Source organism: Emys orbicularis, chromosome 1 (genome assembly GCF_028017835.1).
Source record: "Emys orbicularis isolate rEmyOrb1 chromosome 1, rEmyOrb1.hap1, whole genome shotgun sequence".
NCBI lineage: Eukaryota > Metazoa > Chordata > Testudines > Emydidae > Emys > Emys orbicularis.
Genome location: NC_088683.1, coordinates 316,363,759 through 316,435,847, shown reverse-complemented (window position 1 = coordinate 316,435,847; position 72,089 = coordinate 316,363,759). Strand labels below are relative to the sequence as shown.

General features: G+C 40.3%; 1 protein-coding gene across 1 annotated transcript; it reads right to left on the bottom strand.

Moving 5' to 3' along the window:
- Nucleotides 1-15,530: 15,530 nt before the first annotated feature.
- POSTN (periostin) lies at nucleotides 15,531-64,249 on the bottom strand. Its single transcript, XM_065407014.1, has 25 exons — nucleotides 64,128-64,249; nucleotides 62,570-62,668; nucleotides 55,478-55,542; nucleotides 53,963-54,120; nucleotides 53,069-53,233; nucleotides 51,584-51,730; nucleotides 48,543-48,684; nucleotides 44,157-44,369; nucleotides 43,486-43,620; nucleotides 42,374-42,522; nucleotides 41,643-41,779; nucleotides 40,314-40,444; nucleotides 36,688-36,818; nucleotides 36,400-36,502; nucleotides 35,493-35,560; nucleotides 33,660-33,705; nucleotides 32,504-32,575; nucleotides 28,025-28,087; nucleotides 26,480-26,557; nucleotides 23,340-23,429; nucleotides 22,387-22,467; nucleotides 21,678-21,758; nucleotides 19,352-19,438; nucleotides 16,537-16,578; nucleotides 15,531-15,568 (listed from the first exon to the last, which is right to left on the bottom strand). Exons 1-25 carry the CDS (start codon nucleotides 64,247-64,249, stop codon nucleotides 15,531-15,533), a joined length of 2,643 nt encoding a protein of 880 aa, XP_065263086.1.
- Between the last annotated feature and the right edge of the window lie 7,840 nt (nucleotides 64,250-72,089).

Genomic DNA, 72,089 nt, shown 5'->3' with positions numbered 1-72,089 from the left:
ATTCCATCAGCTATACGCCCAGTACCCCACGGAGAAGGACTGCTGGTTCCTGATGCACCAGAATCATTCTCACTTGAGTCAGACGAGGAAGAGGAAGAGGATGAAACTTCTGGTCCTGAACCATCAATGTCACAGGACCCACATTTTCTCCCATCCTCCTCCTCTGAACCACACCTCATAACACAAGGTGAACTGAATGACCTTGTCAGGGATTTGGAACTACCCAAGAGTAAGGCAGAGCTGTTGGGCTCCAGACTACAGCAGTGGAATCCCCTGGCAGGTGATGTTAGGGTTTCCATGTTCCGTGACCGTCAAAAGGATCTTGTCCCATTCTTCTTCATGGAAGGTGATCTTGTAGCCTGCAACAACATCCATGGTGTGATGGCAGCCCTCAACATCGTTCACGATCCAGATGAGTGGAGACTGTTCATTGATTCATCGAAGACGAGTCTTAAAGCTGTTTTACTGCATAATGGCAATGTTTTGCCATCAATTCCAGTTGGTCATGCAGTCCATATGAAGGAAACCTATGACAACATGAAACAACTTTTGAGGTGCATAAACTATGACCAACATCAGTGGCAGCTTTGTGGCGATTTGAAGGTTGTTGCTCTCTTGCATGGTCTGCAGACTGGATACACAAAGTACTGCTGTTTTCTCTGCGAATGGAATAGTCGTGCAAGAGATTCCCACTACATCAAGAAAGATTGGCCACTCCGACAGTCATTGGAGCCTGGGAGGAAAAGTGTTCAGCATCCACCACTTGTTGAATCAAGGAAGATTTTGTTACCACCCTTAAACATCAAGCTGGGTCTGATGAAGAACTTTGTCAAGGCCATTGACAAAACACAAGCAGCTTTCAAGTACCTCCATGGAAAATTTCCAAGGTTAAGTGAAGCTAAGATAAAGGAAGGTGTCTTTGTTGGTCCTCAGATTCGTGAACTTCTTCGAGATGATGCATTTGACCATGCACTGCGTGGCAAGGAAAAGCCGGCATGGAAAGCCTTCCAGTTAGTGGCAATAAATTTTCTCGGAAACAACAAGGCAGACAACTACAGGTTGTTGGTGGAAAACCTCCTCAAGGCATACAAAAGCCTTGGTTGCAACATGTCACTAAAGATACATTTTTTGCACTCTCATCTAGATTTTTTTCCACCGAACTGCGGAGCAGTGAGCGACGAGCACGGCGAGCGATTGCACCAGGACATTGCAACAACGGAGAAACGCTATCAGGGCAAATGGAGCCCATCAATGCTTGCAGACTATTGCTGGACAGTGACAAGAGATGCTCCATTTAATGAATACAAGAGACAAGCCAAGAAGCGCCGAGTAGACACTGAATAGGACTAAACTATGTACAGAATAGTTTTTTGCCTTTTGTTTCATAATAAATTTTATTTATATAACCCTTTTGCTGATTTTTAAAGTGTTACATAAACAGGACAGGTGAAATATTATCATGTAAAGCAACCATAAACACATGAAAAGACCTAGGTTTACAAATTTGTTAGTCTCTAAGGTGCCACAGGTACTCCTGTTCTTTTTGCGGATACAGACTAACACGGCTGCTACTCCGAAACCTGTCAATTTATGATTAAAACTCTACTATCTACACAATATACATAGACATAAAATGTAAAAACGTAAATATCTTAGAAACAGTAGCCAATCAGTTGTTTTAATTGTCATATTTGAATTCAGCACATCAAAATACATAATAAATAGCACATTTTATCTCTGAAGCAGACAACTTCTCAAAAATTGTAGACCAGTGTAATCCCCAAAATAAGTAAGATCAGTTGTGCCACCATTCCAGTGAGTAGTCCCATTCAAGTCAATTGAACAATAGTGATTTACATTCAGAGATGATCTGTACAACTGTATACAATTACTGTTAATAATGGAACACATCCCAAATGTCCTTGTTCTTGCACTGATCCTGAAGACCCTCATGTAAGTGATGGTCATAACAACAGTCCCTGTGCTCTCCTGAATATAGTAATTGTTCCCTGCCAGTACCCTCATGAATATAGCAACCCCAAATAGAATGGGAAGGAACATAAAGAAGCTAGGGTCGTGTTCCTGTACCGCTGCACTGTCCAGTCTTGGAGGACAAAAGCATGCTCAACCTTGCTAGGTTGTGGCACAGCGGCTGGTCCTTAAGAGGCACAATACTGTCTAATTAGAGCTAGTTGGCTTTTCTTTCCCCCTACGGAAAATTTCAGTGACTGCGGTAGAGCTGGAAAATTTCATCTTTTTGGTGGAAAACTATAAGCTCTTATTGTCCAGGAATGTCTCGCTCTGTGTATTTGCACCTGTAGGAGGTGATCTTTGTTAAGGCCTCTTTTTATATTACAGTAATGCCTAATAATAGTATGCCAACAGGACATTTGCAGTTGCAGAATACCTCCAGTGCAGACCTGTCCTGTTTTAAATGCCTATACATTTGATATATGCTAGAGAACACAAGTAATTTTGATATGCAACACACTTAGTAAGATATCTTAATCTATTTTCAAATTACATATGATTTAGCACCAGTCACTGATTTTCAGATACTCCCAGACTTAATTCTCATGAAAATTAACCATAATTTCAGTGATAGTTCAGACATGCCCTCACCTAAGATCGCAAATCAAGCTGAGCTATACAACTACCATAGCAAAGAGAATGTGTGCCTATAACGATCAAGTGTTGGGACTGAGGAATACCAAATGCTTCACCCCTCCTCTAATACCATGTATGTAAAATTTCAACTCCAATTCAAACTCTAATCTAATGAGGTTTGCTTTTTGCTTAGGAGAAGAGTGAAACAAATATCAAAGACTGGGCAGAGAGGAAAAAAAATCTTATTTTAAAAAATAGGTTTAAAATGAATCCTAGAGAAGCTGAAACACTACAGGTGAAATCACAGCCCCATTAAAGTCAATGACAAAGCTCCCATTGACTTCCCTGGGACCAAGATTTCACCCAGTACTTCTGGTCACTTACTGTCTACCATCAAACATACTAACAGCTGATAAAATCTCATATGTACTAACACCTTTATTTCTCCTATATTACAGTATATTGCTTAGTGACCGATCTGACACATATGGGGCTTAACTAATTAACATCTGTAAAATGCTGAGAGATTCTTGGATGAAACTGGCAGTTAAAAGTGGGTGCTGCAGTTATAAATGCATTAAAAGCGGGGGCAACTAAGCTAGTATAATATATAATTACAGAAGTAAAAATCTCAGAACAGTTGAATAAAGGAGCAGATGTACATGTTGCCATCCTGCTGCATTTGTTATTCTTTGAATGGTAATTTTACAGCCCAGATATTTTTTTCTTTATATATATATATATATTTATTGCCAATCTGGTCAGTAGCCACAAAGGGTTAGATTGTTGCTTTAGAGCCTGCTCTGAACCAGTGTGTAGCTGAACCACTGCAAGAGGGAAAGACAAATATCTTATATGACTAGCTATGTGTTGCAATCCTCTTTGCTGTTTTTGGGTGCTGGGTAGATGGAAGCAGTCTGTCAATATTACATCTTAGGGCTTGTTTACAGGGCCCCACAGTTTCAGACTACAGGGGCATGGATTGTTGCATGCACTAGTGCACTGCACAGTGGATGCTGCTGGCGTGAACAGAAAGGTACCTACTTTGCATTATGTAGTGCTGGCTAAAGAGGACTATGTCAACAAGTACCTTAGTTCATGTTGAAAAGTACCTTACTGCAACGGGTGAGTTGCAGCGCAGCTCGCTAGTGCGCACTGCAATTCACACCCCTGTACTCTGAACTAGTCACACAGTATCATGTTTCTTAGCAGCAGGCCTAAGACCTCAACGATGGATGATCTCCATCCTTATCAAATTTCAAAACTAAACTATTAAAATTACCTCTACAAAATTAAATCTTGCTGTTCTGGACCAAGACAAGGAGCGTGCAATTTGGGAGAAAGACACATACAGTTCTCTCTCAGGCCCTGAGGCAGACTGCAGTACTAGGGTTGCCCAGCAATTCCAAATATTAGGCAGGCCTGCACACGGCACCTAACACAACCTGTATAGAGGTTGAGGAATTCGGTGTATTCAGCACAGCAAATTTGACAATTACTCTCTTAGGCTTATGTGAATCACATTTGCTATAGTTGGGCTATAATTTTAGACATTCAGGGTTAAATATTCAAAAGGTAGAGGCCAGGTACATATAAATGTTCATGAAAATGTTCAACTGTGTTTGTGCGCATAATCTGCTCACACAGATGAGAAAAAGACACACACAAGATGCGTAACAAGCGATTTGTGGATGTCTTTTCCTGGTTTGCGGTTAAATTGTATTAATCACATGTGCAAGCACAGATGCCCCTTTGTGAGTGGTTGCTTTGTTTTTGTTTTTGGCATGTAGCTTGGGCTGCCACAAGTAACTTAAGTGCCTCAAAGATAATTGCACTAAGGATGGGCTTTGTGCTCTGGAAGGACAAATTGTTGAGCACCTCTAGCAACTTTATGTTACACAGGCTTTTCCCAGTGTAGGTGACAGGAGAATGCATTAAGAAATGCATAAATGCATCAGTGTATCTGCTCCTAAATGACGTCTTGTAAACTCAAGCTAAGGCAGTCACAGAGAGTGTGTCACTAGATGAAATTGACAAAAATAATTTTCTTTCCAAGGTCTGGTTGTTGTGGTGGTGGTGGTTTTGTTTTTTGTTTCGTTTTTTTTCTGCTCTCCACTATAATACTTCCTACTTCGAAGCATGAGGAAGGAATCTTGGTACTAAGGTCACAGAAGCAGATACACTGATAATGTGGCATTGTTTTTTGTTTTTTTTTAAAAAGGATCCTAATCTAGGTCAGTCAGACACAAACCAAATCAAAATCTATCAGTTCTACCAAACAGCTAGATGCCACTAGTCTCCAAATATCCCTACATGCTGAAAACTGTGCAGAGGAGTGGGAACCTTGCCCTTGTATGATGATGAAGCCCAGATATGAGGATGCTTTGGGAGAATATAAGTAAGGGCATCAAGGAACTTAACAGGTCTCTCCATCCCAGTAATCCCTAAAACATCTTTCTGGCATTTCCACCTATCTGACTAGAAGGCGTGCTGTATGGATTTATGCTTGCATATGCTGATGCCGTTCAGGAATTACTGGCCAGCAAAGGGAAGAAAGCTATGAGGAAGTGGTCCAGGCAGAGTAGGATGGAAACACTTCACTAGACTGGCCAAAGAATTAGTAGAGGTACAATAGGGAATAATCCTGCATTGGCAGGCAGATGGACTAGATCATCTTGTAGGATTTTTCCATCTGTAACACCTCTGATGCTTTGATTCACAGCTGCAGAAATAATAAATACCCTGACTATATGTCTGTCTGCTTTCCACACCTGTGCAGAGAGACAAATCAACTCTTGCCAAGTTGTAGAATCTATTAAATTTCCTCCACATAAAAGGTGCAACTCCCTCCTCCCTAAATTTAAAATTTCTCTGACTCATGTCACATAGTGAAGAAGGGAAAGAGATACACCCAGGGTAGTTAACAGTTTTCTGAGGGGTGAGGGTAGTGGGACATTATTGTCTAATTACTGTTACTGCAATAATTAAAATTCCTAAAATACTACAGAATAACTAATACTTATACTACTTCAGTATAACTGTATAAGTGTTAACTATGGCTGGGATTTTCAAAGGAGCTAAAGGGAATTAGGTATCCAACTGCTATTGAAATTCAATGGAATTTGGTTGCCTATCAGCCTATAAGGAGAAAAATATAGGGGGAGTGTTGACTGGTTCTTTTCCACCACCCACAATGCACAAATTCACAGACAGACTCTTGAGCTGAAGAAGTATGTCATTTATTTGCTGCTTCAGTGAGTGATCAGTCCAGCGAAACAGGGTACAGCATAGGGTTAAATGCAAGCGCGCCCTCACATTCAGCTGCTCGTCTTAAATAAACTGTTATTCATTATAAATTATATAAGCCCTTTTTCTGCCTAGCACTAAGATTAGTTTGCTAACTCAGTTGTTTACCTGATCAGATTGCTGGCTCAGCTTTTTACCCGGCTATTCTCTTTCCTTGCCAGATAAGCAGGCATTTTTTCACATGTCCCAACACCTAAAATATACATTCTACATATTACATTTTACAGGGAGACTTTCAAAGGCACAAATAGCAGATAGATGCTAAACTCCCATGTAAAATCAATGAGAGTTAGGACTTAACTGCCAGCTGTGCCTTTGAAAATCTCCCTCGTATTCTGTAGTTTTTGTATTAATATCTTGTACCTACTTCAAATTAAAATGATTTTAAAAAAATCCGTGTTTTACTAAGTCTACTCAATATGGCTGCAATATCATCCTAATTCAGAGTTCATATCACGGTTGGCAAGCTGAGCTGTTAAAAAAGCTGTCAAACTTTTTAAGTAAGAAAAAAGATATTGGATTAGCAATTAGAGGACTATCTGATGAGACTCAACCCAGATAAGACTGAGATAATGCTTAGAAAATAAACCCCAGAAGTAATCGTTGAATGTTTATGTGGAATGCGGCTACCCACCTATTAAGCAGTATTTCTCACAGAATACGTGTGCTATCCTTTGTGATCCATTTGATTTCCACGTGAAGTTTCAGGTGTTAATTTTGATCTATGAATCCTTAAATTGTTCTGGTTGTGGCTACTTGAGAGGAGAGCTGGTTGGAAATGTTTTGACTACATGTTTTTTTGTTGGAAAATGTTCATTTGTCAAAACACAAAATGTTTCCATGGGAAAAAAATAAGTTTTGATTAGACTTTCCTCAGGTCCAGGATGGAAATGAGAGAGAGAGAGAGAGAGAGAGCCAAGATTAGCCAATCAATCATAACTGCTGCAATATCACAACAGAGAAGAGGAAATCTCTAAAGTAGATCTGGGTGGGAAATTGTCTTCCTGTCCGACAAAACATTAGGGATTTAAAAAAAAAGTTTACATTCTGCACCCCGCAGAGATGAGCTATGAAATACTGGACAAAGAGCTGCTCACCATAAAAACTCAATTGTACTTCTCCAGCTTAATTCAATCCACTGTGCAATCCTAGCTGCTTTTTTGCCACCTTTGATTCAATGCTTAAGCCTTCCATTCTTCCTGCCTCCACTTCTCTCTCCACACGGGATCTCGCCAATTTCTTACAAGGAAAAATTTGACAGACTATAATGTGACCTTCTGCTTCCCCTTCCCCTCCTACAACTCTCTCCTCCTTCTCCCCATCACAAATGCATAAGTTTCTCATCTCCTCTCCTCCTCTAAAGCCTTCACTTGCCCCAGCTACCCATCCCATCCCATCTCTCATCCCACTCCAGTATTCTTCTCCTTAACCTCTCACTCTCCTCTGACTCTTTCCCCTCAAATTACAAACAGGCTTTAGTCTTCTCAATTTAAAAAAAAAAAACCACCCTCTCCAATGACCTCCCCATCTGCCTTCTCCGTTTAACTCTAAACTCCTTGGTCACACTGTCTACAATTACTGTCTGTAACTCCTCTTCTCTAATTCCATCCTAAACCCTTCCCAATCTGGGTTCTAACCTTCACAGTCCACTAAAACCACTCTCACCAAAGTCTCTAATGAACTCTTCCCAGCCAAAGTTCAGAACCAATACTCCATCCTCATCCTCCTTGACATGGTAACAGCCATTATCACGCTCTTCTCGAAATTGTCTCTTTCCTTGGCTTCCATGAGTCTGTGCTCTCCTGGTTCTCCTCCTACCCCGCTAATTGCTCCTTCTAAGTGTCCTTTGGAAGATCTTCCTCTTCCCCCTTCAACTTTCAGTGGAGATTCCACAGGGCTGTATCCTTGGTCCCCTTCTCTTCTCCTGATCTGGCACAAGGACCTTGTCTCTGGGTAAATCTCATCCACAAACAGAAATCCAACAACTATCTCTTTTGACTGAAATCTTGGCCTGTCTCTCTGACATCTCCTTGTGGATGTCTAGCAGTCAATTTAAGTTCAATATGTCTAAAACATTGCTCAGCTCTTCACATATTCCCTTCACCCCCAAGCTCTCCTCACTGTCTCCTTTCTCAAGCACACGTCTCACTGTGGATAACATCAGCATCCTGCTGATCACTCAGGCACAGAGCTGTCCCTTAGGTATGGCAAATTGGGGTGACTTCCCTGGGCTCCATGCTCTGGGGGCCCCCGTGCTTCTATATATTCATAAGGAGGTGGGCGGGAAGGTGAGGTGGGAGGGGTGAGGAGGTGAATGGGGAGGCGAACAGCTAGCAGCAGGCAGGTGGGGCAGTGAGGAGGAGCCCCCCTACCAGAACCTCCCCCTCACCTCAGCACCTCCTGCCCACTGGTGGGCGCCACCAATCAGCACTTCCCCCTCCCTCCCAGTGCCTACTGCCTGGCGTGAATCAAATGTTTTGCGGCATCAGGAGGTTCTGGGGGAGAGGGGAGAGGAACGAGGGAGGAGCGAGGGCGCAGCATTCTCGGGGAAGGGGACGCAAGAAAGCCTAAGAATTTATGGTGTTTATAGCTTATAGTGTGAGTGCAAATGCTCTTCTTTGGAGTTATACATTCTTTTGTAAAGGTTATTTTTGTTTAATGAGTCACAAATCCATAAAATCAGCTCTATGGTATTTAGTGGATACCAGATAAAGCAAACAGAAAAGAAATATTGAAGTCTTTTATAGCATTAGGAATAAACTATTTGGCTGTAAAGGAGACTGGTAGGGATTCAGTGTAATGAACCAAAGAACATATCACTGGGTTTGTTTAATTAGTGTACTGAGTCCTTGGTGGTACAATCTCATCTTGATGGGCTCTCACACAGCATTTATGTCCATCTTTGCCATGAGAAATTATGCTTTTCACTCTCCATTAGAACTTGTATGTGAAACTTACCCATATATAGAGCGGAAGCACAAGGCCTATGCACAAGTGAAATCTGATTTAGAGCTAAAATGCTCAAAAAGTTGACATTTCAACCAATTTTTGGTCAAATATTTAACTTTTTGCCAAAAACCTCTCAAAATTTTTTACTAATTTCATCGACATTTTTCATGTTTTTGACAATTGAAAAGTTCGTTGACGTTTTGACTTTTTAAAAAATTTCAAAAGTTTGAAAAAACAGTAGAAGATTTTGAAAGTTTCCAGTGAAACTTTTTACTGTTCGTTTGTGTGGGGAGGAGAGAAGGGGTTTCTGACTAGTTCTCAACCAGTTTTCCAGACGTAGTTTATGTATAAGTGATCTATAGGTGTAGAGCTAGCCCTGTATCAAGGTGAATTTCAGCCTGTAAGAGTATGTGCGGGGTCTGGCTTATTTAAATATGCCAGTGAGGATGGGCCATACTGTACATCACAGTTCTGTGATGAGCCATTACTATCATACTAACATTTAATTTATCATTACCTATAACTGTACTGCTTTATAACTTTGATTTCACTTCAACTATGTGAAAATATTGAAGTAAAATAAATAAAATGTGAGGAAGGAAGAGAGCTTATGAGTCAATGTGCTCTAGTGATTGGAGTGGAGGAATGGGGATCAAGTATTTTTTCCTTTCCATTATTGATTTGCTGTGAGATCATGGAAGTCACTTAGGCCAATCTTTACAAATGGGTATGCGTGAAATCAGTGACAAAAGGCCATGATTAGGGCTGGTCAGGTGTGTATTTGTTTCAAAGAAACTTTTATTGAAAAAGTTTTTCATGTCCAAAATGAAATCTCTAGCTGGATGGACAGATTAATGGAGTCCTCCCTGCCTCCCCCCCCCCCCCACCCACACATACACTTCAGTGGAACTATTCCTGTACTTAAAGCTATATAGGATCAGGTCCCAAGCACAGAATTTGGCCTTCAGAATGGAAAGTAGCTGGGAGAAGAATGCTCAAAAGGAGTTGGGCTCCTAACTTCCATATGGGAGTTACAAGCTGAGATAACTCCTTTCGAGCATTCAGCCCTGGAGGATTTGCAACATTTGTTTACATTTTATGATAGTGATTATGTACTGGTCAAATGTCCACCACAGGTGAGAAAGAGATGGGGTGGCCTAGTGGATAGCACTGGAATAGGACTTAAGTTCTACTACTAGTTTTACCTCTTGCTTGCTGGGTGATCTAGGCAAATCACTTCATCTTTCTGTTCCTGTTTCCTCATCTGAACATAGAGATAATGATACCAGTCTCCTGTGTGAAGTGCTTTGAGATCTGCTCATGATAATATATAGGTATTATTACAATATTTATTATTAAACATTTTAATCTAACTAAATCTTTTCAGTAAGTAGAAATAGAAGACATTTTGTGAATGTTTTGTATGGTGAATTTTTGCCATTTTCATCAGGTAATTTATTAGACATATTTTGTAGTAGTTCACCAGCTTTATAGCTAGTCATAGACATCATCTGGCAAATAATAGAAACATTTATTGAATAATTCATTTGCTAAATATTTTTGAGTATTTATCCAGTACTAACTGTAAACAGCTTTGAAAAAATTGCAAGCAGAATAACGTACATAGTACTAATCTTAATTAAATTATGATGCTATACATTTTTGTTGTTTGCTGTCTCGTTTTATTAAAAAAAGGTATTTTTTGAAAGGTCTCTGTATAATGTCATACTAAGAACTGCAGTAATACATTGGCACAGTGGCAATCTTGCGAAAGTCTCTGTAATTCCCATGACACAAATAGGATTTCAATGAAATGGAATGAAAAATCCAAGAAATAATGCAAACCGTATTTCTTCATAAACTGGAGGCCTAATCTCTTTAAAATAATGTTATACTATAGAATACTTTCAAAAAAAGTCCATAGAGAATAACTTATGGAACGTTTTTGATGAGATGTTGTGTTGGTCTTTATAAAACGCCAAAATGGAAAGTTCATAGCATAGACTTTAAGGCCAGAAGGGACCACCACATCATCCTGCATGGCTATGTCTACACTGCACGCTAGGGCTGGGATTCCTCTGCTTGTGTATACACACTTGTGCTAGCTCTCTTTAAGCTAGTGAGAATATAAGTAGTATTGTACATGGGTAACAGCAGCGGAGCGGAGCTGAGCTGGGCCAAGTGCATGCCAACCAGTTTGAGGAGGGCTTGTATTCAGCACGGCTCCATGCTAGCTCAATGAGAGCTAGTGCAAGTATGTGTACACGAGCAGGGGAGTCACACCCTTATCTTATAGTGTAGACATAGCCTATTAATTAAGTGACAAATACCTAGATGATCCTAGCAAGTGTCCTGTGCCCTATGCTGCAGAGGAAGCAAAAAAAAAAAAAAAAAAAAAGCCCATGGGCACTACCAATCTGACCTGGGGGGAAATCTCTTCCCATCCCCCCCCCTCCCAGCATGAGGGCCAGTAGACTGCCAAAGTTTACTCTTCTCAGGCCTAACCTAGGATCTAAGGGTGGGTATACTAATTGCTAACACCTTAACCATGCTTGCCTAGGCAGGAAGGGTGAGAGAAATGGTTGTCCACAGACTGAGGCTGGCACACTAATTGAACAAGACACAGAAAGCATGCTGCTGCCTCATCCTAAGATGGTGGTAACTGGGCTGAATGGAGCTCACTAAAGCTTGCAAGGAAATATTAGGCAATGGAAATATGCAGATAGGCCTTTTTTGTTTTATGCCTTTGCTCTGTGTGCTTCGTACCATTGTTGTGACACTGTTTTTGAGTCACTTTAATCAACTAGTTGGTCCCAGGCTCTCAGAGGGCTTGCAGGTGCCAAAATCAGATGGGCCCGTTTCATTATTATGTTGGGAAACAGGGAGGCTGCAGCCCAGAGACCCAGTCTAAGTGTGGTAAGTACCACATAGTTACACCCAAAGAGGGTAAAGGTAACCAGAGTACCCCGAGGACCTAAATTGCAGCTTGCCCAATAACCATGACAATTTTATATTAGCATAATGATCCACATTTTCCTTTCACTGAAAACACATCTTCCTACTGACTTAAGTGAGCCAACAATCACACTTTATATCCTAGCCTTGCAGGAGGGTGTATTTGATGATCTGTCGGGTCTGTTCCAGGACCTGATTTCAGTCCTAAGTTCCTTCTTCTTTCCACATTTTCAGCTTTGTATTTTCTTTCATGCTACTCTATATGTTCAGAAGAATATCCCACATGCTTCCCCACAATTCCTGTGTACCAATTGTCTTTCTTTTCTTTCAAATTCTTCTCTAAAAAAACCCCACTTCTTGAAGCTTTCCTACACTGATCTCAACTCTAACAACATTTTCACACTGTGTAGGGCTGAAACTATATTTTTGCTTATTTCTGTGTTTGGGCTGACACAGAAGAAGTTTCTTCTGGCTTGACATGTCAGAGGTCACTATCCATTGACTCCTGTGGCTATGTTACTATGATGACACCTGTTTCATGCACTGTTATCTGCTACAGTTTGAGGCTGGGGCATACCTGCTGAACTGTTTTGTTGATCCGTCAACAACAGCAAAGTTACCGACGGTCTAAGTGAATGGACTCATTGGTGGCTGGTGGGACATCATTTTTTCCCTTATGACTATCAGTAGAGTTCCCCCTAAATGCCAGGTCCCTTTTCTCATACTCACAGATTACCTTGTTCTATAGATGACACGGTATGTTCTATAGATGACACGGTAGCTGAGATGGGTAGAGTACTGGTGGCAGAGATTTTGTTATGAGCCTGACTGCCTGAGACAATGAGGTCTTCGGTAGCATTGTTTTTTGTGTGTTTTTTAATTGGGGGGTTGGAGGGGATGGGGGTTGCACATGGATGAACTTTTTCACAAGCTATATTAGGTACAGACTTACTGTCAGTCTTAAGTATTCTTGCCATTGCAACTGTTTCTCTCGCACATGTGTAGTATGAGCCTTGAAAAGAAGATTCCCCATACCTTCTCCCACAGAGTGCTGTGAGGTTGTGATAGTATAAATGATCTTTATCTACATTCTTTTTGTCTCTGAGGCAGTTCCTCTGTAGACCCCAGCAACATTTGTAATAAGTTAAAATGTTATAGGAGATGTAGAGGGTTATAGGAAATGTGAGTTGTAGTGGCTAATGTTTTGGGCAAGTAGGTGCATGCAAGCACACACAGATCAAACAGAGTTTTATTTTTCTTAATTTAGAAGTGTTGCGAAGAAGACAGAATCTTGTTTTGACAGCTGGAAAAAAAATTCCATCGAAAGAGTGTATATAGTACAGTTGGGTATATACATTCTGTACTAAACTAAGCATTCAAAATGAATGGCACATTTTAGCTCCATTTTAGGAAATAAAAATGTTGATTAATGAGTCCCCCTTAATATAATTCATACCATATATGTTGGTGTATTACCTAAAGTAGAATTAAATAAAACTACATACTTTAGTGAATAGTGAAGGTATTTGCTAGAAGAAATAAAAAAAAAAATGAAAAAATTGTGAGACACAAAGAGATACAAAAAATAAACACTTCTCCAAAGTAAGGCTATTTGTTACCATTTTAAGAATTAGGTAAATTGGTGTGTGAGTCATCCAAGCAGAAAGCGGGGGGCAGCTGTGGTCTGGCTTTGCTCCTTCTCCCCCACCCCTCTTGTGAAAAAGGTATCAGTCCCTCTTCATCAACTCCCCTATCTGGAATCTTCTGTAAGCTCCTGTCCAGATCCCCTCTTTCCCTCACAGGTCTCTCTCGGCTTCTTGGAGGCAGGCAGAAGAGCAGAGGTCTCAAAGTTGCAGGCCATGAGCTCCTATCTTTCAAAACACACCTGACTATGCAGGTCAGTGTGACAGAGAGGCTGAACCAGCTGTACTGTGGAACATACAGTTGAGAGCTTTGGGGAAATGTGCTGATTCTGGCCATTTCTTGGGCAGCCTCCACCAGTAGAGCTCATATACAGCCCTGGCTACAGTTTAAAGCTGACCTCCTACCAAGGCATAAAGTCAGTGGAGCTATGCTGATATACAACCACTGAGGATCTGATCCCCAGTTTTAAAGGACACCCAGCCTATTAAGTCACCATATAAATTCCTAGACTTAGTCCAGTAAGACTAAATGGTCTGTCCGGTGCTGACAACATAACTACCCCTGTCACTCATTACTCAATTGACAAAGGACTGTTATGGAGTGTTTTAGGGCCTGATTCATAGACCCTTGAATTCAGTGGGAGACTTTCTGTTGACTTCAAGGGGCTACGGATTAGGTACTTACAGAGTTGTGCTGCTAAAACCCTACACATTAAGTTTAGGATAAACTCCATATGCTAAGTGGGAAAAAGAAAAAATCTGTTTATATGAATGCATGTGTTTATTTAAAAGTTACCCTAGGGATCGTAAGAATATTTAGAATTGCCCGATCACAAAAGGGTTTACTTACAAATAAAAAGAAGCATAATTTAGCCAGTTTTTTTTAATGAGTATTTGTTTCAAAACAGAAGAATAATATCTAATGACTCCTCTTCAACCTTGGTTCTGCAGAATTAAGGCACCTTGAAGAAATATTTTTTTCTTTCCTCTCAAATAGTTGCATTCCAACATTTGACATTAAAATATTGCAAAAGACAAATGACTTAAACATTTTATGAGTACAAAACTAGAGTTATAAAAATGACATAATTTACAAACAAATCCACATTAGTACCAGACATTAGCAAAGCATGTTTTGATATAAAAGCTTTCATATCAAGCACCAATTATTGTTATGCTTGTTTCCATGCAGAGGTAACAGTTTGCATGCATTTTATTTATTCCTTATGATTTAACATTTCAAGGGCTCATTCTTATTTAAAATGTTATCCCTTTAGTATCTTAAATTTTGTGTTTTCTATAGGATGCCTATAATAGGAATTATTTTTATTAATAGATGAAAATGTAGCCAGCACCATCCTACACAAATACATTTTAGTAAATTCATTTGTGATATTTTTTTAGAACATCCTTTAGCCATATTACCAGGAAATGTTTGAATATGTAATACAGAACTAGATGATACATTTAATATACGGTATAACTGTTAATTTAAAAAGGTAATGTTGTTGTGTCATAATGACATTAAAAACATGACAAAAGTTGACATCAAAATGCATGATATTACTGAACCAAAAGTGCTAGGTTTATACAGCTCTCCCTAGATTACCCATCATCAAGTCACCTAAACTATATATTTCTAGAAATGATCTAATTTCATGTATATTTCTCATTTATAAGAAATAATAAAATTTACATTCTGAAATGTTCCCTGCTCAGTTTGAGCCCAATCCTGTAAACACTTATTACCAGGCACAGGGTGAAATCCTGGCTCCATTGAAGTCAATGGGAGTTTTGCTATTGACTTCCGTGCGGCCAGCATTTCACCCTAAATAATGCTTACTGCCAAGAGAGGTCTCATTTACTGTAATAGACTACTCATACTAGTGGGCACTAAGCCCAGTAGTGAATGTTTACACAATCAGACCCTTTGTGTGGGCTCATGGTTCAGTTTATACTTGATTAGCAAATGACACATTTCTTTTGATTTGATTTTAAAACAACATCTTTTCCTCTCAAAGATCAGGCTATTCATTTTTAGTTCTATGGCCTCTATCTCATTGGAAAGCTCTAAGGACGAACTAGCCTTGTCCTTCTCCGTGGTGTTCCTAGTGGCAAAACATAATAGAAGAAAGTTATTTGCAAATATAATGGATAGTCAATAGGTCAATAAAGTATCCAAAAAAATTAATTTGTCCTAAATCCTTCCTTGCTCCTGCAAATAGCCCAATGGAAGTCAACAGATCTGGCTTTGAACTTCATAGATTACCACTCATTTGATAATAGGGCTGCACTAAAACCCTGGATCCAAATACCCCCAGACTTTGAGAATACTTGGAATCTAGACCCCTCTCAATCCCATATCTAGTCTTAATGGGAAAAATCCTGAGGCCCTTACACAGTTATTATTTATTCCTTATACCAGCAAAATTCTTAATGACTTCACCGTATCAGTGCTGCAGGCCAAATGCAACCCAACTATCTTCCAGTGATGCCCATCTGCAACTCCAGTGAAACCTAATGAGGTTACACAAACCCAGCCGAGGACATCATTTAGAGACAATGGGCTTCCACTAGTCTAACCAAGGGTATGACTGGCTTATCTTTGCTGCTGCTGCCAAATCATGAAAAACAAAGTATCTAGCTTGACTTTCAGATGTCACATTGCATTGCAGGCCTGGCAGTTAGCAAAGTAAGAAGCATCCTTTTCCTTGTCAAGCAACCAAGATTGATATCGAATTTGTGAAACACAATAGAGATGGAACCCCACAATGCCATTGTTATAAAGCCTGTATTCAGAGTGGAAGTACTGGTTAATACCTTTTCAATATTCAACTTTTGTTTCAATAAATGAAATGTGCAACCCAGTTTATCCAGAGCACATAGTCCTTAGGAGCTGTTTTCAGGCATATTAGTGTTGTAAAAAAACATTAACATTACCAACTCTTGTAAAAGAGCACAGTGAACAATGACTACCATTCTTTTTACTGGAATGTATTTTAGTCTCAGGAAAGGATTATTGTCTTAAAAATATCCTTAGAAAAAGTATAATATGAAAATGCTTGCTTTCTTGTACCTTGTGCCTTTTTGGGTGGTTTTGGTTTCCTCACTGCTGTATCTACAAAATAGAAATATTGCAGTCAGGAGTGATTTATAAACAAGTATTTGAATTAGAGCTCATTCAACAGCTGATTTGAAACTCATAGCTTAAAAAATGAAGTCAACACTGTTGTAGGTATTTAATAAGCTTGGGATTATTGATGACCTGCAACACAAAGGCTTGTACTAAGAAAAAATAATAAAACATTTTCATTTTGTTCATTCTACACATCGTAACAAAAATCATCCTTTAAAAATACAGAATTATCCTTAACATTAGGCTGGATTGTGCTGCTGACAAGCTATTTTTTCCTGGAAATGGTAGCAAATTGATAACTTACTGATCTCAGAAGATAAACATAAGACTTGTACTGTTTTTTATAGTTCTTGAAGATGAACCATCTCTGAGATGCTAGTTGGAAATTCCAAATAACCATGTACAGTACAGTCAGTATTGTGATGTCGCAGCACCATTGTATATACAATTCAGATTCCCAGAATTCCCTTCTTTTGAGTTGAGAGGCTTACAGGAGTGATGCAAGTAATATGTTGGAGAGGCACCCTTGATTAATAGACATGTAGGTGTTTTCCAAAATATCCATTTGATCTGTGACTCTACAGGCATTTGCTAAATGTTGTGACCCACATCTGTAGATTAGTGCAAGAAAACATAAATATGAGAAAAATTCCAGAGGAAGAAAAACAAATCTTCTCTGACATCCTTACAGCAGATTTTGCCACTGATATTACATGCATGGAATGCCTGTTAATGTCATCAGAGTTCTGAACATGTAAGAGAGACCAAAATATTAGAGTCAAGATCCATTGATCTGAGTGGAGAATATTCCCCTTAGAATCCATCAGACAACTAAGGCTGTATTTACTAACACATGCAGTTAACTAGCCTTCCACTTTACTTTGTTTACCTCAACACTTTGATTGTGCAAGTCCTTTCACAATCAGGTCCCTTTTTAGGAACATATCCTCCCGGCTGAGGTTGCTCAAAGTTACATCAGCTATTAGGCTCATAGCTAATGGGCATCTCTCTCTCTGATGGAAGATCAGACTTCTCTGCCTTCCCTGTCCTGCTTATCACTGAAGTTATACTCACAATACTCCACATCTTCTTTGTGTATGATCAAACCCAGCGTTTATCGCGCACCATTATGCAGTATATGTCCTATAAGTATCTATACCGGGGTGACCAAACTTACTGACCCACCGAGCCGCATACGACAATCGTCAGATGTTTGAGAGCTGGGACGTGCCTGCCGGGGCTCCAGCCCTGCAGGGTGCGCCTGCCAGGGCTCGGGGCTGAGGGAAGGGGAGTCTTGGGACTCCAGCCCCATGGGAGGCACCTGCCGGGACTTGGGGCTCCTGGCTGGGGCTTGAGGCTTCAACCCTGCTTCTGATGAAGCCATGAGCCCCTTCTCCCTGCTGGGCAGAAGCCCTGAGCTCCTCCAGCCCCAAGTTTGGTAGGCGGCGAATGGGGGGAGGAGTATGGGGAGCTTTGTGAGTCACACTTTAACTGTAAAAGAGCCGCATGCAACTTGCGAGCCATGGTTTGGCCACCCCTTATCTATACAGTTGTATCATGAGTCCTGTAAACACAAATACCGGGCACTTCATTTTGAACAATTAAAAAGTGACTATTTATGATAAACCAACCAACCAAACAAATCCTCTGGTATATTGTAAATTTACCCTCTGAATTTCTTTCACATTTGTAAAATCCATTAAGTTAACATAAGTTGAAAATACAGTTGAAACAAATTAATTTCTTGGTACTTCAGATAACATGAGAAACTTCATTCACCAGAAGCTATATTTCTTTCTATGTATCCTATATCTGGAATGTGAACAGTTAAGAAATAGATAAACTTTAGCGACCGATCTTGAATGATTAGAAATGCTACTTCAAAGAGGACACACACAAATACCACAAGAAATCACTGCTTTATTTTAACTCACAGTGGGTACTGTTAGATAAGCAACTTGCAAGTAACTGCAAGTTAAACTAGAACATCTAAATTCAGCCCAGGCATAAGCCAGGAATGAATTTGGTCCCTAAGAATTTCATTGCATAGTCCAGTGATTCTCAATCTTTTTAATACTGGGATCCCACTGGATCTCAGATCCCACTGGAACCACAGGTGCTGAAACTAGGAATGCTGCCACATCCCCTTGCTTGCAGTGGTTTCCATCATACACAGGGTTTACAGTTTGGTTCAATTGCTCTCCGCACCCCACTATTCAAATTGTTCCAGAACCCCTAACTAGAACCTCCTTCCCATTTAACAATATGAGAAGGGAAGAATGGTCGCAACCCACTGACACCTGTTTATGTTTCCCTCCCTGCCCCCCCCCCCAGAGATTGTGACCCCACAGTTGAGAACCCCTAGCATAATGGATGAAGATTGAAACAGGAAACAAACTAAAGTTATTGAGAACTTACATCTTCTTCTTGTAGTGCTGCTCATAGAAAAGGCAGTAAGTTTATTATGCTCATTTTTCAGTATTCTTGCCTAGATTTTGCAGCTAGACATTTTTTTTGCCTACTACACATGACAATTAATTTATTTAGGATGAGCCTCAAAACAAACTTTGAAATGATTCTCTGCAATGTCAGCGTATGATCAAATCCTTTAAAAAAAATTGACAAAACTCTTTCTGCTAAAACTGTCGTTTCAGAGCTAAGCAACTTATGTGTACAGACACTATAAAACCCCACCTGGGATGATCACTGCAGATGAAGATGGTCTCAGTGCTATTGCATTATTAGACAAACTAACCTTCCAGATGGACTTCCTTGATTTCTCTCTCGATAATCAGTGGCTCTCCCTCAATTACTTTAGTAACCTTGGTGTACTCAGTTCCAGCTATGATAAGCATTAAAAACAAATGAGTTAAATCTGGGATAGCATTTTTCAATATGAAGGGTGCCTGGGCTGGACACATTTCATTCTGGGGGCATACTGGTGAGCAGGATGTCATGTTATAAGCATCGTACAATCCTGCCGGTTTTCTCAGCCCTGACACTGGGGAGTCTCCTTCTCTAGGGCTGAACTGGGGTTTTGTTTCAGCAAAGACTGCCAAGTGCAGCAAGCTCTGCTGGATTATATATAAATTTATAACAGCCCACTGGAGAGTGTGTTGCTTTGCACAAAGGCAAGACATACATTTGTGACTTGACTCAGGTTTGTTCAAGTGCTTGGGGAATTCTCTGTTGTAAAACAGAAATGCTCTGATGCAGTTGGAAGGAGCAGGGAGCCATCACCACCATTATTACAGCAGCCACAATGCAGCATGTGTAGCTGCTCTTCTTGGCTAGAAGTACTGTACTGTGGTGTAAAAGACTGGTTTAAAACATGGAAAAGTGTAGAGAAGACTGAAGAAAAACAGATAATCTGCTCATTTGATCCATTACATAAAGCAAGAGGCTTTTACTAACCACCTTATGATAGCAAGGAGAAGAAAAGAATTCAAGAGACTATGTTGTGTTACCCAATTTATTACTAATACTCAATGTATCACCATTATATAAATCTGTAGAGCCATATATCTTTATAGATTAATTGTATTTAATTGCAGAGCTTGATAATTTAGGGCAATAGCTAGGTACTGAAGAGATCCAATGTGTCAGGACACTCTAATTCACAACAGTAGAGCTTTGCAGACCCATATGGGGTAAATTCTGCATTTTTGACTTCTGCACCCCCACTGTAGACAATGGAATTTAGTCCAGTTTTCTAATTTGTCTGCTATATCTTTTGTAATTTTTCAACTTAATTTTAAAATAGCTCTAACTGAATTTAGTGCAGGTAAAAGATACAAGATGGGTAGCCCTGGAGACTTTACTGCTAGTATGTGTACACTATATTCAGCAGTAATGCAAGCTTTCCCACGCTGCCCTAATCCCAGTGCCTTAAATCCTGACCTAGAGAAGCTTATGAGTAAAGATAATGCAGCAGTTCAGTTTCCATGACCAATCTTTTACTTGTCTGCTGAGACTACCAGTTAAGTTAAGGTGGACCAATGAGTGTTAACTGTGATGGTTTTACTTTATACAAGAGCTAAGGGTTATATCCTACAGCCTTTACTAAATCCTTACTTAGGCAAATCTCTAAGGCCCAGACTTCAAAGGTATTTAGGTGCCTAATTCCAATGGGAAGTTAGGCAACTAAATACCTTACAGAATCTGAGCCTAGTTGAATTTGTCTGTAGAATTAGGTCCAGGGTTGTTTGTGACCTACTTCACTGACTTCCAAACTTGTCATTAATAAAAAGATGACAAGAAGAAATGGATTCAATTAATCTAAATCAGAGGTTTTACTGTATGACTCGAGAAACAGACAAATAGCCTTTCGAGTTTATTAGTCAGGCCAATACTAAATTTCCGCAGAATACTTGAATTCTTTTTCACTGTCACCTTTGCTATTACAGGTAGTTGTTCTAATCTATGCAATAAGCAGAAGACATTCCGTATTTATAGATAAAGAATTAATTTCATATGCACAAATTTTTCTACTTTTTTTTCTACATCCACTGGTTATTTATTGCTAAAACTGTTAGAATAGAGAGACAGAGGGAGAGAGAGAGAATCATTACCAGGAATGCTGTACTTGAAGAGAATTAAAGTTAATATTTTAACCCACATTACCTGTCAGTATTTAAAGAGAGATGCTAAACATGCCTTTGATTGTTAACTTGAGGGCAATGAATATTCATTTCTGGATAACAGAAAAGCATAATGGATTTGTCCTCTTGTAACACTTTCCATTTCATTAGTGTTTCTCAAAGTTAACTATTTCCTGGAAAAAAGTTTGCAGCTAATAGAATAAATCTTCATTGCTCCCGTAGGTTTGAATTAGGTAACATTTTAAAGACTAAAAAACAAACAAGCTTCTATTTGTTCATGATCAATGCGAGTATGAAAATTGGCTGTTCAAAGTTTGCCATTTTATAGTTCAGGAGGCCTTTTTTTTTTTTTTGGTAGATTTATATTTAAACTAGATCAGCTAGGTCAATCTTTAAAATGTTAAGAGATCAAATTGTCTGAGAGAGGTTTCAATCACCAGAACCTGTTATGTAAAGGTTAGTTGTCATACACTCACTAACCTCCCTGCAGGAGTCTTTTGATTTCTTCATCTTCAAGTAAATGACCATCTCCTTCAATGAATTTGGTCACCTTGGTAACCTCTGAGAGGATACATGTTTATGGCATAAAGTTGATTTACATAAGACATTCAGAATTCTAAATTACATAATATTACATTAACGAACAAGCTGAGTAACTACAAAATCCATTTATTATAATAAGTTCCATGCCAAACATCTGGTTATCATCATGACAGAAAAGCAATCATTTTGATCAGTTCTCAGTATACAGTATACATGAGCAGTTTCACTTAAAATGAATTGCTAATGAAGTACATATTGAGACAGATACCAATGATGGGTCATTTGTAGTATGCCTTTCACACCTCCTTCTGGGACTTCTTTTCTTGTCTTGATGTGGAACTGGACATGTTGAAAAATAAAGCTCTCTACTGCATTTCAAGCACATGTTTATATAGATCCAAACAAGCCTCAACTATGAGGTTCAGATTTCAAGGAACCCTACATCTCTATAATAGATAAAATCAAATCCTCAGATCTGAGCACTCCTAAACTTTGCAGTGTTTAATCTCTAGCTCTGAACTTGTGGCTTGGGCCCACCTTGTATATGTATATTTATTAAAATTATAAGATGCATAATTTTCAGAAACTAAATACCTGGGTAGATCTCATGGCGCCTACATTTTTCTTTGAGAAGAAAAATACTAACCTTCTTCAAGCAATTTCTTCAAATGTTCCTCCGTATCTCCTCTACCACCCGCAGTAATTCGGGTATATTTAATTTCAGGACCTGAAGCAAAGGTTAAAAGAGGCAGCATTGAAACAAAGACTACACTATTGCATTTTATTGTATTTTCTCCTATGAAACATCTAGTATGTTTTTGTCTTTAACAGAATCATCATGTTCAAATTATAATTAAAGATGACCCCAGAATGCTATATAGATCTCTTCCCCTCTACCCCCCACCCTCACAAGGTACTTACTTAGATTCCTAAGAGCCTAAGTTCCATTTTCAAAATGGGAATTAGAATTCTAATTCACGTAAGTGCTTTTGAAAATTTTACCCACCATGCCTATAATTGTTTTATTAATTAATAATTTATTATGTATTAATTTATTTTAAATGCTAGTAATACATTACTTGTTAATACTAAAATTTTAAATTTAATTTTGGAGATGTTGCCACCTTCCCAAATTTTGCTTTATTTGAAATACTGATAAAATTGTCCTTCCCATAGCGGCAATGTGAATTTTTTTATCCTTTTTCTTCAGAAATCTTCTTATCTTGAAAATGGGCCTATTTTTTAAAAACTAAAAAATAATACTAATACTTAATCATAAAAACCCACCATGGCATACATTAGTGAAATGTTTGCAAAAGGGACTCCTTTTTGAGATATAGAAACATGCTGACTTTTGATAGTTCTACTTTGTGTTTAAAATATTGCAGACACTTCTGTGCACACCTGTGTACAACCCACAGCCAGGAGCTGGCCTTCCCTAGGAGTAGTGGGAAAGGCTTAAGAATTTTGGATGGCATTCACCTTTCTGCAGAGTGCACCACAAGAGCCAGACTGGGACTTCAGAAATGCATAGATTGGCCTGGTGCAGAAAGGTAAATTTCAGCCAGTCCAAATAGAAAGGTGCTTCACATAGTTTACCTTGAATAATTCTCTCTTCTGTCACTTTTTTTTCAGTCACCTCGACAGGATGGCCATCAATTATTTTGGTGTATGTTTCAATAATAGGCTCTATAATGATATTTTAAAAATTAAAGATCTTAATAAAGTGGTGAGGAATATACTGGATATGTCATTTTGGAGATCCTGCTTTCACATTGGAAAGTAAATAAACTGTCAGATAGGGCACCAGACTGGGACTCAACAGCTTTGACAATGACCTGCTTTTTTATCTACAGCAAGGCACATTACCGCTCTGTGCCTATATTTCCTCTATTCTACCCTTTATTTGTCTTTTCTATTTAGATAGTAAACTCTTCAGGCAGGAACTGTTTCTTACTATGTGTTTGTACAGCACCTAGCACCATGGGATCATGATCTTGATTGGGACCCCTAGGTGCTACTTTAGTACAAATTAATAATAATAAGAAGAATGGCCCTATGGAGCTGGCCTCAGTGCTTGGATCTGGATCAGGACCTAAGCTTCCCTCAAGTCCAGGGATGGCCATATCCAAAGTTTTGGTTGAGGCCCATATTTGTTAGAAACATTTCAAGGTCCTGAGGAAGTGGAGGAAATGCCAGTGTCCACATGGAAAGTGGAAGTGGATGAAAGTGATCTTGAAATGATAGAGTTCATGATTCTAAAGAATGTTAGGAGGGAAAACAGCAGCATAAAGATAATGGATTTCAAGACAACAGACTTTAGCAAACTCAAGGAGATGGTAGATAAGCTCCCATGGGAAGCAAGTCTAAGGGGGAAAACAGTTTGAGAGAGTTGGCTGTTTTTCAAAGAGACATTAGTAAGGACACTAGAGCAAACTATCCCACAGCATAGGAAAGATAGGAAATATGGCAAGAGATGACCCTGGCTTAACCAGGAGATTTTCAATTATCTTAAACTTAAAAAAAAAGTCCTACAAAAAGTGGAAATTAGGTCTAATTATGAAGGATGAATATAAACAAACAACACAAACATGTAAAGACAAAATTAGAAAGGTCAAGGCACAAAATGAGATTAAACTAGCTAGAGACATAAAGGGTAACAAGAAAACATTCTACAAATACATTAGAAGCAAGAGGAAGACCAAGGACAGGATAGGCCCATTACTCAATGATGGGGGTGGGAAACAATAACAGAAAATGGGAAGTGCTAAATGACTTTTTTTGTTTCAGTTTTCACCAAAAAGGTTAGTGGCAATTGGATGTTGAACATAGTGAAAATGAGGTAGGCTCTGAGGGTAAAATAGGGAAAGAACAAGTTAAAAATGACTTAGACAAGTTAGATGTCTTCAAGTCGGCATGGCCTGATGAAATACACCCTATAGTATTCAACGAACTGACTGAGGAGATATCTGAGCCATTAGTGATTATCTTCAAAAGATCATGGAAGATGGGAGAGATTCCAGAGGACAGGAAGAGGGCGAATATAGTGCCAATCTATAAAAAAGAGGAATAAAGACAACCCGGGGAATTACAGACCAGTCAGCTTAACTTTAATACCCGGAAAGATAATGGAGCAAATAATTAAGCAATCAATTTGAAAACATCTCTAGAAGATAATAAGGTGACAAGTACATGGATATGTCAAGAACAAGTTGTGTCAAACCAACCTAATAGCTTTCTTTGACAGAGTAATAAGCCTTGTGGATAGGGAAGAAGTGGTAGATGTGGTATATCTTGACTTTAGTAAGGCTTTTCATACTGTCTCACATGACCTTCCCATAAACGAACTAGGGAAATATAGCCAAGATGGAGCTACTGTAAGGTGGGTGCATAACTGGTTGGAAAACCATTCCCAGAGAGTAGTTATCAGTGGTTCATAGTCAAGCTGGAAGGGCATATAGAGTGGGGTCCTGCAGGGATCAGTCCTGGTTCTGGTTATGTTAAATATCTTCATAAATTATAAGATAATTGCTTAGAGAGTATACTTATAAAGTTTGCAGATGATACCAAGCTGGGAGGGGTTGCAAGTGCTTTGGAGGATAATATTAAAATTCAAAATGATCTGGACGAACTGGAGAAATGGTCTGAAGTAAATAGGATGAAATTCAATAAAGACAAATGCACAGTACTCTACTTAGGAAGGAACACATACAAAATGGGAAATTACTGCTTAGAAAGGAGTACTGCGGAAAGGGATTTGAGAATTATAGTGGATTGCAGGATAAATATGAGTCAATAGTGTAACACTGTTGCAAAAAACCGAACATCATTCTGGGATGTATTAGCAAGAATGTTGTAAGCAAGACATGAGAAGTAATTCTTCTACTCTATTCCATGCTGATAAGACCTCAACTAGAGTATTGTACACAGTTTTGTGCACCATCAGGAAAGATGTGGACAAATTGGATTAAAGGTCTAGAAAACATGACCTATGAGGAAAGATTTTAAAAACTGAGTTTGTTTTTTGTTTGGCTGGAGAAGAGATGATTGCGGGGGACATGATAACAGTTTTCAAGTACATAAAGTTTGTTACAAGGAGGAGGGCGAAAAATTGTTCTTGTTAACCTCTGACGATAGGAGAAGAAGCAATGGGCTTTAATTGCAGCAAGGGCAGTCAGGATGGACATTAGGAAAAACTTCCTAACTGTCTGGGTAATTAAGCACTGGAAGAAATTGCCTAGGGAGATTGTGGAATCGCCACCATTGGAGGTTTTTAAGAACAAATTAGACGAACACCTGTCAGGAACAGTCTAGTTATTACTTCTGCTTTGAGTAGAGGGGGCTGGACTAGATGACCTATTGAGGTCCTTTCCAGTCCTATGCTTCTAAGATTCACTTCTATGTCAACACATGTTCACTTTCTATCACATGTCTACCCACTGCACTTTAGAAGGCAGGACAACAGCTACCAAACACAATTAAATTGAGACAGATGGCAACCCAGCATGTAAAGTGCTGGAATCATAACATCAGATACAATGTGTTTGAGAAGAGTTAGGAAAAATCTGTAACCAGTAGGAATGAAATGCTACTATATTTCCTGAATGAAATAATAAAAGCAAATCCGATGACTCATAAAAATCCACATGGCTTTTCATTGAAATAAAACCTGACTTGGAACTATAAATCTTCCATAAGTACTTTGACTAATAAAGTCTAGCCACTGAAAGTTTATTCACCTCCATGAATCACTTTAGTTATTGTCTCGCCTTCTCTAAACAATTTTGTTTCTGGTTCCCCTTCGATTATTCTCGTGCCTGGAAAAAACATATATATTATTCAAAACAGCTAAGGTAGAAAAGGCATTAACACCCTCCACATAAAAACCATAACATATAATATTCCATTCTGATTATTTATTGTTATAATAATATATTTGTATAATGCCAGAGATTTATATGAGAAAATAAAACTAAGTGTATCCATTCATGAGAACAACTGTATAATCTTGCATTTTCTCTCTCACACCAGTTGGAGTTATAATATCCCTCAGCCTGTTGTATACTGGGAATTTAAAGATTTGTTGACTAGCCTGTGTCCTGTCTGTGGCAAAAGCATTTCCTCGGGATCTGCCTTCCTGGGTATAAGTTGGGACACATCTCCTCTTTGACATTGTCCCCACTCCTTGGAACCCTACAGATGCTTCTCCACCAGAGCTCTGCATGGAACAAGCTCTGTGAAGATTTGGGAGGTGGACTCCTGACTCTCTTCATGGCACTGTCTCCTGCTAACCACTCAGATACCCAGTTAGTTCTGCTTCAATCAACCTTACCTCCTTGTAGGATTTCTCTGCAGCTGCCACTGTGCAGCCAATGGTAGCATATCTCAAGCAGAGCCATAGTGGAGGCCAATGGAGCAGCCTGTAGGGACTGGTGCGGTAGGAACACCTGTCAGTGCAGGTGACTATTGTCTTTGCAGCTCAAGGGGTGAGGTGCCCATAGATCCTCATGCCAATCAGTTAGTATTTTAAAGCCATTTTATACTGACGACAATAACTACACATTATTTAAGACAGCAAAGAACCAGGCCCCAAAGTCTGATTCAGGGAGGCAGAGTTTGAGTGTCTGGCTCAGACTCATCTCCAATTGTAAGGCAGCAGTTGAGTAATGCATGACTAAGTTTAAAACACAACATCAGTGCAGTTTCTTTACAGAGTATTAGGGTGTTCCCAAGAGAGAGATGTGGTTTTGCACCTCCCCTTACTCTGTTTTCGGTGCTAATAGCATGATATAGTCCGTAACCTTATTAGCGGACATTTATTGTACAATTCCTCTCTTTGTAACAGATATAAGAGAGGTAGCCATATTAGTCTGTATCCACAAAAACAACGAGGAGTCCAGTGGCACCTTAACGACTAACAAGCTTATGCCCAAATAAATCTGTTAGTCTTTAAGGTGCCACCGGACTCCTCATTGTTTTTATAACAGATAGTCACCTTTTTTTTTTTAAAGTTGACCTTCCATAGAAGTTGACTCCATAAGAAGGTTTTTTTTATGATTATTAATCAGGATTAACCTGACATTGTGTTTTCATACAGGTTGGTTTATTGTCAAGTGGTTAAAACAATAAAGTCCAGACTTGCTGGACCTCCTATATGTTGCAATAGGAGGCGATGCACAGGGTCCTAGATTAGCTTTTAGCTAGTTAAATAACTAGCTAAATGAACCTCAATCTAGAGCACACTGGTGCATCACAAAACATATAGCTCTGTTTATAAATCCTACCTTGAGTAACTTTTCGAATTGTTGCACCACCAACTACTTTCGTGATTTTTCTACCTGGTTTTTCTGATAAACATACATATATATTTTAGTGACCACATCAATAACAACTATGCTCAGTTGTTGCTGCTTTAAATTTAGAGGCATTTTTGCATTTTAATTGCGGGCATATTATACAAGTACTTAATAACGCAATGTAATAGAATTTAATGACACAACTCAATACAATTATTCATAAAATGATGTGGTGGTTTTTAAAACCCTGCTCCTTTTAACCTTAATCTGCTTTGTTTTTTGTCAGACTAGTGCAATTGAAATATGTGGCACATAGAGGGTTGCATAAAGCAGTACTCTTCTGCTTAGTTCAGGATGGGTTATAGATTCATAGATTCATAGACTTTAAGGTCAGAAGGGACCATTATGATCAGCTAGTCTGACCTCCTGCACAATGCAGGCCACAGAACCTCACCCATCCACTCCTGTATCAAACCTGTGTCTGAGCCATTGAAGTCCTCAAATCATGGTTTAAAGACTTCAAGGTGCAGAGAATCTTCCAGCAAGTCACCCGTGCCCCATGCTGCAGAGGAAGGCAAAAAAATAACCAGGGCTTCTGCCAATCTGCCCTGGAGGAAAATTCCTTCCCGACCCCAAATATGGCAATCAGCTAAACCCTGAGCATGTGGGCAAGACTCACCAGCCAGACACCCAGGAAAGAATTCTCTATAGTAACTTAGATCCCACCCCATCTAACATTCCATTACAAGCCATTGGGCATATTTACCACTAGTAGTCAAAGACGAATTAATTGCCAAAATTAGGCTATTCCATTATACCATCCCCTCCATAAACTTATCAAGCTTAGTCTTGAAGCCAGATATATCTTTTGTCCCCACTACTCCCCTTGGAAGGCTATTCCAGAACTTCACTCCTCTGATGGTTAGAAACCTTCATCTAATTTCAAGTCTAAACTTCCTGATAGCCAGTTTATATCCATTTGTTCTTGTGTCCACATTGGTACTGATCTTAAATAATTCCTCTCCCTCCCTGGTATTTATTCCTCTGATATATTTATAGAGAGCAATCATATCTCCCCTCAGCCTTCTTTTGGTTAGGCTAAACAAGCCAAGCTCTTTGAGTCTCCTTTCATATGACAGGTTTTCCATTCCTCGGAATGGATAAGACAGAGGCTGTCTGGGTAAAAATCACATTGGGGAAGAAAGCTACTAGAGCCTCTCCGAGATAGTGCTTGGGGTGTGCTATAGACCGCCGGGATCTGATTTGGATATGGATAGACACCTTTTTAATGAAGTAAATACTAATGGGAATTATGTGATCATGGGAGACTTCAACTTCCCAGATATAGACTGGAGGACAAGTGCTAGTAATAATAATAGGGCTCAGATTTTCCTAGATGCGATAGCTGATGGATTCCTTCACCAAGTAGTTGCTGAACCAACAAGAGGGGATGCCATTATAGATTTGGTTTTGGTGAATAATGAGTACCTCATAGAAGAAATGGTTGTAGGGGACAACCTTGGTTCGAGTGATCATGAGCTAATTCAGTTTAAACTAAATGGAAGGATAAACAAAAATAGATCTGTGACTAGGGTTTTTGATTTCAAAAGGGCTAACTTTAAAGAATTAAGGAAATTAGTTAGGGAAGTGGATTGGACTGAAGAACTTGGGGATCTAAAGGTGGAGGAAGCCTGGAATTACTTCAAGTCAAAGTTGCAGAAGCCTGCATCCCAAGAAAGGGGAAAAAATTCATAGGCAGGAGTTGTAGACCAAGCTCGATGAGCAAGCATCTCAGAGAGGTGATTAAGAAAAAGCAGAAAGCCTACAAGGAATGGAAGATGGGAGTGATCAGCAAGGAAAGCTACCTTATTGAGGTCAGAACATGTAGGGATAAAGTGAGAAAGGCCAAAAGCCATGTAGAGTTGGACCTTGCAAAGGGAATTAAAACCAATAGTAAAAGGTTCTATAGCCATATAAATAAGAAGAAAACAAAGAAAGAAGAAGTGGGACCGCTAAACACTGACGATGGAGTGGAGGTTAAGGATAATCTAGGCATGGCCCAATATCTAAACAAATACTTTGCCTCAGTCTTTAATGAGGCTAATGAGGAGCTTAGGGACAAATAGGAATGAGGATATGGAGGTAGATATTACTACATCCGAGGTAGAAGCCAAACTCGAACAGCTTAATGGGACGAAATCAGGGGACCCAGATAATCTTCATCCAAGAATATTAAAGGAACTGGCACATGAAATTGCAAGCCCATTAGCAAGAATTTTTAATGAATCTGTAAACTCAGGGGTTGTACCGTATGACCGGAGAATTGCTAACATAGTTCCTATCTTTAAGAAAGGGAAAAATCTGGGCAACTACAGGCCTGTCAGTTTGACATCTGTAGTATGCAAGGTCTTGGAAAAAAATTTGAAGGAAAAAGTAGTCAAGGACATTGAGGTTAATGGTAACTGGGACAAAATACAACATGGTTTTCCAAAAGTAGATCGTGCCAAACCAACCTGATCTCCTTCTTTGGGAAGGTAACAGATTTTTTAGACAAAGGAAATGAAGTGGATCTAATTTACCTCGATTTCAGTAAGGCATTTGATACGGTTCCACATGGGAAATTATTAGCTAAATTGGAAAAGATGGGGATCAATATGAAAATCGAAAGGTGGATAAGGAACTGGTTAAAGGGGAGACTACAACGGGTTGTACTGAAAGGTGAATTGTCAGGCTGGAGGGAGGTTACTAGTGAAGTTCCTCAGGGATCGGTTTTGGGACCAATCTTATTTAATCTTTTTATTACTGACCTTGGCACAAAAAGTGGGAATGTGCTAATAAAGTTTGCGGATGACACAAAGCTGGGAGGTATTGCCAATACAGAGAAGGACTGGGCACCCTACCCTCTGAAGAGACTTTGGAAGAGTATTTATTTTCACTAAATCTTCCTCTAGCACTATGATCTGTCTATGACTTCCTGCCATAGCTAGAAAAAATAACATTTTGGCAACTTTGGGAGATTTTTTTAATGGCAGTTGCAGGCATTTGTGTCTTTTGGGGACTGCTGCAGCTGCTGCTGGCAAACCATGAGAGCCAAAACTGGCTTCACCAGGAGTGAGACTCAATGGTGAGAATATGGGCGGAGTCAGAACACTGGCAAACAAAAAGCATGCACTGAGGTATAGCCAGAGGTAGGATTACTGATTTGCCACCCAGTGATAGTTGGCTGGATGAAGTGACTAGTCAATGCTCACTATTTGTACTGTTATTTCATCTTGCTTTGGTGAATGGCTCTGACCCGTGCATCAGAAAGTACCAACTCACGCCATTTCACATTGTCATTAACTGTGGAATAAGCAAGATCACAACCTTTATGTTGGGAAGAAACCCCCTCAACAACAGATAATAACCTTTATAGAAACTTTACAAGCATTTATTTAATCCCTTCTTTGCTGGGTTTGACTTCAGTAAATTCCCTTCAGAACATTGCAGTGGGACATGGGGGCTTCCAAGTGATGTGCTGGGTGCCTAAGGAAGCAGCGTAACTGTGTTCTGCCTTATGTACCAAGTTCACGAGGCAGCATTTAAATGACTGAAGATTTTTTATTCTTTCATAGAATTTATCCAGTAGGGATGAGAGTCATGAGACTTTCAAGAGTACTCAGTGTTGGCTTCATTCTGCTTCCAATGAACTCAATGGGAGTTTTACCTTGGAGTTCAGTAGTAGCAGAGTTAGGTCAACATTGAATGCTTTTGAAAATCCCTTCCAAGATTTCTATCCCACTTTCTTTGGTCCCACCATCCAGAGGTGGTGACTTCCTCTCTACCCAGGGGTACTCGACTGCCGCTCCACCCAGGCTCGCCCTTCCCCACCGCCCCACCTCTTCCCCCAAGGCCCCACTGCCTCTTCCCATCCCTGCCCCACCTCTTTCCACCACCTCCCCGGAGTGCTCCCCGTCCCCGCTCCTCCCTCCCTCCCTCCCAGCTGTTCCGTGGTGTGCAGGAGGCACTCGGAGGGAGGGGGCGGAGTTGATCAGTGGGGCCGCCAGCAGGCAGGAAGTGCTGGGGGGGAGGAGGGGGGCTTGGCTGTCGGTGGGTGCTAATTACCGTTTTTTGTTCAATGTCCCATTTTAAAAAATGTTAACCAAAACACTATCGAAAATTTCAGTTGTTTTTTTTTCATTTACTGAAAACCGAGTAACGTTTTTGGTACTTAAAATAACCCAACAAATCTTTGAAACAAGGCACAATTTGGTTTTTTGTTTTAATTAAAATGCAAGCCATTTCCCATGACAAAAATTACTTTAGAAAACAGGCCTTTTAAGAAAGATCTTTTTGTTGAGAAAAGTTTGGCCACTTCTAGTTGTTATCTCTGCTTTTCAAGCAACATGTGGAAACCTGGATTTGTTCTGTTCCAAAATTAATCCTATTACATCAATGTATTTCAAGCTGAAAAGGAGCCAGTTTTACCCTCTTTTCTGGTGATGGGCTGGAGGCTGCCTTCAATCACTTTAATATTTGGCTTCACTTTAAATTTAGATGCTGAAAGTACAGAAAGTTGAATATGAAGCACAGTTACATAAAAGCATCCAAACAAAGTTGTTCCTTTATTATGATCTCTTTATAGGATGGCTCTTTCAGACTTGGTGTGGCTATAAGGAATCAGGTAAAATCAGTGTGAAGTACTGTATGCAAAAAAGGACTTTTTTAGAGATCCAGAGTAAGAACCTACTCAGTTCTAGTGATTAAGCTGTGACATTATACACGTTATGCACAGAAGGAAACTATTCAACAGAAAAATCAACTAAATATATTAATAGGTTTTATTGTTTGTATAGCACCAATAGTGTTCTAGGCTTGGGGATTATAGTGTTGGTCTACACAAATATGCCATTTACCTTTGTTTGTATCTCCTGAAAATGTCAGCTCCATGGCAACAGAAGATAAACAATGGAAAGCAGAGACTCCTACAATTCTCTAAATTTTTTTTTAAAAATTTGAATTTTATATTTTTTTTCAGGAGACAGCACAGGTGATAGGGAGACAAAAAACAAACAGCATCGACTCATGTCATTCTGAGAACTGAATCTGAACATCAGCTTATCAGTTCCGAATTCTCTAAAGCCCAATGCAGTGTTCTCTAGATCTAGCTAGAGTCTTAGGCTCCAGTCCTTCAAAGACGTAGGCATGTGCCAAAGTCTAACATGCATAAGCCTTTGCGGCACCAGAGCCTTGGGCTATGGCTACACTAGAGAGCTCACAGGTCAATGCTGTCTCCTGCCACTTCGTTGAAGCAATATGGCTCTGCACTGCTCCTAACACTGGGCTATGGCTGAAAGCTAAACGAGGACGTTTTTTCCCACCACTGTAGCCCGAGGAATTTAAACTGCTTCCTTCCACGATGCTTCCTCATCACAGATGTGAAATATGAAAATACTGCATTGGGTATCATGATAAAGACAAATCTGTGTCTTTGTACTACCCTTCATCCATACACCATGAGAATGGCCTAATTTCATAGCGATGACTTTCTTTTTAATTGAAAAATGCTTTTCAAGCTGCAGTGGCAACAGTTTTTAAAAGCAATATCACCAAATGTATCTGGAAATATTCCAAATTAACTTACTGAAAAATGTCAGGGGGATCTCTTGGAAGCGGCTGCCATGAATAAACTATAAATAAAGAACAAATCCAGCAAACGTATAAGGACTTTTACAATAAAAACTTACTTTTTAATGCATTAAATACTATATGTACCAGATCCAAAGCCCACTGAGATCATGGGCAAGATCCACATTGAATTTCCTTAGGCATTGGATCAGACCCTATGCCACAGTAGTATTGGAGACATGAGGGTGTGCAAGGCTCTAGCCCCTGGTTGTACAGACCATGAGGGATGTTGGCAGAGGACACACAAGAGTGACAATTGCTACACCCTCTAAAAATTCTACAGCTTAGTGCACCATAATGGTCTGCCCATTTCTGCCCACCTCTATTGAAGGGCCAAACCTCTGAGCTCCCTTCTAGCAGTGCCTCGACCATGCCTCCTTTTGCCCCCTGATTCATGCTGGGGCTGGTGTGTGTGGTGGCAGAGGCGACGGCAGTTCCTTTGCCACTCAAGGTTTCTCCCAGCGAGGCAGAGGCAGATTAAGATTTATTGGGGCCCTGGGCACAAAGAACATCTGTTCCCCCCACACCCTGGGGGCCCCGGGGTGCCAGAACTGGGCAGGCCAGGTGTGCCGTGGCCCCTCCATACTTTTAAAAATGGGAGGGGCATGCCTGCCCACTTTTTAATATGGGTGTAGTGGCTTTGAGCAGGCACAAGGTGGCGGTAGTTTTGGAGGGTAGCAGGGGGGCGTTGCCCCTCCCCAAACTGCAAGTCTCAGGCCAGAGGTGACAGGAGGAGCATTGCCACACGTGGGTGATGCCTCGGGCACAAAGCCCAGGCAGCAGAAAGGGCAGCCTGTCACCGGGAACAGGAGGGACCTGGCAGGGGCAGCCTGGCAGCGGGAACTGGGCTCAGGCACTGAGCGAGCCTGGGCAGAATGTGGCGGCTGCTGAGGCCCGGCCAGTAGCAACGGGAGCTGTGCCAGAAGAGCCCTCCCTGCCCGGCTCCTCACTGCCTGTGACCTTCCCGGGGCTCCCCACAGTGCCTCTCAGCCACGGCCGGGCCTCCTCTCCTGCAGAGTGTGTCTGCAGGTCCCAGGGAGAGGGCAGGATGCCCGACCAGAGCCCCCGTCCCTGGGTCCCACTCACAGTGGGGTGCCCTGGGGGATGGGAACACGGGTCAGGGGCTGCTCTTGGGCACCCTGGCCCCTGTCTAGGGCAGGTGGAGGGTCCGGGGCTCCCCACGGTGGCCCTGGCTCCCTGGGAGTCTCTTACCATGGCCCAGCTTTGGCTTCTGTCCTGGCCAGTGGGTGGGGTTCTGGGGGGAAAAGGAGAAGCAGGGGGCGGGGCCACAGTTCCAGTGTAGGAGCCCCCCCCTCACTTCTACCCAGGTTCTGGAGCTCCTGTGGGGGCCCCCATCTTGGCCAGGGCCCCTGGGCATGAGCCCCATAGGCCCAGGCATTAATCCACTATTGCAGAGAGGGGAATCCTCATTTTAGAGCCATCTGGCTTTAGAACTGCTTTGTGCTGCTGGAGGGGTGGAATATAACCACAACAGGAATCTGAATCTGGTCCAGAGTGTGTCAGAGACTTCAGTGTGTTCAAATGTACTGTAACCAAAGATACTTGGCAGGATATTTGTTTAATCTGGTATTTACGAGTTTCATTTGACAGTGAATATAATGACTCATGGGATGACTCTATGGAAAGTAGATCCTTGTTCTAGAACAAACAGGGCTCTATCAGTCAGATTAAATGTTGTTCATTGAAGAAATACTGGTGGAGGGAACTCTTCTGTTTGCATATATATGGCTAAAAGCATAAACAATCAAACCTTTATTTAAAAACGTACCTTAATTTGAATGTATTTAATCATCTTATTAAGGATGGTGAGCAACTGATCATTTCCAACAGGTACATCTGCAAAAAGGAATGCAAATATTTTGGGAAAAGGAAACAGTTGTAAAGAGCTTCCGTTGATCAGCTGCCAAGGACTGCACTGTTCTGAACTGAAGGCATTTCTTGAGGTTCATAATAAGCGTTCAGATTTGAATTTATAATTAAATGACACAATCTGAAGTCCAGTAATGAATAAAAATATGTCAATTTTAAATATGTCAATTTAAATGTCAATTTTAATAATGGTAAAGGCAGCTTGCTATTAGTAAGACTAGAAACCCTGTGAAGAAACAGTATTCATGTACATCTGACATCTTTAACTGTAATTATTTCCTTCTGCCATTGTTCTTAGCAATCTGAAGGGATTTTGATTACCATGGACATGGAGTCCAAATCTCTCTCCTATTGGGTACATAGTCTGTATCATCTTGTATTCTACTATAAGCCTCAGCAGTGTTTAATTTGTGCCAGGGCTTGCCAAAGCTGAGCCCCGGCACTGCTAGGCTTGGCAGTTCATAGCCCCCACACATCTGGACTTGCTGCATCAGTTTTGAATGTAAAAAATCTTGCTTGAACCCCAGCACCTAATTGCCTGAGCCCTGACACCTCTTTCATTACAAATTAAGCACTGAGCCTCAGATATTCTCACAATTAAGAAACTACCACAGCACCAGACAAGGGTTGTCCAAAAACCGATTCTTATTTGCTTTTCTGCATTGTGTAATTATAAAAGTAGTGATTTTTTTAAAAGACACAAAACATAGAGTACTGCTAACTCTTTGCATATGCTTAGACATGTCTGAGAAGAGGTAGATAGAGGTTTTCTATATATTTACTCCCTGCATAAAGCCAATACTCACCTACTGGATACAAGAGTTGATCTATAACATGAATAACACCATTAGTTGCCATGAGATCAGATTCTTTTGATTTCAGTTCATTCACCAGAAGTGTGTCATTTACCTAACAAACAACGAAAAGAAAACTCAAGATACTGAACATGTATGTTTCCAAAAAAGTTTAGTCTTACTACAGTGGTTTATTACTGTTCAAGTACACATCTTTCTGTAATATACACTATTTAATATATGGACCTGATATGCCAATTCCCTATTAGAGGGAGTATCATAAGTTTTTTTAGTACTTACTGTTTTCATGTACAGTTTGCTTCCTTGGATAGTTTTGAGAATGTTTGTCACACCAGGTTCAAAACCGCTTCCAACGTAAATTCCTTTTGTCAGGTGATAAAGAAGAATAGTCCTGAGAGCGTTTTTGTCCCCTATAAAAATAGCCATTAAATGGTACTGCTTAGTTCATTTGTAAAGATACCAAGGACTCATGGAATGATGCCTGAATAAGATCACTGCTTAGACAGACACACGGCCTGGCATATTCAAAAGCACATACCATTCTTCCCCTAGGAAGAGGATGAGCGAGAGCATGAAACAGATGTGACCAAATGTTAGTCACATTGCTTAATGAGAAGGCACTAAGAAAAAATACAGTGATGAGGGTGTATTAGAACCTATATAGAATACAACAGAAAAGTGTTCAGCATTTTGCTCCTATTCACTTGCTTTGAAAAATCACAGCTATGAATTCTCCAGTCCTTAAATACTTGTCTGATCTCCTCTTACTTAAATCCTATAAAAAAGCATCTACCAGACAACAGTGTAATGAGAACAGGAGTACTTGTGGCACCTTAGAGACTAACAAATTTATTAGAGCATAAGCTTTCGTGGGCTACAGCCCACTTCTTCGGATGCATATAGAGTGAAACATATATTGAGGAGATATATATACACACATACAGAGAGCATGAACAGGTGGGAGTTGTCTTACCAACTCTGAGAGGCCAATTAAGTAAGAGAGAAAAAAAAAAACTTTTGAAGTGATAATCAAGATAGCTCAGTACAGACAGTTTGATAAGAAGTAACATAACAGTGTAATGGTGTCCCAAGCCCACTATGGCTAGAATGAGATCATATTGAACAGTCTGCAGTATATTAAACAAATTCAGAAAGCTAAGCCATTTAAAAAATCCAATGGGATCCAGGCTTTATATGAATTCTCAGAGTGAAAATAATGGCAGAAAATAGGAGAAGTAAATGCTGGGTGAAAAGTTAAGTAGTGAATTAAAGAGAGTGACAATGGACTTAGATTGTTATATGCAGTGTTGCTGTAGCAATGTTGATCCCAGGATATTAGAGACAAGGTAGTTGAGTTAATATCTTTCATTGGGCCAACTTCTGTTGGTGAGAGAGACAAGCTTTTGAGCTTAGGCCTGGTCTACTGTAGGAAATTAGGTTGGTATAACTATATTACTCAGGAGTGTGAAAAATCCACACCCCTGAGCAGTGCAATTAAATCGACCTAAGCCCTGGGAAAATTCTCCCTTCCACCTAGCTGCTGCCTCCTGGGGAGGTGGATTAACTAAGCTGACAGGCGACCCACTCCTATCAATAGGTAGCATCTTCACTGAAGTGCTAAAGTGGAGAAGCTGCACTGTTACAGCATTTTAAGGGTACGTCTACACTTACTTCCTGGTTCGGCGGCAGGCAATCGATCTTCTGGGATCGATCCCGGAAGTGCTCGCCGTCGACGCCGGTACTCCAGCTCGGCGAGAGGAGTACGCGGCATCGACGGGGGAGCCTGCCTGCCGCGTCTGGACCCGCGGTAAGTTCGGACTAAGGTACTTCGAATTCAGCTACGTTATTAACGTAGCTGAATTTGCGTACCTTAGTCCGAAGTGGGGGGTTAGTGTGGACCAGGCCCTAGTGTAGACAAGCCCTTACACAGAGCTCTTCTTCAGATCTGGGAAGTGTACTCAGAGTGTGACAGCTAAACACACAGTAGAACAGATTGTTTAGCATAAGTAGTTAATACAGAAAAATGATAAAAAACAAAACCAGCATCTTACCTTTGGGGATAGGCAAAGCGTAGGATGGGTATGTGGGGTCAAGTGCCCCCCCCCGCAGATTTCTGTTTGGCCTGCGGGGAGCTGAAGGGGTGGGACCAGCTGCTTCTCATGAGCTAGGTTGCTGCTCTGTGCAGTGTGGCGGATGCCTGAGAGAGTCTGGATGTGGCAGTGGCCCACCCAGCCCTTTTGCTCCCCTCCCATGCCCAGCTGCCAGGGATGGGGGGAGGTGGGGCTCTGGCTCGCTCTGCTGTTGTCCCCGGCAGCCAGGCCGGAGCGGAGAACAGAGAGGGTGGAGCGGGGCAGGCCACCACCCCAGTCAGGCTCTCTCTCAGGCAGCCGCTGTGCTGCACAGAGTCACCAACCCAGAGAGGCCATTTTCAGCCAGTGTGAGAAGCAATTCCCTCCCACTCCCCGCCTGGGCCCAGCTGCCAGCAGGGAGAATGGCCAAACGTATGGGGGAGGGGAGGCGCAGCAGGAGAAGGACAGCGCCTCCCCCCTGCAGGTAAGTCTGGTGGGGCAGAGAGCGCGCAGCAGCCCCAGGCTGGGCACAGGGCGGGGAGGTCGCTGGGCAGAGGAGACACGTGGGGTGGTCACGTGTCCTTCCCTTTAGATTGTGCCGCCCCAGTATCAAGAGGCACGAGTCGTCTATGCCTTGGATCAACACTTTTCACGAAGTGATCACTGTATATCTGACATTTAAGTCCTCATCCTCAAAGGAAACCTGCACAACACCTTCAAAAGATGAGCCCGGGAGCTTAAATTCATAACGTTGCTAGATTCCAATGGACTGAACTGAGACACTGGATTTAAGGCTTATTACAACAATCTATAACCCAAGTAACCTCCCTCCTACCCACCAGCTTTTTTTCCCTTCCTCCCTATGACTGGAGAGGTGTTAATCGGCCACTTAACCTTGAATGGTCCCTTGCAAGATGTGTTAACTGCTTATGCTAAACAATCTGTGTAGCCAGAAAGCTCCTCTCTCTCACCAACAGAAGTGGGTCCAATAAAAAGATATTACTTCACCCACTTTATCTCTCTAATGAATTTAGAGGGACATGACAAAGTAGATTTGTTCCTGTGGAATAGTTCAGCCTTTGAGGCAAATAATAATAAGTTATGGTGTAGCTCTTAACTGAAGCAATTGGATGAGTAAGTGACAGAATGATTGGAGATGTAGGATGGGGTGTAATTGATTGACACAGCTTTACACTATGGCTCTGATCTTTACTCTTTTCACTCATTAAAGATCCTCTAGAACTTTCCATAGGATATGAGATATTAACCCTGGTATCATTGCTGAATTCCAGTATGTAAAGTGAGGGGACTGGACCTGTTTCTGGCCTTTGCCCAGGGAGGTACAAAGTGGTCAAAGTCTTTGTACCCTGCCACAACGCACCCGACTGCAGTAGTGTTTGAAGTGAGCAGTGTACATCCCTTGTGGGGTTTAAAAAAGCTACTTTAAGTGCCATGAGAGCCTTGTTTGAAAGTCGTTATATAAATGCAAAGTATTGTGGTATAAGTAGCAAAAGTAGCAAGGATCCAGTGAAGATATACTTTTCTAATAGCAGGGTGAGGGCAGAGATGGCTGTGCTGGAGGCAGGGGAAGAGAAAGAAAAGAAAAGGAGGGATGCCAGCTTATAAACTCTGATCCCGTTGCCTGGGGGTACACAGAGTTCCTTGCAGGGACAGGGTCTTTGGTGGATCCTAGGAGTATGAAGCACGCAGATTTCAGGCACATTAAACATTTAGGGTGAAATCCTGCCCCACTGAAGTCATTGGGATCTTTCCCATAGACTTCAGTGGGATTTCACCCCTAGTTAATTACATTTCTAATATTCTTGTGCTACTTACTTCTCAGTATTTCCTTTTCCTCATCCGTCAAGCCTTTAAAGGCCTCATTAGTTGGGACAAACAAAGTCCATTCTCCAGGTTGTGATAGAACATCATCTAAATCGGCTTCTTTCACCAGATTAAGGAATATGCTAATCAGAAAAAAAAGCACACATTAAGTTATGGTCCAGTTCCCAAAGACTTGTTTACACAAGGAATTTTGCAGGCAACATCAGCACACAAAAGTTTGCTTAATTAGTTCCTGTCACTTCTAAGCATCTGTGTAGTACCTTACTCTGCAATTATTCCCAATGATTTCAAGGACGAGGGAGAGTGGAGGAGGTGGTGAGTCATTGAATATGTCAAGAGCAATGGCTAGACTGAAGAGGAAGGGAGTAGAGGAAGAGGAGGATGTTGGTGACCTGGATACAAGTACTGTTCATGGAGTGGAGCAGTCAGAAATGAGAATCCAGTGGAGAAGTAGAAGGAGAGGAAGACTGTATGCTCCCGGGGCAGTAGATAAAAGGGAAGAGGGAGATAATAGTAAGATAAGTGAGTTCAAGGGAGTAGTACTTCATTAAATGGGATACTAGAGTATGTACTCAGGCTACCCTGTGTACAGGCAAGTTGTGTACAGGGATTAGGGTTTGAGAAAAATTAAGGCCCCAGGCTGTAGCCACACTTACTCATGAGAAGTAGTCCTATTGAAAACACTCTAGACACATCCTCTCTGCTCCCCTACTGTCCCAGCCCCTGTGAACATCTTGCCAGTAGCTGAGCATGCGTGGCCATGTAAAGCTATTACACCAGCCCTACACTGCTCTGGTGCTGGAGGACTTACCAGCAGGGAATGAGTTCTGGGTTCTGGACCTTATTGTCACTGGAATGGCATGAAAGAGCTAGACTGCTGCCCAGAATGGGAGCCTATAGCTTCACTGTACTATTCTGGTATTATAAAATATACCTGCATGGAAAATCGAGAAAGAAATCCATTTCCCACCCTACCATTTTTTGTCAAAATTTGATTTTTCAGAGCAGCTCTACTCTATATTGATCGAGGGCTGGTCTAGACTACAAAGTTAGATCAGTTTAACTATATTGCTCAGGGCTGTGAAAAATGTCATATGCTGAAAGATGTAATTAAGCTGACCTAAGCCCCGGTATAGAAACCACTAGGTCAATGGAAGAATTCTTTCATTGACCTAACTACCACCTCTCACAGAGGTGGATTGACGACAGTGACCGAAGAACCCATCACTATAGTATGTGCTGTGCTGCTGTAGCATTTCTTGTGTAGACATAACCACAATCCATAGAGAGATTTCTATGCTATGAAAACCTTTTGCTTACCTAAAGCGCTTATCATTCTTCAACACTTCACGCAGTGACTTTTCGGCTGGTTTGATGATCTGTCTGAAAATGTGAATAACACCATTCCTTCCCTCTTTGCTTCCTCTTACCATGCATGAATTTTCAATACATACAGCCTGATATAAAAGAAAAAACAAGACAAACCACCCGACATTATAGTCACAGCGTCCATGCCACAGCCATGGCGACATTAGTGAAGCATATTTTTTGTAATCAGCCTGAAACATGAACTCCTCTGTAGCCTCTACAATTTAAAAATAGAATTTCTCCAACTTCTCATTGGCAAGTTATTTGTTCCTCCTTTTTCAAATAAAATGTGCAAAAGGAAGCAAACGATGTGGTAAATGAATACGTAAATAGTTTGAAACTTGATTACTTGTGTCACTTGAAAAAATTGTTAGCTGTTCAGAAACTAGAAATTTTTATTATTAATCTCAAGTCAAATTGTGAAGCCATCTTCTTGTTTTCCACTCATTCATCTATTTCAGCCAAAGTTTAATTTAATTTAATTGCATAATATGTCAAAATCAAAGACCTCTCTACTGTACCGTGGTGTGGTAACTGTTGGTAATTTTGACTTTCAATGGTGAGTTCTCTTATAACACCAATAGTATTGTCTTCTCGAGTGAGCTCCATCCTTCTCCAGCTTCAGGTTTTGGATAGATTTTATTAGTCACTGCCCCAGGATTTGGAAATCCTCATTCACTTACTGTGCGGTATACAAAGATTCTGAGTCGTTTTCCTCCCAAGGTCTCCACCTTCTGTCCATTGTAGAGCTCACTGAGGCCAATTTTCACTTTCAAAATGTGGTTTTGCATGATCAGTTTAAGAAGGCGTTGGTCCATCCTCAAAGTGTCATCTACCAAATCATTTAGACAATAATGTATAAATGATTCCTTCATTCAGGTAAGGTTCACTGCACACACTATGTTTGAGTATCATGAAAATACTTGTTCTTTTTGCATTGTTTACATTTTAGATCAATCATTTTAGACTTAATAAAATTGGGAAACTATTCACCGAAATGAAATTAACTCCTTTTTATGATTACAAATGATCTGTAAACAGGCTTCTAATTCTTTAGTAGATATTTGGCAGATGATTTATGTATAGGCATGTTTTAACCTCTAGATTACTTGTAAAATATTTGTTGTAACTATTGCTTTGAGTATTCACCATTTGTAATTCACTCTGTGTTGTGACATCTAAGTCATATGGAGCTGTTTCTTATCTCTGATTGGATGACTACCAAATCCACAAAGAGCTTTCAGAAGGGCCATGTGGCCACTTCTAGTGCAAATACTAATTCAAATGTGTATTGACACATACATATGTGACACCTTCTCTTTGCTCAAACATCATGGTAAATACAAATGTGCTTGTGTGAAACTACTTGGACAGTAAATAAAGGGGGTTCTGACAACAACTCAAGTGAATTTAAGGGGATTTATTGTAATATATTATTACATTATTCATCCAGCTCTCCTGCTAAGCATTAGGGTACGTTTTGCATCTTATTTTAACTCTACTTTTCCCATCAAATAAAGAGGTTCTCAATATACTGAATAAAATAAATTGTGTAGGCTTAAGTAAGACTCAAGTGGCACATAGGTCTTCTGCGGTCTCTCTGCATAGTGGTAAATTTTACCCACTGTGCATATTGAAAAGGACAAAGAATCTCTTATTCTCAGTTGTGCCAATTCTTTGCAGTCTCAAAACATAGACTGGGGAAAAAAGTTTGTTTTAGAAAACCATAATGGCAGAAAAGATGCTTTTGACACTATGTCAGAAAGAGGGAATATTCCCCTCCAAGGCTACCTACCCGAGAAAGCACCATTCAGAGGAGCCAGCAGAGTGTATTGTCCCTCTGGCCTTAGAGAAGAAACCAATCCCAGCTGTGCCAAAAGGTCTATGAAGGTGGTCTGCTGGTCACTTGCAAGCTCAATAACTTGCTTGGCTGCAATTGATAAAGGAAAAGATAATTAATTTTAGCCTGTTAATTAGTTTTCTTGATTCAGCGACTGCCCTCCCTACAAATTACAATTCAATACAAGAGGGTTTAGAGGGTTTGGATAAGGTACAGAGGAGGTGTGCACACAGGTCCTCTCAATAAACAGGCTTGTATAGATTCTCAGGTGGAGAATGTCTTGTAGTCAACATTCCTTATCTCTGTGATACATACATGAAACTATGGCTACATCTACACTACGGGGGGGTGTCGATTTAAGATACGCAAATTCAGCTACAGGAATAGCGTAGCTGAATTCGACGTATCGCAGCCGACTTACCCCGCTGTGAGGACGGCGGCAAAATCGACCTCCGCGGCTTCCCGTCGACGGCTCTTACTCCCACCTTCGCTGGTGGAGTAAGAGCGTCGATTCGGGGATCGATTGTCGCGTCCTGACGGGACACGATAAATTGATCCCCGAGAGGTCGATTTCTACCCGCCGATTCAGGCGGGTAGTGTAGACCAGGCCTATGTCAGTTACTCACCAGAGTTAGGAATCAGCACATGGTCAATGAGGTGGATAACACCGTTGCTTGTCACAATGTCTTTGCGGTTTATCATCTTGACTCCATTTACAGTCAGGCTTTCACCATCACAACCTACTTCAATTGTACTCCCTTCCAAGGTCTCATAGACTGCTCCACCCATGATGGCTTCAGAGCATTGAAGAGTGTTTAAAATATGGAACTTCATGAGAGCTATGGAGAAAAGAAGAGACAGGTCCATGTATAGGCACTTGATTGTAACAGGATTGCTTAAAACAATTTAATGCATTGACTGAATTAATGTTGTTACAATATAACTTTGAATAACTATCTTTATTTCCCATAATTTTTCATACCAAGTTTGAAAAATACAAAATATAATATTCTCTTAATGGCTGTACAGATAACTCTTTTTTCTGGTCACTGAAAATAGGGTTATTTGTAAAAGAACTCATACGTGCAGACTGCTATAGCACATTATGGTTAAGAATTTTTTTTAGTGATTCCCATGACATCATTAAATACATCCTAGTCTGTTAATTAGATTTCCAGAGGATATAGTTTAATGGTCATGGGTAAAATTAGGTTGCTGGTGGAACTCAACATATTTTGTATTGGGTATTCAGAACCAAGCCTCAGCTTTTATTATTATTGTTCATTATTTGGTTCTAGTAGCTCCCACGGGGTTTTTTGTTTCTCCTTTTTTCCTTTTTTTTTCTTTTTTATAATGGGAAAAAGGGCACCTCCAAGAAATATCCTCCTGCTAGTGATCCAGTGAGAGGATTTTCTAGCTAGTGGCCTTACCCCTTCAGATACACCAGTGTCATTAGTTGTCAGTCACTAAACATCTGCAACCAGTCTGTGGAGAGGCTGGTAGTAGACACAGATGTTTACTCTTCCCTGTAAAATGAAGGGAGTGTGAAATGTGGTTACTTGCTGGCATTGGGGAGAGTCTGTTAGACATGTGGAGCTGAGGATAACCTAGGTGGTCTGAACTTTGTGGAGGAATTTAAAGATGGTGTTACAGGACTGTCTGCTACTTTCAGTTCTTTACTTTTTGCAGATACTGAAAACACTGTGGGCCATATTCTGTCCATGGGCAACCCTGCTGCCTTCATTGTACGATGAAGGACAGAATTCAGCTCACAGGTGTGTAGCCCCAGCAGAGCTCTCTTCCTTTTTGTTGTCAAATATACAAGAGGGGGTTCTGGTACATATTGGAGAAGTGAGATTCAGAGTCCAGTCTTCTGGGTGTGGTGCCCAGAAGACAAGATAAAATTCTTATAGGTGAACTCAAAAGCAATTTTTAAAAAATCACATTTTTATGATGCATAAAGAAGTTCTATGAGATTTCAAAAATTTCTCTTTTCTTGGTTATTTTTTTACATTCCAAGTATCAGCCCAGATTCCCTCCCTCCAGCATTTGCCACTTTATGCCACTCAGATGATGGCAAGTTGCCTGATCTGGCCCTAATGAGAATTCTCCTGGAGTAGGGGAGCTTGCAGATTGTTTAACGTGACAGAGTATTCCTAATGCCTCACCCTCAGCAGAGTGCACAAACGCTGTTGGGGTCATAACAAGGGTCAACTGGAGCTCTGCCGATTAATAACTGGCATTTGTTCCCTTAGGGACCATAGCTAGCTAGCACAAGATAGAGCAATCCTTAGGCTACTATAAATTATGTGGGTCCAGGACCAGAACAAATCTGCCCTGATCCACTCAGTATGCAGCGGCAGTCAAAAAAGTGAAGAGAATGTTGGGAATCATTAGGAAAGGGATAGATAATAAGACAGAAAATATCATATTGCTGCTTTAAAAATCCATGGTACATCCACATCTTGAATACTGCATGCAGATGTGGTCACGCCATCTCAAAAAAGATATATTGGAATAGGAAAAGGTTCAGAAAAGGGCAACAAAAATGATTAGGGGTATGGAACAGCTTCCACAGGAGGAGAGATTAATAAGGCTGGGACTTTTCAGCTTGGAAAAGAGACAACTAAGGGGGGATATGATAGAGGTCTATAAAATCATGACTGGTGTGGAGAAAGTAAATAAGGAAGTGTTATTTACTCCTTCTCATAACACAAGAACTAGGGGTCACCAAATGAAATTAATAGGCAGCAGGTTTAAAAAAACAAAAGGAAATATTTCTTCACACAACGCACAGTCAGTCTGTGGAACTCTTTGCCAGAGGATGTTGTGAAGTCCAAGACTATAAGAGGGTTCAAAAAAGAACTAGATAAATTCATGGAGGTAGGTCCACCCATGGCTATTAGCCAGAATGGGCAGGGATGGTGTCCCTAGCTTCTGTTTGCCAGAAGCTGGGAATGGGTGACAGGGGATGGATCACTTGATGATTACCTGTTCTGTTCATTCCCTCTGAAGCACCTGGAATTGGCCAGTGTCAGAAGACAGGATACTGTGCTAGATGGACCCCGTATGGCCATTCTCATGTTCTTATGTTCTGAGAATCAGGTGACTGTTACAGGCCCCAGACTGCCTCCCTCATCCTCATCAGGTCCTGAGTTCTTTCTTTTTTGCTGGAGGACTTCTTGGAGAATTGGATAAATAAACTAACTTACTGCTTTAATATCTTACTCCTCACAAACAGTTGGGAGAAAACCTGTATTTTTGAAAGATTACACACGCTTCAATAAATTGTTAGGAAACATCCCATAGATTCCAATCCTCCAAGGAATGCTCCAGAAGAAAAGATGAAATCAAAACTTGATATGTCTAAATTCCCCTCCCCCCACTTTTGTTTTGTTTGCTTTTTAGTTTGGGAAGAAAACTTTGAACCATCTTTAATCTTTGTAAAGGAGAACTTACCAAAAGGCATAAAAGTGCCCTTTGCAGTTCACCTTTAAAATGCCTCAAATATGCAGCATAGTGCATGCAGAAACTGCAGTCTCAGTCTTTACAACATAGTTTCCATAGATTTCTTTCAGACATCCTGCTCATAATGCTTATTCTGAATCCCTTGGCTTTTTTATTTTATTTTATTTATTTATTTATTTATTGGTAATTTAAAGCAGGACAGAAACTCTGACTCCTACAGTACAGTATATAGCAATTGCCCTTTCTTAATGAGAAGGACAGATGTTAGCTGTAACTTACAACTATAATGATTCTAATGGGACTTCCTTTTCCTTTCTGTGGAAAGTAAATTTTATGAGCTATGCATGCATTTAACCAATGTTGATTGCATTAGATGCATAGTCTTTCTTTTGACAGCTTGGTTGTTAAAGGATTCTTATCCCCAAGTATCAGACCACTGCAGATAAATGTGCTGGAAAGTGATGTAATAGCCATACAATCCGCTTAAGGACTGGGGTTCAGTGACTGGTAACATCTTTTTAAAGGATTAAAATTAGATTGTCTTGAAACCATAGTTGCACAGACAAACTGAAGACAATCTTCCTTCTTGACCTTCACTTACACACCACAGACATAAGTAGGACAAGAAAATTGGCATCTGCCCCATTATTTAAAATGCACTGTACAGCCATCATTAAATGATTCTTCTTCATTAATAAATGGTGGGTCAGATCCTCCACTGGTGTAAGTCAATTTAGCTATACCACTTTACACCACCTGTAGATCTGGCCCAGCACATTCTGCTCTGTTTTCCAATTGATGCCTGTCAGTAAAGGGCCTGCAGGCATAGCTTCCATAAACTTCAATGGCAATTCTGCCTGCATGAGATAGGAATATCCAGTTTAAAGCATGTAGGGCAAACATTTTAAAAGCACCTCTGTGACTCAGCTAGGTCTCCATGAAAGTCCATGGGAAGTAGGTTTCTAGAATCACTTAGGTGCATTGGAAAAATTTACCCATAAACAACATGTTGGATCCCTGTGGGATTGGGAACCAGTGTACATTTTTGTGGAAGTAAAATCAAATTGTCTTGAGTACCCTTCTCAAATGAACTGAAGGTTATTTTATTGGTAATTATTATTATTTTTAACACAGCACATAGATGTGCATAGCATTTCACAGACCAAATTGTCTGTGCTTTTTATTTCTTTGTGTTACAGTAGTACCCAACAGGCTGAATTAGGATTGCAGCACCACTGTGCTCTGTAAAAAAATAAGACAATCCCTTGAAAAGTTTACACAGTAGAATTTGGCCCATAGAATACATATACCCTTACTATGAAAGAGCTATAGTTGAGATGGCGTTTGAGGCAAAAGCCCAGATCCAGATGCCCTGGAATATAAAGCTGAGGTCGATTTCCATTAAATAAATACAAACAGTTATAATTTTCTGATCACTCTTTTGAGAGATGTGTATGGTTTTATAATCCCTTTGTTGCTAATTCCTGATTTGATTATGTTTGATATATTTTCACATTTTCCCATATACAAAATCACTGATGTACCTTCAGAGGCCACCTTGTCGCCCATGATCCTTTCCAAGACTCCCCGTGGAAGTTTCTCAAAAGCTTCATTAGTAGGAGCAAAGAGTGTGTAATGGCCGGGCTTTCCAAGTGTGTCCAATACACCAGATGTAATGGCAGCAGCCTAGAAAAGAAATTTATTGCTTACTGAGAACATTGTTCAAATACATTAAACTTATGGGTGCAGAAAAGCAAAACCCTTAATTTCGAAACCTCAGAGGGTCAAATCCTGCACTTGAATGCTCACATTCATCTCTCATTGAGAACAGTGGAAGTTCTTGTATATTAATCTGTAGGTAGAATTTGGCACATAGTTTCCATGCAACTGATACAATATTATGATTTAGCACTTTAGGATTTGTATCCAGATATCTTAGTGGTATGTTGAAATTAATTATAATATTCTTCAGAGAAAAGACTGTTTACAGAAGTAAAATTACAGAAACAAAATGTAGAAAACTAAATACTCTAGGGAAACATCTTGGCTCAGTCTTCTGAGTTTCTTTGATATTTTAGCAGATATTAAGAAAGAGCCCAATTCTGATACAACTTATAATGATTCAAATGTAGCATAACTCTGTTGATTTCAGTTGAGATAGATTGGATTTACTCCAGTCCAAATCAGAATGTAGTTCTGAATGTAGTTCATTAGATTCATCCACCACACGAAAACACTCAATAGTAAATTTAAATAAAGCGGAATAAGTGAAATTCTATATACAAACCTTTAGGTTAAATGAATACAAAGAATCCTGAAAAAGTTCAGTGCCTTGAAGAACATATGCACATAGGTTTTGCCATAGCAGATGAAACCAATGGTCTATCTAATCCACTGTTTTACCTTTGGAATAGAAGCCAAGACCTGATACTTCTGAAGAAGGTAAAAAATCTTTCATAATACAGCTAGTGAATTATGTGTTGTTGTACAGTACATTGTTTCCTAACCCTTCCTAAGGCATCAGAATGCATTTAGCCATAATGTTTACATGGTTTAATTCCTTCAATTTTGTTCAGATTGGCTAATGGACATTAATGATGAAAGGTATCTAATCACAGTAGATATGAACTAGGATTGAAATATCTAACCTCAATAGGGGTTCATCTTTACTTCCTGGAAACTAGGTATGTGGGAATCAGTCTGAATGAAATATGAACTAACTCAATTCCTGTCCTAAAAGTGTAATCAAGCCAACCCTTTTCTGATTAAAGAAAAAAGTTTTCTTAATTTGCTTATTTTAAGTCCCCCCCCTGCCCATATGCTTGTCCATGCTCAGATAAATAGGTATACTGAAAAAAATATATTGAGAGGCTGTTTTATAGGTAGCTTTGGTCCAGTTGATACTAGAAAGAATTAGGAGTCTTTCAAGAAAGCATACGATTTTCACACCATTTGTTCAGATACAAAGGTTTGGCTACATCCAGACAAGTGCAGATAAACACCAGGGTGAAATCCGTGCTGTATTGAAGTTGACAGGGGCTGTGCCGTTAGACTTCAGTGGGTTTGGGATTTACTCCAGAACTTTTGGAGGCATAGCTGAATTGAGCCGCTAACATTTTTGATGTTTGATTTGCCCTGTTGAAAACCTGCCCTAAGCTGGAACTCATCAGACCAATGGGATTATCATGTTTTGAGTTCATAGAATCATAGAAGATTAGGGTTGGAAGAGACCTCAAAGGGTCATCTAGTCCAATCCCCTGCTCAAAGCAGGACCAATCCCAACTAAATCATCCCAGCCAGGGCTTTGTCAAGTCGAACCTTAAAAACTCTAAGGATGGAGATTCCACCACCTCCCTAGGTAACCCATTCCAGTGCTTCACCACCCTCCTAGTGAAATATTTTTTCCTAATATCCAATCTAGACCTCCCCCACTGCAACTTGAGACCATTGCTCCTTGTTCTGTCATCGGCCACCACTAAGAACAGCCTAGCTCCATCCTCATTGGAACCCCCTTTCAGGTAGTTGAAGTCTGCTATCAAATCCCCCCTCACTCTTCTCTTCTGCAGACTAAATAAGCCCATTCATACAGAACCTACTAATTCCAGTGTCACAATATAAAACATTGAAATAAGTTATCTAGATTAATATAGTTATTTACAGAACAGTGTAAGTGTACTTGAGATACGTTGCTGAACAGATGGGAACATCTCTAAGCCAATTTATTTAAAAAAACTATCTTTAATATTAAGATGTCTGGGTTTATATAAGAATTATAGTTACATCTTGTCATGAATGTCTCCCATTTGTCATTTGAGCATAACAGCACAATTATATTTTGACATCGTATATGACTCCACCGACCAGGAAATAAGAAAAGCAGCCCTATATAAGGGTTGACTTCACACACCTTCCATAGTTTTTCTCACCTCCTCATGCTACAAAGAGGGAGTCTGCTGGGCCCTCTCTGTTCTCCGCTGCTTCTAACTTTTCTCTTTCTTCCATAGAAGGAAGAAAAGATGAGAGAAATCAGAGGAAAGGAAGGCAAATGAGAGAGTCTTTCAGTTCTGGAAGAGAGTGAGGGAGAGGCTTGGAAAGATTCCATAATATCCTGGTGCCCCAGCCCAAACCAGCGAGTAAATATCCTTCTCACCACTCTCTAACCAACTTTCTGAAACCAACTGGATCACTTAAGCTTCCATGATGATATCTCTATTACTTCCATTACTTTTAATTATTTTCCCCAGACAGGACCAGATTCTGTGATCTGTACTCAGACTGAGTGATACCTTACTCTCCGAACAGCCCCAGGGCTCAAGGAGTAAAGACTACTCACTGCGAATAAGGGTGCCAGAATCTGGCCTAGTGACGTCAATTACACGACTATCACAAAAGCAGGACCAGGCACTTATGTAAAAATATATAGCTCTTCTACCTTGCATCATATGGTGGACTGGTCCTTGATTTGGTTCATTTCACTCCCCTGACAATGTGTTAATAATCTTTTCTTACATCTAAGACTACAGAAAAAGAAAGGAAAATTACAAGGCCAAAGAAGCTTGTTAGCATTTTATTTTCCCCCACTCACTCTAAGAGATGAGACATCATCCTCAGCTTCAAGGAACTCTTGAATGGTATTTCCAACAGGGGTCAGGACACGGTCAATGACATGAACGACACCGTTTGTAGCAATCTGGTTGCCATGGATGATTCTGGCACAGTTAACAGTAACAACCTATGTTTAAAGAATTGAACAGTAGAATATTAAGCATCCTATCTCTTTTAATTTATTTTTAAGGAGGACATCCACCTAGCCATAGATGCCAACTCTGTGGGTGTTCTGGGGCTCAAGCACCCACTGCAAAAAAATTGGGGGTGCTCAGCACTTGCAGGGCTGGATTAATCTTCTGTAGGCCCCAGCATCCGGACCATGAACCCACCCACTGCTCTGCCCAAGCTCTGCCTGAGGCCCTGCCCCCACTTCAGGGCCGTCCAGAGGGGTGGGCAAGTGGGGCAATTTGCCCCAGGCCCCGCAGGGGCCCCCACAAGAATATAGTATTCTATAGTATTGCAACTTTTTTTTATGGAAGGGGCCCCCGAAATTGCTTTGCCCCAGGCCCCATGAATCCTCTGGGCAGCCCTGCCCCACTTGGCCTCTTTGCCCCAAGGCCCTGCCCCCACTACATCCTGAGGCCCTGCCCCTACTCAGCCTTCTTCCCCCTCAGGCCCCATCCCTGCTTGGCCTCTTCCCCCTAAGGGCCAGCCCATGTTCTGCCCCAAGGCTCCACCCCCACCCAGCCTCTTTCCCCCGACGACCTGCCCACTGCTCGCAAAGGGGGAGGGGGTGAGAGGAGCACAAACTGGCAAAAACAAAAGTCAGTGCCTGTGCACCTAGATTTACCAATAGATCAACTTGTGCAGGTCATCTTGATTTCCAACCATATTACAATTGTTTAGCGTTCCATTTCCCTGAATGATTAAAATGGTTCTTGCTTTTGGTTTACACTAATTTCAGTGCCAACCTAACATGTAGTTTCTATGAATTTAAGAAAATAAATACTAGTGACTTTACTTTGGGAATCCTGGTTTATAAAAATTAAATCCCATGTAGGAAGATAATATAAGCGTTTCTTCTACGACTAAATATTTCTGTCACATGCTGCAATTGGAATAAAAATCTAATTGAAATGTATTTAGTAATATATGAAAAAAGTGTGTAATAAATCTAACTTCTGACATTTAGAAGGATAATAATCTGTCCTATCCACAAAAGGCTACCTCTTTAGAGGAAAGATCATTCCGTGTTTTTACAACTTTCTTAAAACAAAAATTAGCTCTTGTTACCCAGTCCTTTCTTAGCAATTAGCCTTCAGTCTATGAAAGAGTCCTTTAATGGATAGATTTATTCTGTATTCCTAGCATTTGTAAGGTAAAATGTATAACTGACATGCCAAGTGATAATCTCGTTATGACTTTATCGATTCTTCATTAGATAAATAAAAAAATGCACAGAGTTAATGAAAGTGACCACTCTGAAATACGGTATAAAAGAAGCTTATGGAAATAAACTTACCCCATTAGGATAATGATTAATAAGCAGTTGCTGATCATTGTACATGGATACAAGAGTCAGGCCATTCTTAAGATCCTTTGTCAACATACGCTTGTTTACCATATGGTTGTGGAGGGCATTGTACAGTTCAATATTTACATTGTCAATTAAATTACTATGAATTTCCTGAGGAAGAAGATTCAGTTAGACATTTTCTGGACAATCTTAATCAGCTAGTTATACAGATTTCTTTGCCACAAAATACGCTTTCAACATATTTTTGAATGTATATTTCATTTGACTAGGTAAATTACTTCAGTTACATACCTTACTGGTACGCAGCTGGCTAGAGGATTCTCTAGACTGATTAAGTATCAAAGACAGCAGGCCTCATTACATAAGCAAGGCATTCAAGTTTTTTTTTTTTTTTTTTTTTGGTTCTGTACTGGATTTGATTAACATTGTAGTTCTAGGGAAAGTACCCTACAGTCATGCACAAAAATGTCTGTCACCCTCCCTTATTGGAATTACTTCAGTTTTCAAAACTATTCCCAAACCTATGCTGACAAGACTAATAATGATAATTGTATTTATAAAGCATCCAATCACAAAAGTACTCAGGGTGCTGAGCAACAATCATAAAAACAATTTCTCTTTGACGGTGCTCAAACAGATATCCTTTGCAGGTGTTCATTGTTTCTAGACTTTTTTTTAAAATGTAAAATACCTGTGTTCTTTAAGCATAGTTTAGTTTAGAATAATATAATAATTGAGTTTCAATATTTATCTCTGATATATAAAAAAATCATCATTGTTTCTAATGTGGTTTAAAACACAGCTACTGTAGATACAAAAAAAGCACTCATAACATTAATGTGTGTGTGTGTATATAGAGATATATAGATATATAGTTACTCGATCCAACAGCTCCCAAGCATCATTGCTTGGTGAAAAGAATGTGAATGATCCCCGTCCTTCAATCTCTTCTCTCAGCTTTGACATATCAGAATACCGTTGAGTAGAGGTTGCTCCCACAATGCCCAGGGTACCATAAACATGATCAATAGGAGCAACTAAAATACACAAGACAAGAGTACTGTAAATTCTTTGACAAGTCAGTCTCTCAAAATCATTACCTATTACCACTGTTTTAACTGGAGGAGAGAATCATCTTAATAAAACCCTTTTAACTAAACATTGCTTTTAAAATTCCATAATTTGGGTTCAAATTAAGAAGAATTTGCCATATATGCCAAATCGTCATTGCAGACAGTGCCCAGAAAAAATAACTCAACAAATATCCAGAGGGGAGGAATTCTCCACCCCAAGTTGTGGAGAGGTGAAGGTCTGAAACTTTTGTTTAGAAAAAATTTAAATGGCATTCTGATTTTATTTTTTCAAAACAAAATCCCCAAGCTGCCTGGAGCCCCAGCTGCCCATCTGATAGGTTATTGAGAAGCCTAGAAGTCCTGAAAACTCTGGCTTGAGTTAAGGCTCCCAGGGCTTCCAGGATCCTGGCAGCCCATGTGACAGGTGAGCTGGCAGAAAACCCTTTGAAAATCTGCTTGGTTTCTATAGGAAAATTGGACAAAATTGAAAAGTTCCTGCAAAAGTTTTCATTTTGACACCAGCATTTTCCCATGAAAAAATGTTCCACTGGAAATTGTATGGCCAGCCAGTTCTACTGAGTAGTACTTGGTACCTTCTTATGCACCTCTAATATCCATCCCTCCCCACTCCGGTGCCATCTCACCTCCAATACCTGGTTTTGCACCATCCTTCCCCCTACCCAATGGTGCTTAGTCCACTGCAAGCAACTATGTAAGTGACACAGAAGGGAACTCCACACCACACAAGAATATCAGGGTTGGAAGGGACCTCAGGAGATCATCTAGTCCAACCCCCTGCTCAAAGTAGGGCCAATCCCCAACTAAATCCCCAAATGGCCTCCTCAAGTATTGAACTCACAACCCTGGGTTTAGCAGGCCAATGCTCAAACCACTGAACTATCCCACCTCCTCATGTATGCCTCATGTACAATTCCCCCAAGTCCTGTCCCCTTACACAGTGGGACTGTGATATTTCTGCTGCCGGGGAACCTATCACATCAGCAGGACCAAGACTTGCCAGGATTATCCATAGTGGGCAGGTTCATATTTTAAGGGTTTTGGCTTAAATTTTCAAAAGTTGCCTCTAATTATGGATGCCTTAGTGTTCGGTGTCCAATGTCAAACACCGTGGGGATGATTTCCAGTGGTGCTGCCCACACTCAGGGACATCAAATGAAGTTGTGGATCCTCAATCATCCCCTCTGAGAAACAAGCTCTAGATGTCTCAGGTTGGGCACCCAAAATTACAGACCACTTCTGAAAAATCTCCTGTGTTAGAATGGGTCCCATATGTAAAGATCATGCGCATCTAAGACTGTACCTGCCGGACAACCTCTCATTCCATCCATCTTCATGTAGCCAGGGCAACATTCATACAAGACAGTTCTGCAGGGTATAAATAAAACTAGATTAAATAAAGTACAAACGAAATGACACCATTTACTGGTAATTATCTTAGTTTTACTTTTTTACAAATTATCTACTTCTATTCAGTTTCCTTGGCTAGAGTTACCTAATCATCTTTTTTTTTTTTTTTTTTTAACATTCAGCAGCCTATTTTCTGTTGGTATCAAATCAGACCCTATTAAGTGGCTGCACTGTACTGTGTTCTGTAGCTACGTAGCATTTTAAATATACAACACATCCACAGTCATGAAGGTTGACAAGGAGCTTGGAATGGATGTGGGAGGGGAAGTGGAGCTAGTGAAGGGACTCGTAAAGGGGAATGATGTGATTGCAGTAGCAGGTGAAGAAAATGAATCTGATGGTGACATTTTGGCTAGGAGAGAAGGGATTGGAAAACCAAAGAGAAGATTACAGGAGGGATCAACAGAATCAAGGTTGAGAGGGATGGGGAGGATTATCAAAGCATGGACAAGCTTTTGACAGTGTGGATGAAAAGAAAAAAAGCACCAAGCTTTGGCAATAGTCTACATGTGAAGGGTAAATTGATGGTAATTAGAGTCATGAAAGCAAATAAGACCACCCAGGGATAATGTGAAGGAATGAAGGCAGGGGGTTAGGAATAGGCCCTGTGGGATGCTGACAGAAAGTGGGATGAGGTGGAGCCACTGAGGACAACACTGAAAGAGAAATGCAATAGGTAAAAAGGAAAACTGTTCAAGAACAGTGTTGTAAAAGCCAATAAAGGAGAGAATCAATAAAGATTGACTGGTTATGTTGAAAGCAGGGGAAAAATCAAGGAATATGGAGAAGACAAGGGAAAGGTCATTGGTAACTTTAGTGAGAGCAGTCTCATTTAGGGTGACCAGATAGCAAGCGTAAAAAATCGGGACAGAGGGTGGGAGGTAATAGATGCCTATATAAGAAAAAGCTCCCAAAATCGGGACAGTCCCTATAAAATTGGGACATCTGGTCACCCTAGTCTCATTAGTTAGAGTAGAGAGGGTGAAAGCCAGATTGTAACAAATGAAGGAAAGAGCTAGCAGAGAGGAAGTGAGAGCTTAGCCATGAAGGGGAGGATGGAGTTGAGCTGGAAATTGGTTAGTGCCTGATGTATAGTTGTTCAAGGAAATCACCTCACCTTTGAATGTATAAACTGTACTCAGAAGCAGGTTGGTGCTATGTAATGTTGCATTCAGCATTATGGATTGCTTTTTATTGTAGCTTATTGATTTGAAGGAAGTAACAGCCTTAAAATAGACATTTTTAACCAAATTCAGCCCCGCTGTAAATAAGCACAATTCTACTGAAGTCAATGGAGTTATGGCAAGGATGAATGTGGTTGCTAGAGGATAAAGAAACCCAGGAAATTACATGGACTTACTGAAACGTGAAAAGTAACATAAATCTCTAAACTCTTTCTTTTGCAGTTATTGCTTTTCAAAGTAATTACTGCAGACTGAATTACTAGAAAAACATGCAATCAGAGCTTTACATGATTTTTTTAATGCATGTGGCTCAAGGATCTCAGTTTTGAAGCTGGAAGCTCCCTAGAGGCAGCTGTGTGGGATCTTGTAGGTTTTTGTAATGAGTTAGAGCTGACATGCATCTGATGAAGTGGGTATTCACCCACGAAAGCTCATGCTCCAATGCGTCTGTTAGTCTATAAGGTGCCACAGGACTCTTTGTCGCTTTTTACAGACCCAGACTAACACGGCTACCCCTCTGATAGCTGACAAAGTATTAGCAACAAATACATTAAACTAAATGGCTTGCTCAAATTACTTGAACGTTGGAATTTTCAGAACTCTGGGATAAAAATCTATTTGAAGATGAAATAAAATCTTAAATCTTAAAAATAAAAAAACCTAAAAATGAAAGCAGACTGGAATAAAAACAACATTACAAAGCATGAGTTTAAAATGAGACTCTGAGCTACGTAATTTATTGCAAAGTGATAGCTGGTAAAGAACAAAGAGCTTTCCATTATAGAGAATTTGCTTTGCCATGTTAGATTTGTTTGTGCTATGAATGTAGGTTGTTTGACTCCCTATTTTCCCTTTTTAATCTGATTTTAAAATGAATCTATTTATTTTTCAGCTGGCGAAACCTTACACAAGACAATTCTAACTGAGCTTCAAAAAAGTTTTGTTCAACAGTCTGTAATATACTTCTCTGTGGATGATGACAATTCACTTTACGCCCATCCCCCAGAACTTTACATTGTGGGCTTCATATTCCACCACGTAGGTGAGCATGCAAACCTGGCATGGGTAGGACTAGATTTAGTTTGGAGAAGGTTTGTGCCTTCCCCGACTCCCGAGCAAGCAGCAATAGTGAAACCCGCTCTATCGCAGAGGATGCAACAATTGTCCTGCTTCCTCCCACCCTGTGCACCCAAAGATTCCCTTTTGGAGTGATTCCTGGCCCTTTCACAAGGAACACAAGTGTGGGGAGAGGGCTCCTTGCACCATTCCTCCCATGCCTCCTGCTCACCCATGCTAGAGTCAGACAAAACCTGGCTCTTGAGGAATCTCTGCCACAAACCAGCAATTAGCATGCATCTGCCATCCAGGGAATTGCTTTGTTATAAGAATATATACTTCTTTCAGAAAGAAAATATTCCAAAAGGAAACAGGAAAATATCCTGTGTGTTTTGACATCTCACTTAGGTTTTGATAACAGGAAAAGGGGGACTAAGCACCAATCAGACACTGCATGTTTACTCTTCTTCACCATATTCAGCAGAGAAAAGACTGACTCTGATATGAGTACAATTTATGTGAGGCAGAAAACTGGCTATAGAGCACAATGGACAAAGGAAATGCTTCTCTGGCCAAGAGCTACAATGCTGGTACCTTTGGGTTATCATATTACTTTTAACATACAGCATGCTTCCTCTGAGGACTGCTAGTAATTAAAGTCTGGCCAGTTCTTCCTTTTAGTATCCAAAGCCATATGTTCCCTCATGGTTGATTGCAACTAGAAAGCTGATGTATCAAGTGTATGTGAAGTGTGGGTAGATGTGATGGAGTGAGGGTTGTCAATAAGCCCGATGCTGAGGTAGGTGGAATGTGCAGCTTCTATTGAAATCAATGTAAGATGCAGTTGCTCAGCACCTTTCAGGTTGAAGGACAATTTAGAGGAAAAAAAGAACACCGTCCCCCGTCCGTCCCCCACATAGAGAGACATTGTATAAAATCCAAAGCAAAGTTGCCTTTACACTAATATCGCACTCCAAAAAACTTTCAGTTACGTACTTCTGCAAATTCAGCACATGGTGTGATGTTACTGAAGAGAAGTGACTCTTCAGATAATGATGTAATGCTGCGTTCCTAAGTAAAGAAAACCAGCTCTATGCCACTCCCATCTCACCCCCAGGGATACAGGGCATTCCCAAGGAAAGAGGGGGCATGGCCAGGGCATCTCTATGGATAGTCAAGCATCCTCTTGGGGCTGTTGGTGGCTGGCATAGCTCAGAGTGGCCCTGAGGCTTGTTTGCAAATTATCTGTCTTGTTAGCAGGCATAATATACTATTAAAACGACAAACACCTTTATGATCCAATAGGGCCCCTGTTTCTACAGAGCCCTCAGGTCAGTAGTTCAGCTGGGGAATTTGTAAATACAGTTGGAAATGGGAAATGATAGAATGTAGATCCTTTTGGTATCTTTTGTACATTTTCTGGATCAGAATATACAATCTAAAGGGAGTTACCATGGAACTGTTATAACTATAAGAAATAACATTATTTTTTAAAATGAGAAGGAAGCAAATTAATCTGTTTAGGAATAGTGGTAGTTCTGTTTTTGGCATTGTTCAAAATCTCCTGTTAATAATTACATTACTTTCGGCACCATCTAAATTATACCAGATGTTCTACTGTTACCACACAAAAAGTACCAGTATGCCTATCATTCAATCCAAATCCAATCCAAAGTTTTCCTCAAATCTACTCTTTCTAGTATTTGCACAACCCCAAAAGTGCCAAAGAAGAGCTCAGAATGTATGTGATATCTTTGTGTAACCGCACTGTCAATGAGTCCAAACTACACTTAAGGAATCTTATTTTGAGTACTGTAAAATCTCTTCATGGCCTCAAAATATTTCTTCTGTCATGTCATGATGTCTCTGGCCACAAAAAAATAACTCATGCTACCACTGTGGCTCAGCTGAATAATGATTCTCTATGTCATCTTAAAGCACTCAGCAGTCTTTCACTTAGAGGGTATTGGCAAGACATGACATAAATGAAGCAGTTAGTCTGCAGAAGCAGCTAACGTTCCAAAATCAGCTTTGAAAATGTCCACAGAAGTTCAGTCTAAAGCATTTTCAGGAAGCATCCTTCTCCCTAATGTGTCACTAGTGAAAGAAAGTGCTGTGCCAAGAAGACAGTGGTAAGGCAGGCTTTACATAAATGGTGAATAAATATCTTGGACAATTTACACCATGTGCTCTGAAGAAAATGGATGTCACTGTTGCATTGAAATGTCATCAGGAGGAAAAGGAAAGACTGGACGGGAGAAAGACCACAAAACAAACTAAAGTGCCTGGGAAACCCAGGCTAGATGTTGGAAGGATGATCAAACACAACTTCTATAGCACCAATCTGAGTCCTGGAAATTAAACTACATTGTCTCCACAGAATCTCCCAATCTTATGCATAACTGAGCTGATCAAATTGCATAAAGGGGAGACAGATCCTGACTCAGCTGCAGAAATAAAAAACCTTGCGAAAACATCAGTCTAACTCAAAATGGGAGGGTTAGAATTCTAGATGCTAAATTATATTCCAGAGAAGCTTCTGGAGATTCAAAGAGGTATCTGTGCCTATTCTGGTGAGAATGTCATTGTATCATTCGTGATAATGTTAATATAATACAGCTGTTAATCCGTGGCTCTTGGAGGAAATATGAAGTTTATAATAACAGAAAGCCCAGGGTGAAATCCTAGCCCCATTAAAGTAAATGGGAGTTTTCCCTTGAACTTCAGTGGGGCCCAGATTTTAGCCCTGATATCTCAACTGACCTTAGAGTTCAGAATTATTGGAATATTTGCACCACAAGACTAGATATTGTAAACTTTGCTTGATTAGTGTATCAAAAACATAACTGGCCCCATAATTCTATGTTATGCTGACACTGCTGAAAATATTTTCTGATAAAGAAAAAAACTGGAGGCCATATCCTCCTCCTCCATCTCTTCCCACTCTTTTTTCCTCAGGGGCCATTCCAGTGTTGTGTCACAAGATGGGATGTCTGTCAGGAATCTCAAGAAATGCAAAACAGTCTCATGAACTTCTAACACTGACCAGCACCAGTAGCAACCACAGTACAGGGTTGCTTCAGGTCTTTGCTGAGCTACTGTGAATTCACAAATCTAATTTGTAACAGTGTGAAGAACATTTGTGTAGGCATTTATATCATGCACGTCACCATGCTATCTAAGCTTCTGATGGGTTACACTTCTCTTAATGTGTGCACAATGCCCAGTAGCAACAATGTAGGTTGTGAGTACTTACTGAAGTCCAAATAAATTAATTAATGGGTGTTTGAGGCTTTGAGGGTTTACTTAGGAATTCTGGTTTAATCTGAAAGCAAAGGCTAAAAATGAATTCTAACGTTTAATTGGTTTTGAAAATAGGCATGAAGTAAAGGAAAGTGATAATGTTCCTTTAAATGGCTTGGAAAATGTCAGTCACTTCCTGTTCTGGGTGTTTGCTATCGTTATTTTTTTTAATACAATGGCTAAAATTTTCAACAGCTAGTTTCAACAGTAAGCTAGTGACTTACTGCATGAATCCCATTTTCAAACGTATTTTAGGCATTTAGAAGACCATGTCCCATGGACTTTCAATAAGATGTAGATGCCTAAGTGCCCAAATCACTTTTGAAAATGGAACTTAGGTGCCTAAGTCATAGAATATCAGGGTTGGAAGGGACCTCAGGAGATCATCTAGTCTAACCCCTTGCTCAAAGCAGGACTAATCCCCAGACTGATTTTTGCCCCAGACCCCTAAATGGCCCCCTCAAGGATTGAACTCATAATGCTGGGTTTAGTAGACCAATGCTCAAACCACTGAGCTATCCCTCCCTCACTTAGGCATGTTTGAAATTTTTATCTTAGATCTGCCTGACCAAGATTAGTAGTCAAATAACATATGTAATGATTTTTGCCATAGTTGCTGAATAAATTATCCAACCAATAGTAGTTCAGCAGCTAAAGAAAAGGTGGAATGCTGTAAAAATACTAATTGGATAGTTTAGTGGCTCTATAGTGGCAGAATGTGGCAGAATAGCTTTTTCTAAGGATACTGATTTAACCAGCTGTACTAGTCACTCATGGCAGCAGTACCAAGAAAAGCGGTGCAGGAAAAGTTCTGCATTGGCTTTTAGGTGCTTGGGTGAGTATGCCCCAAAGACAGTGCATGGCCAGAAGTGGAGGCATTAATGACTCTGATGGTATGGCCCTGAAGTGAAATTTGTCATCACCATCATGGGATAATGAAACAACTCATTTCATCTTGAAATTATGAGGTCACAATTACAATAAACGTAAAGAAACAAATTTCTCTAAGGTACTAAAAAGACACCAAAATCACTTAGACTTAGTATACAACAGACAAAATAACTTCACCAAATCCTTAGGAATATTCTATTCTTGTTCCATGTACATAGATAAAGGTGTGGTCTGGGCACAGGACTGGAGCCACGAAATACTGAATTCTGTCCCCAACTTGGATAGTTGCTCCCTTTGTATCACTGGACAAGTCACTTCAGCCCTCTGTCTCAGTTCTATCATCTTTAAATGCGTGTTGTGAGGATTATTTGGAAAGCACTTGGAATTTAAGTGCTTTGCACTATGTTGTCATTTTCCAAATTGCCATTGCTAGCAATGGGAGATCTGCATTTGAAGCAAGTATGTAATATGCCTCTAAAGAAGAAGAGTTCTGTAATAATAGTATAACATTTCTGTAACTATTGGATAGTCAGGAAACAAATAGCACTTACGCTTTCTTCCCACAGATAGCTCCCTGATACCAGTTTCTGCAGGTGCTGAAATATTTCTTTTTGGTGCCCATAACTTGCTGAAGAGCACAGACATTTGGACTGGAGAAAAAAAAAACACATAAAGTCATTGTACATATTTGAAAAAGTGTGATTAAAAATAGTTTTGAATACAGTATTCAATGGATAAGAGCCAGAAATGAACATCTGGTCCTGATTCCCAGAGCAGGTGTGATTTCAGTCAACCACTGTCCAAGCTCCTGACACCGCCCTATTGAGTTCTTTGGAAAGACCACACTCCCTAGAAGCAAGAGGTGATTCCCCCTGTCTGCCAGCCCAGCACTGTATCTCTAGAGAACAGTCACTGCCAGCTGTGCCTAATCAAGCTTTATTATGCATTGCATTTTTTTTCCCGAAGTGAATTACCATCCGCTAGGGACTGAACGGTGACTATTGCCGAGCTCTTTTCATCAAAGTTCATCTTGTGCACAGCTGTGTGGCTGTATGTCATGGGGAGGGGGAAGGGCAGAAAGCTGACTTTCTCTTTATCCAGGAAGGAACCCCCTCTTCAGTAACTCAATCAGCTATTTGGATTGCCACTGTCTGGAATGTCAAGAGCACCTAAATAAACAGCCTAGTAATTACACAGGACCAAAAGGTAAACTGCTGTATAAAAAAAGTCAGAAAATTCAAATAAGGAAAACTTTGTAATGTTGTTGTATGCAAAAGAGAAATTTCCTCAAAAGCAAATTTCCATTTTGTCTCTAATTTATATATTACAGTAATTTTTCTGTCGGCGTGTTAGAACATAACACTTTTCAAAAGAGGAAACCATTAAACTCTTATTTTACAAAGCCCCGTTCATCTTGTAAGCAGGGGGGCAAAAATCCTTTTGATTATTTAAAAAAAAACCCCCACAGAGCTAAACTATCTTTTACTAATAAACCTTAAAACAGATATGTTTAGTCTTCTTAATATTTACTCTGAGACAATTTGTTAAAATAAATAACTTCTAATCACTGCATTTCAGTGTCTTACTGTGCAATATTATTACAAAGCTTAAGGGGGAAGTGAACTTTTGAAAAGTACTCTAATTGTGCATTTACAAATTACCAGAGAACTGGGTAGAGTTCATACTTCTCACTACGAGAAAAAAAAAAGTACATGTTGTGGAATATACACTAATGCTGGTAAAATATTTAATGGGCCATGTTAAACATGTCTGATCACACATTATATCTGTTGTAAACTATAATTACTTTCAATGATACTGAAACACATGTATTTTACTTAGCTTCAGATATAATTTTTAGCTTTCAAACAGTTCATAAAGTTTAACAATATTTAATCTTATTTTGTATGGTTTTTCTACAAAAAATAATTTGGAAATATATTTCATACCATTTGCATTTTAGAAATAATATATTTGACTCACACTCAGTAAGAATGTACAGTGCACAAATCTCATTTTAATATTATGCCTAATCTTGAGCTCCGTGTAGGGGAGAGAACTTTAAAACACTCCTTTTAGGGTATTATAAAAGCGAAAACACGTACTTACCCCTGCTCACGTGCCCTGATTCGACTATGGGACAAAATCTTGTCATAATGAGCAGAAGAGTCTGCTGGATCAAAAGCAGACAACAAAAAAATGGAGAAGGTGGATAAAAAAAGGATCTTCATCCTTAATCCCCTGTTCCTCCTGCCTAGTCTAAGGAGAGAACTGGCAAAAAGTTTTGGAGAGCTCACAGTTTATATACATGCTACAGGGTTGTGGGAGGGAACATTGTATCAACCTGAGACCCTTCCAGGAATAGCAACTTCAAACTGCCAGCTTCAATTAGTTGAATTAATACCATTCATCAAACATGCAAAGCATGTGTCATCCCCCTCTCCCACCATTGTGACTAATTTTCTTTATTTTATAAAGAGCAGATGTTTATCATTTTGTTCAGTTGACACTTAAAAACAGCAGAGTAGTTAAAAGAATTTTAGAGCATGATTTATGATTTGATATTTAGAATACAGAAGCATCCAGCTGCCCCAGGCGGAATCAGAGTTGCATTGTGTTAGGTGTGGCACAAACACAGAGGGAGACACTGTCTCTGCCTCACAGAGCTATACCTCGCTTTTTTTACTGTGTTTTGTGTGTTCACTATTGTAACCTGAGTTCAGTCATCTTATTAGTGAAACTGATTAATGTCACTATCAATACTTGTCAATAACACTAACGTGAGATAGTGTTTGTGTGATCAGAAAAAGTGATATTAATACACTTATTAATTAGTAATATAATTTAATGATAGCTTAACTAGTGAATTAATTTAATAATAATAATGCTTAGTATTTACATTGAGCATTGTACAGACATTAATTAAGGCCTGGTCTACACTTAAAACTTAGGCTGATATAGCTACAGTGCTCAGGGTGTGAAAAATCCACACACACCCCGCGGGGAGTGCCATTGCCATGCTGACCCACCCCCCAGTGCAGATACAGTGAGGAAATGGAAGAATGCTTCCATCAACCTAGCTTCTGTTGCTCAGGGAGATGGACTTCCTACCGTGACAGAAATACGCACCTTGCATCACTGTAGTCTGCGTCTACACTACAGGGTTACAGTAGTACAGTTATGGCCCCATATCTATGGTGCTATAGCATCCATAGTGTAACTATGGCCTTAGTAGTCCTCACAAGCCTCCTATGAGGCAGGTGGGGCAGGCCACACCAATCTATTAGGACTCTTTGAGGGTGCTAGCAAGCATGTGGACAAGGGTGATCCAGCTGAGATAGTGTACTTGGACTTTCTGAAAGCTTTTGACACGATCCCTCACCAAAGGTTCTTAAGCAAAGTAGGCAGTTATGGGATAAGAGGAGAGGTCCGCTTATGGATCAGTAAGCAGGGCCGCCAAGAGCGGGTTTGGGCCCCGGTGAACAAATTTTTTTGGGCCCCCCAGCACGGGTGGACCGGCTAAACAGGGCTGACGAGAGGGGGGGGGGAAGTCGGGGAAGCCGGGCCCCGGTAATTTGTACCGGCTTCCCCCCCTTTCGTCGGCCCTGTCAGTAAGTGGTTAAAAGACAGGAAACAAAGGTAGGAATAAATCGCCAGTTTTCACAGTGGAGAGAAGTAAATAGCAGGGTGTCTCAGGGATCTGTACTGCGACCAGTGCTGTTCAACGTATTCATAAATGATCTGGAAAAAGGGGTTAAACACTGAGGTAGCAAAGTTTCCAGATCATACAAAGTTACTTAAGATAGTTAAGTCCAAAGGTGACTAGGGATGAGTTACAAAGAGATCACACAAAACGGAGTGACTGGACAACAAAATGGCGGAGGAAATTCAGTGTTGGAGAATATAATGCCAGCTATACATACAAAATGATGGGGTCTAAATTAGCTGTTACCACTCATCATGGATAGCTCTCTGAAAACATCTCTCAATGTGCAGTGGCAGTCAAAAAACAGAATGTTAGGAACCATTAGAAAAGGGATAGATAATAAGACAGAAAAATATCATAATGCCACTATATGATTCCTTCAATACTGCATGCAGTTCTGGCTGCCCCATCACAAAAAAGAAATATTACAATTGGACAAAGTACAGATAAGGGCAACAAAAATAATTAGGGGTATGAAACAGCTTTCATATTATGAGAGATTATTAAGAATGGGACTGTTCAGTTTAGAAAAGAGATGACTTGGGGGCGGGGAGAGGTATGACAGAGGTCTATGAAATCATGAATGGTGTGGAGAAAGTGAATAGAGAAGTGTTATTTACCCCTTAACATAACACAAGAACCAGGGGGTCATCCAATGAAATTATTGGGCATCAGATTTAAGAATTAGGTAAGTTAATGGAAGATAAGTTAATAGGTCTATCAACGGTTATTAGTCAAGATGGTTATGGACACAATGCCATGCACTGGGTGTCCCAGAAGCTGGGACTCAATGACAGGAGATATATCACTCTATAATTGCCCTGTTCTGTTCATTCCCTCTGAAACACTGTTGGAAGACAGGATTTTGGGCTAGATGGACCATTGGTCTTACTCAGTATGCCATTTTTATGTTCATAAGTGTCAGTTTTATTTGATAAATGAAGGAACTGAGGCAGAGAGGTGAAGTGACATGATTGAGGGCACATTCTGAGTCAGTGTCAGAGGACTGGACTGGAATACAGAAGTTCCTGACCCCCAGATCAGTGCAAATTTCTCCATTTCAACACAGAAATGTTTTTTGAATATTTTAAACAAATATATGCCTACAGTTTCAATTTATAATCCATCATTTATGAATAATGGGAAAAATGTTAACCCTAAGTTTAAAAGACCTACCATACAGCAGTTAAAGTGAAATAAAAATGGGTAATTATCACATTTTGAAATTAAACAAACAGGTGTGTATATATGTGGTGCAGGAGAGTGCAGTGCTCATGAAAAATGTTGGATTGACATTCCTGGGACTGAAGCTCTCTGTTTCACTACAGAACAGGTACAGCTTGGGCAGAGACAGTGGGACTTTCCCCAGACATAAGTACAAGGAGGGACCATATCTAAAGAGGAGAAGATAGTTCAGGATTATAATAATACATTGAACCAATATAGCACTTTATGTCTTCAAAGAACCAGATTCTAGATGACACCATGCAGGCACATAAAGTGCAGGGAGAAAATATAGAGAGCCCTTCTCTATTGCAGACAGAATTCCAATGCTTGTCCTACCTGCAGGTGTCATAGTACTATCAGTATCCCAAGTCCCTCCAAAGGGGAAGAGCGAAGGACATGTACTCACCTCTTCCATACCAGCTGGTGGCCCAGGGACAGTGATGGGGCAAGCATATGGTATAACTCTAAAATAGAAAGTATAGGAACTTCTTGGCATGCTCCCTCTAGTGCCTTGGAAAACTTCTATCACCCTCTCGTCTCTGCAGACAGCTTGCCTCTGGGAAAAGTCACAGTTGCGAGGCCTCTCCATTGCAATCCACAACTCTGGCTGTGCCTACCAGAGCCACTATATATAAAACCTTAATTAATTAACCTTTGTAGGTAAATAATATTCATGTTCCCACCTGTCAGGGATTGTCTAGATCATACTTAATCCTGCCTCAGTGTAAGGGAATGGACTATCAAGGTCCCTTCAAGTCCTACAATTCTAAGATTTTACAGATGGGCAAATTGTGAGATACGAAGGTTAAGTGACTTGCCGACGGTCAGAAAGTAACTATGCAGTGGAGCCAGAATTAGAATTCAGGAGTTCCTGGCTCTTCTATGCCCATTCTGCCTTGGCTTTCTAGACTTCCAAAAAGGTTGCCAATTAGTGCCACATATGACGTTCATGGATTTTGTGACTCAGAACTAAAGTGAGTTTATCACTGTGGTAAAGTTAATTTACCACAAAACAGCCATAAAGTGCCAATGCCTTTTGTTTATTATTGAATTGGGCTGGATTTGCACTTAGAATTTGGTTTTTAACTTCTTATGCATTGCCTGTTCCACAGTGGGCTGTACTTTTAAACTAGAGTAGGTATCATGATCACACAAATGTGTACCTTTCGAGTCTCATTTAAAATAAAAACGAACCCAAACCCTTAAATATTAAGGTCAACGGAAATGAGATTCAACCTTGATTTAAAAGAGATGCAGATTTAACGAGTTCAAGGACGCTAAGGACGTCAGGCAAATCTAGTTTCATCCCTGCAGCAAGCTCGTTAAAGTTGCTCTCCAGCTTCCCCTCCCATTTGGTAGACGTCATTTTCTCCTTGTTCCCTCTCCTGTGCTTATACTGTGACAACTTCAGTGGGGCTCACTAAGCATGAGGTGGAAGTCAATGTTGCAACAAGCAACATTGAGTTCCATTTACATAGAGGAACATCCTCCAGGTTTGGAGGAGGAGCATGCTGGATAGGGCAACTATTTTCAGGCTCTTCTTAACCTCTGGCTAGACAGATTCTCTCCCCCCACCCCTTCCCATAGAACCCCAGCTGAATGGACTTTGTATGGCTGGCTTTCTACCGGCTTGCAGGGAAAGTATTGGGCCTTGATTCATAGGCAGAAATCCCTTTCTAACATCTATTGCTTCTTTGCAGTTCTCACTGATGCTAATGGGAGCTGCACAAATGTACCAATGGGAGTGCAGATCCCATATTAAGCATTAAATCACAGCAATCCCAAAACTTTTTTGATTTCCATTCATATGTAAAGAGTAAAGATGAGTGTTAAATAACCCTCATTTCCATTTCAAATGCATCCAAAGAGAATTTAAAATGAATATTACATGCCTCACTTTTAATATATAGCTGCTTTAATATCAGAGGGGTTTCCCAGAGGTGGTAAAACAGCACAGCAAATGCTGGTGAAAAATATAAATATTAACTGAGTCAGATTAATCAGTCCCATTTAGAAGAAAATCAACCTTAATTTGTAGCATCCCTAGTGACATGTCATTATACTGTTCATTTGCTGGATAAGTAATATGGACAATGGTTATATTAAAAATAAAGAAACACAGATGCAAAGTTTTGGGAGAAAAACTTACACTCCTGTAAAAATCTCAATAATGCAGGTCAGCCTTCTGTTCATCTGTTCAAGTGTGGAATATGGAATTTCATATATCGTGTGGCTGCAGGAGTTTCCACAAATGCTGTTCAAGGAAGCTGTTGACATGGTGACCGACACAGATTTAGCCATGTCTAATAAAGGTTTTGTGCAATCCTGGAAAGATTTATACCTACACTTAACTGTAAGCACATGAATAATCCCATGGAAGAGTGTTTGTTTGTTTGTTTTAGATAGTCACTCTTTCCTGACAAAGCTTACCTCAGGCAACATTAGGAGAACAGTTAGGAACGTTACAGAAATAGTATGGTTGTGATTGACATGTGTACGTGTGTGCAGGTTTGAGGCCTTTGTGAGCCAAATGAAAACATAATTGAAAGGAATGAATATCTTTGACCTCCAACCCTAATATTCCTATAATGTTCATAAGCCATTGGCCTAATATTGCCTGCATTAAGCATTGTCGGGAAAGTGTGACTACAAATACACATGGTCTCCAACGGTAGATCTGCATTGCAGTTAAATACCAGCAGCTGGCCCGTGTCAGCTGACTCAGGCTCACAGCCCTCAGGGCTAAGGGGCTGTTTAATTGCTGCATAGAAATTTGGGCTTGGACTGGAGCCTGAGTTCTAGGACTCTCCCTGCTTGCAGGGTCCTAGATCCTGGGCTACTGCTTGAGCCCGAACATCTACACCACAGATAAACAGGCCCTTCTCCTGGACCCTGTGAGCCTGAGTCAGCTGACATGGGTCTGCTGCAGGTTTTTAATTGCAGTGTAGATGTACCCCAAGGGTTGTTGTGGATTCACCATCACTGGTCATTTTGAAGTCAAGATGAGATGTTTTTGTCTACAGGATATGCTCTAGTTCAAACAGAAATTAATTAAGGGAGTTCTATGAACTGTGTTAAACAGAAGGTCCAACTAGATGATCACAATAGTCCCTTCTGGTCTTATTACCTATGACTCTATGACTAAAGAAATTCTGTAAATCCTGGAAATTGTCATTTTATAATTAATCAAACTGACAGAAATTGTGCAATCTTACCAGTTAGCAAACATACGTTAAAAAAACATAAATTGCCATGAATCTAGAAAAGAAAAAAGGAAATAGGCTTCGTGAATCAAATTCCAGGTGAATAATTGTGCCCTATAAAATACAGAGAATTATATGATTAAAATAAATAACATACCCACACCCTCGAGCCCATATACATACCATTAGGTGTCACAAAAAATGAGATGTATGGCACACCAAAGTACTAAAGGAAACAATTATATGTTCAGTTTGTAATTTATAAACCAAACTACTATGCTGGTTAACCAATCCTGGGTTTATTCATCTGTAAGTATTAGCATTATATTTATTTTAATCTATTATTTAATTTTTTAACAATGTTATTGCCTGATCCCTTTGTTTATTTTGCCTGGCCTTATTACTTTCTGGAATATTGTACTTCCCAAGGCATATGGTCCTGAAAATCTAATTAAAAGTACATTAAAAATACTTTAAAAAGAAATAAGGGATGAAATTCCTTTGTTTTAGTGATGATTGCAAAGATTACACCCTATCTACAGCAAGAGAAAAGTATCAGAACAAATACAGGGATAGATCACAAAATTCATTCTTTTAACAAAATGTAGAGATTGGTTTCTGTCTTTAAAGTAATTTGAACAGTGTCAAGATAAAAAATTCAATGCATCTGTAGTAATTCTGACTAGTGCTACTTGTATTTCTCTGGAGACCTCTAGTGGAGAAAACCCAGTAATATTTATTTTCCCCTAAACACTTTGAATGTTCATGCTAAATAATTTGTTGACTGAATAAAAAGTGTTTAACTGAAAACAATTAGTTTAATTATTTCTTCAAAGGTTTAATTTTATTCCCTGACACGAAAATTCTTGAATTCAAATATTTAAGAGCTTGGCTAAGCAAACATTTAGGGCATGTCTACAAGCCTCTCAGCCCTTGTCAACCTTGAGGGGCTCACACTAGCACTCTAAAAATAGCTGTATAGACAGTGCTTTGAAGTTGCAGCTCAGTCGGGAGCTCAGGCTCTGAAGCCCACCCCACCTCCCCAGGCTTCAGAGCCGGAGCTGCAGCCACAGCTAGCATGGGTATGTCTCCTGGAGATGTCCCCTACGGGGCTCTAAGAAGAAGCCACCAAAAAGAGAATATCTGTGCAGAGTGGGTGTTGAACATGACCAGCTTTACGCAGTCATGATTTGCACCTACTTTATATTCACATTCTACAGTTGAAAATGACTACACGAGGCAGTGGAGAATCAGGCCGAGAGAGCTGTACTGCCATGGGAAGGGAGATCCATGAGAGTAATGCAGAGGCACCCAGAAAGGCCCAGACCCAGGAATGGAGCCTGGCTTCCACAGAAAGTCTAAGGCTCCCCTGGGTTTCGAGGATTCAAAAAGGGACTGGACATTTACATGGATAACACAAATATCCAGAGTCATGACAATAAATACTAAAGAAAAAATAAACAAGAGTGCGGAGAGGGATATGAACCCTCGTGCTTCAAGATTAAGTCAATCTCTAACAACTGGGGGTTAGAGGGATGGTTTCTCTGAGGACAGGTTGTCCCGTAACTCACCACCGCAGGGTTTCTTGCACCCTCCTTTGAAGGATCTGGCAAAGGCTACTGATGGCAACTTTGTTACCATCAGCCAACTATCTCCCTCCCATATCTGAACTAGTTAATATAACTACAATTAAACCCATAGTTCTTGGCACCTTGTTTAGATCCAAATATGTTTAATACATTTTGATGCATTGCCACAGTTGGCTGGTCCCTAAAGGGGAGTTGGGGCCCAGCCACACCTGTGACTAATCAGCTGACTCACAGGGATCAGGTGACAGCTGAGCTGGATGATATCCTGGTCCTCATCAAAGCCAGTACCTTAGGCCTGGTCTACACTGGGGGGGGGGGGGAGGGAGATCGATCTAAGATACGCAAC

Coding starts and splice junctions, on each gene's coding strand:
- POSTN (XM_065407014.1), bottom strand. CDS start 64,249: ATGAAGATCCTTTTTTTATCCACCTTCTCCATTTTTTTGTTGTCTGCT. Junction 40,445..41,642: donor AAGAATGATAAGCGCTTTAG/GTAAGCAAAAGG, acceptor TTTTCTGATTAG/CATATTCCTTAATCTGGTGA. Junction 22,468..23,339: donor AGAAGAGAGAATTATTCAAG/GTAAACTATGTG, acceptor CCTTTGCTTCAG/GTCCTGAAATTAAATATACC.